Source organism: Nicotiana tomentosiformis, chromosome 6, assembly GCF_000390325.3.
Source record: "Nicotiana tomentosiformis chromosome 6, ASM39032v3, whole genome shotgun sequence".
In the NCBI taxonomy this organism is placed as follows: Eukaryota; Viridiplantae; Streptophyta; class Magnoliopsida; order Solanales; family Solanaceae; genus Nicotiana; species Nicotiana tomentosiformis.
Genome location: NC_090817.1, coordinates 127,909,984 through 127,982,072, shown reverse-complemented (window position 1 = coordinate 127,982,072; position 72,089 = coordinate 127,909,984). Strand labels below are relative to the sequence as shown.

General features: G+C 40.4%; 2 protein-coding genes across 2 annotated transcripts; both read left to right on the top strand.

Moving 5' to 3' along the window:
* The first annotated feature begins 14,532 nt into the window (after window positions 1–14,532).
* Window positions 14,533–15,646, top strand: LOC138894747 (uncharacterized). The gene is made up of 2 exons (XM_070179475.1): window positions 14,533–14,936; window positions 15,340–15,646. The coding sequence occupies exons 1-2, from the start codon at window positions 14,533–14,535 to the stop codon at window positions 15,644–15,646; spliced, it is 711 nt and encodes a 236-aa protein (XP_070035576.1).
* Window positions 15,647–43,769: 28,123 nt separating this feature from the next.
* LOC138894746 (uncharacterized) lies at window positions 43,770–53,852 on the top strand. The gene is made up of 4 exons (XM_070179474.1): window positions 43,770–44,147; window positions 51,493–51,554; window positions 51,718–52,026; window positions 53,735–53,852. Exons 1-4 carry the CDS (start codon window positions 43,770–43,772, stop codon window positions 53,850–53,852), a joined length of 867 nt encoding a protein of 288 aa, XP_070035575.1.
* Window positions 53,853–72,089: the final 18,237 nt, after the last annotated feature.

Here is a 72,089-nt window from a genome sequence, read left to right as displayed (position 1 = left end):
TTATTTGTGAAAAAAAAGGATGGAACAATGCGGATGTGTATTGATTATCGCCAATTGAACAAAGTCACTATTAAGAACAAGTACCCGTTGCCGCGTATTGATGACCTATTTGACCAGTTGCAGGGTGCTAGGGTGTTCTCTAAGATCGACTTGAGGTCGGGGTATCATCAGTTGAAGATTCGAGATTTGGATGTTCCGAAAACTACTTTCCGTACTGGATATGGTCATTATGAGTTTCTAGTAATGTCTTTCGGTTTAACTAATTCCCCGGTAGCGTTTATGGATCTGATGAACAGGGTATTCAGGCCATATATTGATTCGTTTGTCATTGTCTTCATTGATGACATTTTGATCTACTCGCGCAGCAAGGAGGAACATGATCAGCATATGAGAGTAGTGCTTTAGACATTGCGGGAATAAAAGCTATATGCTAAGTTCTCTAAATGTGAGTTTTGGCTAGAGTCTGTAGCATTTTTGGGACATATTGTATCGGGTGAAGGTATTAAAGTTGATCCCAAAAAGATTGAGGCAGTTCAGAATTGGCATCGTCCCACTTCGGCGACTGAGATCAGGAGTTTCCCGGGTTTAGCAGGTTATTATCGTTGGTTCGTGGAGGGCTTTTCATCTATTGCATCACCTTTGACCAAATTAACCCAGAAGGGTGCTCCGTTCTGATGGTCTAATGATTGTGAGGTGAGCTTTCAGAAGCTCAAGATAGAATTAACTACAACATCGGTGTTAGTGTTGCCTTTCGGTTCGGGGATGTATACAGTGTACTGTGACGCTTCACGCGTTGGTTTGGGTTATGTATTGATGCAGGAAGGGCGAGTTATTGCATATACTTCACGTCAGTTGAAGCCCCACGAAAAGAATTATCCGGTACATGATTTGGAGTTAGCTGCGATTGTTCACGCTCTTAAGATTTTGAGGCATTATCTTTATGGGGTATCCTGTGAAGTTTATACTGATCATCGCAGTTTGCAGCATTTGTTTAAGCAGAGGGACCTAAATTTGAGGCAGCGCAGATGGCTGGAATTACTAAAAGATTATGATATTACTATCCTGTATCATCCAGGTAAAGCAAATGTAGTTGCAGATGCCTTGAGTAGAAAGGCGGAGAGTATGGGTAGTTTGGCTTTCATTTCAGCAGAAGAAAGGCCATTAGCGTTGGATATCGAGTCCTTGGCCAACGGACTTGTGCGGTTAGATATTTCAGAGCCTAGCCGAGTTCTTGCATGTATCTAGCTCAGTCTTCACTATTTGAGCAGATCAAGGCTCGCAAGTATGATGACCCACACTTAATGGTTCTTCGAGAAACGGTACTACGAGGTGGTGCCAAGGAAGTTACTATTGGTGTGGATGGTGTTCTGCGACTCTAGATTCGTCTGTGTGTTCCTAATATGGATGAACTGAGGAAAAAGATCCTGGAAGAAGCACACAGTTCTCGGTATTCTATTCATCCAGATGCTACGAAGATGTATCGTGACTTGAGGCAGCATTATTGGTGGCGACGAATGAAAAAGGACATAGTTGAGTATGTAGCTAGGTGTCTAAATTGCCAGCAAGTTAAATATGAGCACCAGAGGCCAGGTGACCTACTTCAGCAGATGACTATACCAGAGTGGAAATGGGAACGAATTACCATGGACTTCTAGTTGGGTTGCCGCGGACCTTGAGGAAGTTTGATGCAGTTGGGGTGATTGTTGACAGGTTGACCAAGTCGGCACACTTTATTCCTGTTGTGACTACGTATACTTCAGAGAGGTTGGCCCAGATTTATATTCAGGAGATAGTTCGGTTGCACGGTGTGCCAATTTCCATCATATCAGATAGAGGCCCTCAGTTTACTTCACATTTCTGGAGAGCAGTGCAGAGTGAGTTGGGGACCCGTGTAGAGCTCAGCACAGCCTTTCATCCGCAGACCGACGGGCAGTCAGAGCGGACAGTTCAGATTTTGGAGGATATGCTCAGGGCATGTGTGATTGACTTTGGAGGTCAGTGGGATAGTTTCTTGCCTTTGGCCGAGTTTGCTTATAATAACAGTTACCAATCCAGCATCGAGATGGCTCTATTTGAGGCTTTATATGGTCGTCGATGCCGTTCACCTATTAGATGGTTTGAGCCAGGTGAGGCTAAGTTATATGTTACTGATTTGGTAAAGGATGCCTTGGAAAAGGTGAAGTTGATTCAGGAGCGACTTTGTATAGCACAGTCTAGACAAAAGAGTTACGCAGATCAGAAAGCACGTGATTTATCCTTTATGGTATATGAAAAAGTTCTCTTGAAGATTTCGCCGATGAAGTGGATTATGAGATTCGGGAATAAGGGCAAGTTGAGCCCAAGGTTTATAGGCCTATTTGAGGTGTTGAGACGAGTTGGGAAGTTGCTTATGAGCTTGCATTGCCTCCCAGTCTATCGGGAGTTCATCCGGTTTTCCATGTATCTATGCTCCGGAAGTATCATGCTGACCTATCACATGTGATGGACTTTAGCACAATTAAGCAAGATAAGAGTTTGGGTTATGAAGAAGAGCCATTTGCCATTGTTGATAAACAAGTTCGCCAGTTGAGGTCCAAGAAGATTTCTGCAGTAAAGGTCCAGTGGAGGGGCCAACCAGTCGTGGAAGTGACTTGGGAGGCCGAGGAGGACATGCGGAGCAAATATCCATACTTATTTAGCACTCCAGGTATTATTCTAAACCCATTCGAGGACGAACGTTTGTTTAAGAGGTGGAGAATGTAATGACCCAACCGGCCATTTTAACTTTTAGAACCTCGTTCCCTAAAATAAAACTCCCCGAACATGCTTTTATTAATTTATGACTTGCGGAGATTGTTGGTTCGGGATTTGGAAGCATTTGGATTGAAATCGGAACACTTGGTTCCTTAAGTTAGCTTTAAATAGACAAGTTTGACTTCGGTCAATATTTTGAGAAAACGACCCCGAAATCGGGATTTTACGGTTCCAATATGTTCTTATGATGATTTTGGACATGGGCGTATGTCCAAATCGGGTTTTGGATAACCCGGGAGCGTTTTGACGCTTAATAGTAAAAATCAACTATTTGAAGGTTTAAAGTTATTTAAATTTGGTTTGGAGTAGGTTTTTGAGAAATTGAAGTCCTTTGGAATTTCGAGTTTGGGAATAGTTCCGTATAGTGATTTAAGATTTGCACGCAAAATTTCGTGTCATTCCGGATAGTTTAAGTACGTTTCGGCGTATTGGAATTAAATTGAAGAACTTGAAGTTCTTAAGTTTGATTCAATTTGGTTTGGGGTATGATTCTTAGATTTGATGTTGTTTTACACGTTCCGTGAGTTCGAGCGAGTCCGTTTTATGATTTCAAGCCTGTTGGTATGTTCGGGCGGGGCTCCGGGGGTCTCGAGTGTTAATCGGACGAGGCTCAGATCAATTTTGGAATTTTGAAGAAGAGCTGAAGCTTCCAGCTTCTGGTATGATCGCACTTGTGCATGGTTAGCCGCAGGTGCGAGCTCGCAGGTGCGAGCCACCAGCCGCAGGTGCGAAGGGGAGGGTCTGCCCGACCATCGCAGATGCGAAGAATTGGGGGCAGAAGCGGACGTGCAGGTGCGGTCCTTTGGACGCAGGTGCGGAGCCAGTCCAAAAGGAAAAAAATCTCGCACCTGCGAGGCTTTTTCGCAGATGCGAAAGCCGCAGGTGCGAACACCTTCTGTAGGTGCGAAAAACCTGTCTGGGCAGAATGGTTAAAAAGTAGGGGCTCAGACATTTTGAGCCCATTTTTCCTACATTTCCGGGCGATTTCAGAACTTTTGAGAAGGGGGTTTCAACTAGCAATTGAAAGGTAAGTTAATTTCACACTCCTTGAGTTAAATACATAGATTATAAGTAGATTTTATTTGATTTGGTGTCCGATTCGTAGTTATAGGCGTTATTTTGGTATTTTGTTCGAGTGAGGGAGTTCGTATGAGGTTTTTGGACTTGTGTGCATAATTGGTTTGGAGCCCTGAGGGCTCAGACGAGTTTCGGATAGGCTACTAGTGTTTTGAAACTTAGAAATCTGATTTTTTTGTTCTTCAGTTGACATCTGGTGTGTTCTTCTTCGCGTTCACGAAGGATCTCTCGCGAACGCGAAGAGTAAATTGGGGCAGAATGATTTTCTTAATCGCGAACGCAAAGCAATGGGGGCCTTACCCTTTGCAAGAGCGCGAAGCTTTAGGGACTTGGGGGAGGGGTCAGTCATTCTTCTACGCGAACACAAGCATGGGATCGCGAACGCGAAGGCCGTTGGGGTGGGGGTGGGGGTGGGGGGGGGCAGCCTTCGTGAATGCGAAGGAGGACTCACGAACTCGAAAACCCCTCGGGCTACTGCTCATCGCGAACGCGAAGAAGGCCTGATGCCCAGACCTTAAAACATAACCAAAATGGGATTTTACACATTTTTCATAAACTCACCATTAGAGCTCAGCCTAGGTGTGATTTTGAAGAGAAAACTCAACATCAATTCATAGGTTTATACTCTTTAACTCATTTTCTTCCATTTCTAACATCACCCATTAAATTCCTAGCCCTAATCTTTGTTCTTTCATGGTAGAAAACTAGGGATTTAGGAAGAATTGGGTTTTGTTTTTGCAAATTGGGGATTTAAACCTCAATTTGGGGTTCCTAAACTAATTATATAATTGGGATCGGGGGTGAATGGGTAAATTAATTTTGCTCCGAACCTCGGGTTTTGACCAAGCGGGCCCGGGGTCAATTTTTGACTTTTTGGGGGAATGTTTGGGAAATCTAAATTTATGCAATGTAATTGATTTCTTTATCAATATTTGATATTATTGAGTCATTTGTGAATAGATACGAGTGGTTTGGAGGTGAATTCTAGAGAAAAAGCGGTAATCGAGCTTTGAGTGGCTTTTGGAGCGAGGTAAGTGTCGTGGTTAACCTTGACTTGAGGGAATAAGACTTGTTTGTCTATTTGCTACATGTTTAAATATTGGGGAGCAATGTATATGTGAGGTGCCGAGTACTTATGCGTTGTAGTCGGGTTAAAGCATGCGGGCGGGGGCTTGGTTTTCTTGCAATTATAGCTTCCTTTGTTCATGTTATCAATGTTTAGACTAGTATTGTTAAATTGATCGTTCTTATCATGTTTATGGATCTTCTGGTGATAATTGAGTATTGATTCCGAAGTTGAGGTTGATATTGTGTAACTAAATGTTGAAGTAAGGCTTGTACTTGTTATTCTATCTCCCTATTTTTATTTATTCATTACATTATGGTAAGGGAGAGCGTTAATGCACGAAGGGTAATGCCGTTCCATATTGTGAGTGTTAATGCACGAAGGGTGATGCCGTGCCATATTGTGAGTGTTAATGCACGAAGGGTTATGCCATGCCATATTGTTAGTGTTAATGCACGAAGGGTGATGCCGTACTATGTTATGAGAGTTAATGCACGAAGGGTGATGCCGTGTCGTTTCTATTGATTTTATGGTGAGGTTGAGAGTAAAAGCACGAAAGGCGACGCCATGCATTTTTCCTCTACTGTATTTACTTGTTCTTATTGGTTCATAGTATATTGGCTGTTCAAGTTACCATTCTGCTATAGTTCTCTATCTCGTATTCCCCTCAGCATGTTTCCCCTTCCCAATAGTACATGCTTAGCTGTTATTTGTATATATACTGTTAAATTGCACATGTTTGTTATGTAGGTGTCTTGTCATAGCCTCGTCACTACTTCGTCGAGGTTCGGCTCGACACTTATCAGTACATGGGGTCGGTTGTACTGATACTGCACTCTGTACTTCTTGTGTAGATTTTGGTGTTGGTCCCAGCTGATCGAGAGGCATAGTAGCTTGGACTGGTTCATCGGAGACTTAAAGGTAGATCTGTTGGGGTTCATAGACCTTGAAGTCCCCATCTATGTTTTCTGTTTTTTTTCTTTACTGTTTCTTTCGTTCAAACAGTTGTATTTCTTTCAGACTTTTACTTGTAGTAAATCTTAGAAGTTCGTGAATTGTGACTCCAGATCCAGGTGGTAGTAATTAATGAAGTTTTTATATTATTTCTCACTCGCTGTATTTCATTTTAGTTTATTTCCTGTTATTTACTTAATTGAATAGGGATTGGCTTAATAATTCTCTAACGTTGGCTTGCCTAGCAAGTGGAATGCTAGGCGCCATCACGGTCCCGGCGATGGAAATTCCGGGTCGTGACAAGTTGGTATCAGAGCATTAGGTTGCCTAGGTCTCACAATTCACGAGCAGGCTTAGTAGAGTATGGAGGATCGATACAGAGACGTCTGTACTTATCTCCCAGAGGCTATGAAGTTTAGGAACAAATTTCACTTATATTCATCTCTGTCGTGCGATTTTGTTCTCACAATGCTAATTGAACTCTTCTACTCTTATTCTCTCACAGATGGCAAGAACACGTACCACATCTTCAGTCGAGCAGCATCTAGAGCCTCCAGTGGCAGCCCCTACGAGGGGCAGAGGTCGAGGCCGAGGCCGTGCCAGAGGCCGAGGCAGGGGCAGGGCTCAGCCCAGAGCCCGAGCAGCATCACTATCAGTGGAGCCTCAGGTAGAGTTTGACGAAGAGGTTCCAGCCCAGACTGTTCCGGTCGGGCCAACTCAGGTTCCGGAGGGGATTATTGCCACCCTAGTACTTCAGGACGCTTTGGTCCGTTTGGTGGGCCTTATGGAGAGTGTGGCCCAGACTGGCGCATTCCCCATGGCACCAGCCGTCTCTCAGGCTGGAGGAGGAACACAAACTCCTACTACTCACACTTCGGAGCAGATGGCTCCCTAGTATCAGACTCCAGCAGCTCTTCCAGTCGGAGTAGTTCAGCCGGTTATTGCGGCACAGGCCGGCGATGGGTCAGCTATATCTTCTGAGGCTTTATGGAGATTGGACAGGTTTACCAAGCTCTTCCCAATTCACTTCAGTAGTGCTCCTTCAGAGGATCCCTAGGAGTATCTTGATAGCTGTCATGAGGTGCTACGGAACATGGGTATAGTGGAGACCAATGGGGTCGATTTTGCTGCATTTTAGATGACTAGTGTTGATACCCAATTTTGCCTTCATATTTTTCATAATACATATATACTTTCAAAATAGCATATTTTCATCAATATTTAGTTTACAAACCTATACATGCATTTTCTATAGTTTTCCATAGTTTTTAGAGCTTTAAATTAATTTTCTTGCATTTAAATTATATAAATATTTAGTAATTATCCCTTCAAATTATTTTGTGATGATTTAGTTGCCTAAAATTATTATTTTTGCACCTATAATATATGTTTCAAATATTTTATTTCATTTCATATAATTACATTAGCATTCTAAAGCTATTTATCTAATTTTGCAATAATGGCCTATATTAATACATAAAAGCTCTTCATTTTATATTATTTGTGTCAAAATAGCATTTTTTGTATTTTTATAATAAAAAGTTATTAGTTAAAGCATTTCAGTGTATAAATAATACTTTATTTTATTTAATAAGCATTTTTATAAATTAGTTTGATAAATTTTGGGGTCTTTAATTAATAGCCCAATTTTAACCTATTTTCGGACCAATTACCCCAAGCCCCAAACCAAACTACCCTTTAAAATTGACGCGGTCGGTACCCATTTCAATCGACCGACACTGTTCATTTTAAATCCCAGCCGTTGATCTTTCAAGATCAACGGTACTCGTTCGTCCCCCCACTTTTAATTACTTCCCCGCCTAAACCCTAGAGACCCATTTCCCCTTTGCTCTCCGTCTTCACACCCTCTCTCACCTCTCTTCTTCTCTGATTAAACCCTAGCCACCGTAACCCTTAATCCTCTCCGATTTCGACTCAAACATGGAATCAATCCATGATCTGCTTACCGATTTCGTGATACTCTATCATTATACGCGTGTTTATGGTGTTACTTAGTTCTTACCCTATTTTTGGCAAGAACTACTCCTCAAGAACGGATCGATTTACTTTGATTCTGTGAAGATCTGGACGATCTTTCGTCTATATACATGTTATATTGAACGATTCTTGCATTATTGGTTCGATTCAAGTTGTCAGTCCCAACTAGGGTTTGAGAATTTCCTTTTTTTTCCTTTACTGATTTTGGATTGATACTCTTCCCTTTCTCATGTTTGACCGATATTTTCCTTATTCTCTGTTCAATCTATTGTAGTCCCTTATTTTAAGTATCATTTGCATGTTATTTTTCCTTATTCTTCATTTAATTTACTGAACTTCCTATTCTATGTATTATTTTTCCTAAATCGACTCTAATTGATTCTGGCATGCCATATTTTCCTTATTCTGTGTTTAATTTACCGTGTTTCCCTATTTTATGTGTTGAATCTACTACTATATAAACCCCTCCCCTAAAACCCCTTGAACAGACTTTTTGGGAATCACCTAATCACTGTTATTATTCTCATTATTATCCTCTTTCACTTACCCATTCACTCTGTTACACTCGAATATTTTGTGAAACTGTTGAATTCTGGGCCGGTTGAAAGCCAAGGCCGTTAAACGACCTCCTCTGGTGCAAGCACTGCTTAGAGCCCTTCTCGAGGCTCTTGTGAACTCTGAAGCATCGGAGATCTGGGGTTCTTGCTATTAAGCTCTTTACTATTCTTTTGCTCGTATAATTTTGCTATTGTGTGCTTTTAACCCTTACAGTGTTAATTTTCTTTCTTTCCTTCTGCATACCTATATGTGTTTGAATCATATGAGTATGATTTAGTTGTGAATCCCAGAGTATCTACATGTGTTATTTGGTATTAGCTTGGTATCGTGTACTGCTCTGAATCTCTGCAATGTTTGTCCTGCATGTACAATATGTTTAAATTTGTATTAAGACCATTTTCTGTCGACTATGATCTTGTTTCTATGATAGAGTGTCTCACCAGTATGCCTTTGGTTTATTTGATTCCTTGTTCCTTCAATGATTACTTGACTTGTCACAGTGTGTGTTCCCCTACCATGTCTAAATGCTGTCTTGTTTCCTGATGAGAGTTAACATGTCTGTCTCATGACATTAGGATGTATACTTAGCATAATTTGGACATTTTAGGTCTCAACTGGTTTAGTATCATAATCTATGTACATCTTGCAAACGTGTTTCTTCCCCAATTTCTTTCAATATGAGTCTATCTATGTAGTGCTTTGCTATCTTACTAAACCTACTGGCCTGCTTGATTAGTTGCTTTGTATGCTCCACTTGGTGTAGTACTTAATTTCTGTCCCTCTATCACTATCCATTCTCCTTACTTGCTACTCATGCTATTCTGAATTCTCATTATTAGCCGGCTGAAAGCCAAGGCTATATAGATTCTATTGTTGGCCTCCCTAATGTGAGCACTGCTCGGGGTCCAATTGAGACCCTTGTGAACTCTGACACACCAGGGCTTGGTCCTTAGTCACTCCCTCAATCTCAAAATTGTTCCTATTCTCTCTATTTTCCCCTGTTATGTGTTGTGTATCTATATTGGTTGTTCCAAGTGGTGCAACACTTGGTGCCATGGTCGAGTAAACTAGTTCTGGACTCCTCTATGGATCCCAGAGTCGTGTATTGAATGTGGCTCTTTGTTGAAGGCCTGGTTATGCTGTGTAAGAGCTATTAAAGGCTCAGGAAATGCTGGGTATTTATGTGGGCTTGCTGTGGGCCTCTTATCACTGTTATGTAACATTTGTATTCTACTCGTTATTGGGCTTGTAATAACCTTTGTATAAAGAATTGAGGTGTTAGTAAAAAGGGAATGGGTATAATTCAATATCTACATGCAAAGTGGGTAGGCGACATGCCTATAGGACTTGATAATGTGTTTACTATATGTGTTGTTCAATTACATGAACACTGTAGAGATCATGACATTAGGAAAAGCGCGCACACACACACACACACACTACCTGTTTATCATTAAACAAGAGTTTTAAATGCTATGTCCACTGCTATGTATTTATAGACGACATGCCTATAGGAAGTAAGCACTCTTTCAATTTGCATGACTGCTTTCAACCGCATTAGAAACCTGCCTATAGGAACAAATGAAGTTTCCTTCAATTCACTTCAGTATATCCACTAGAGATCATGCCTATAGGATTTTAATCATCTCATTTGTTATTGTATAACACTGTTCACATAGAAAACATGCCTATAAGGTTAAAGTATAACAATAAAATCAGTTCCAAGTGCTAATCGTTAAAGATCCTGCCTATAGGATATCACAATTCTCCTTAATAACTGTTAATGATGCTCCTCTCAATATTGTTTATTGTTCACTTAGACCACTGTCAAAAGCATGAGTAATTATGGGTTTCCCCTGATAGATTCCATTGTCTTTACTACATAAATCACTTAGATGCAACATCTACAGGATTAATAACTGGAAATCTGCAATTTCAACAATCAATATGCGACAACTGTACAATCCTGTCTACGGGCAACGCTTGGTTTCTAAAATTGCTTGCATGCCTTAACGCCTTGTCACATAGAAATCATGTCTATTGTAGTCAGGAGGTATCTCCAAGAAGAAAGAAGTGGGCGCAGTAATGGTAGCCCAAGATCCAAAGTCTCCTCTTACATACCAAACGCCTCCACCCACATATCAGCCTTCACCTCTCAGATACCAACAACCTACCGCCACTTACCATACCTATAACACCTAACCAGCATACTACCACTCACCACCAGCCCGCCAAAACTACCAAAAACATAGACCAAATTTTGACCGCAGACCACCCAGACAATACACCCCAATTGCTGAACCCATAGACCAACTGTACGAGAGACTGAAGGCTGCCGATTATATCACTCTCATTCCCACTGTTGCTATGGAAAACTCTTCCCAGTGGATTAACCCAAATAAGACATGTGTCTATCACTCAGGCATGAAAGGTCATACTATTAATGAGTGTCGTACTTTGAAGGATAAGATTCAGACATTAATTGACATCAAAGTCATAGAGGCAAAGGAGGTTGCACCCAATGTCCGTAACATTCCTCTCCCAGATCACAGGGTTGGAGGGGTAAACGTGATAGAAACCGATGAAGAATGGGACCCAGAGGGGTCAATTGGACACATTTGAGAAGGGGATAATCCTGAAACATCTCCAGTCACTCTCACACCTATCATGGTACAAACTCAGGAACCAATTGAAGTTGAGGTAGCTGTACCAACTCCGTTTGAGGTTGAAGTAACAACGCCCTTTACCGTGATGGTAGCACCTACGCCGTCTTATAAGTTTAATACTATGTTGTGGAAGCAAGAAGGAAAGGAAAAGAAAAAATGGAAGAAATAGGTGTAGCGCAGGGCATGACCAGAATTGGTAGGGTCTATACACCCGAGCATTTGGGAGGAACGAGCAAAGAAGCTGCATCTAAATCGCCTGTCATTGAGACTGGCCCGGACGACCTTTGGAGAAAGGTGCAAGGAAGAGAATATTCTGTGGTTGATCATCTGAACAAAACCCCTGCTCAAATATCCATTTTATCACTGCTGCAAAACTCTGAGGCACATAGGAATGCCCTGATGAAGGTGTTGAATGAAGCCTATGTACCCAACAACATCATCAGTGGAGAAATGACCAACATGGTAGGGAAAGTGTTGGAAAGCCACAAGATCACTTTTCATGAAGACGATCTGCCACCAGAAGGACTAAGTCACAATAGGGCACTGAATATCACAGTGCAGTTTGAGGACAAATTCATTGCCAGGGTCCTGATAGATGGGGGTTCGAGTCTCAACATTTGTCCACTAACTACTTCGAAAAGGTTGGGTAAAGGTCTGCACGAGATATGAGCAGGGATTATGAATGTGAAAGCATTTGATGGGGGCCCCAACCTGGTTTGATGTTGAGTTTCAAGTGTTGGACATATCTGCTACCTACAACCTATTGTTGGGACGACCTTGGATACATGCCGCTGGGGCCGTAGCTTCTACTATACATCAGGTCGTGAAGTTTGAATGGAATCATTGGGAAGTGATCATCCATGGGGACAGAAGTAACCCCATCTACACCAATCAGACTGTTCCGGTCATCGAGAATAGAAGGAAGTTGGGTGGAGAAACATACTGTCGCATCAAGCACGCCAATGCAATTGAGAAAGATAAATGGTGGAGCAGTAAGATAGAAAGAATCTTGGCATGGACAGGGTATGAACCCGACAAAGGTCTCGGCAAAAATCTCCAAGGGATCACCAAACCGATACAGCTAAAGTGTCACAGCACAACTTTTGGGCTTGGGTATGAATACACCTGGCACGAGTATCAGAACTAGTCGCCACTATGGCGTGGTCCTTATTACCGTCTAGAGCAACCAGTACCACATTTGAGCCAGTTATTTCATCAAGCTTACATGATGTGGGGGTCCGAAGAAGATGAAGTTCTAGCTGGCATAAGGAATCTGTTTCTGGATGAGGAAGACATGGACTGCAGTGCGATAGTTTAGGAGGAGGAGGAGGAAGGCTTTATTATTCAGACAATGGAGAAGGGAGCTGTTCTCAAGAACTGGACTGCTACACCATCAAGGTCCCATCGAGTTCCTGGGTAGCCTGGCAATTAGCATCATTTATTTTAAAAGCATTTTTATGAGCATCTAAGATATTTTTAGTATTTTGTTTTAAGCATACTTTGTTTTGAAATAATTTCTCGAGTCATCGAGCCGTACTTGTTTGACGTTTTCAAGATTTATCTAATGCATTGTTATTTCTAGTATTCATTATTATTATTTACATTTTTCTCTACAACATTTTTATTACCTATCCCGATGAACCTATGACTGTGACATGTAATGAGACAACGCAACATAAGGATAGTGATTCAGAGGACCTGTAAAAGGATATAATACCTGAGGAAATTGTCAGAGAAGTGGGAAATTTTGAAACAAGCCTAAGTCCAATTTGGATGAGACTGAAACCGTTAATTTGGGAGACTCCGAAGCAGTCAAGGAAACTCGTGTAAGCATTCACCTATCGCCGTCAGAGAAGGAAGAATACATCCGGTTCTTGAAGGAGTATGAGGATATTTTTGCATGGTCCTATGATGATATGACCGATTTGAGCACGTCCATAGTGGCTCATAAACTACCTACCAACCCTATGCGTCCGCCTGTAAAGCAGAAGCTCAGAAAGTTCAAGCGAGATATGAGTCTGAAAATAAAGGAGGAAGTCACCAAGCAGATCAAAGCCAAGGTTCTCAAAGTGGTTGAATATCTGACCTGGTTGGCTAACATTATGCCAGTTCCAAAGAAAGATGGGAAAGTCAAAGTGTGTGTCGATTATAGGGACTTAAACAAAGCAAGTCCCAAAGATGATTTCTCGTTGCCCAATATACTCATACTTATCGACAACTGTGCCAAGCATGAACTCTAATCCTTTGTGGATTGCTTTGCGGGATATCATCAGATCTGGATGGATGAAGAGGATGTCGAAAAGACGGCCTTTATTACACCATGGGGAGTGTATTGCTACGAAATGATGCTGTTTGGCCTAAAGAATTCTGGAGCCACTTATATGAGGGCCATGGCAACCATTTTCCACGACATGATACAGAAGAAGATAGAGGTGTACGTGGATGATGTCATCATCAAATCTAAAAAAGGTACAAATCACATAGCAGATTTGAAGAAATATTTTGATTGACTTCGAAGGTACAATCTGAAACTGAATCCCGCAAAGTGTGCCTTCGGGGTCCCTGCTGGAAAGCTGCTAGGGTTCATCGTCAGCCATCGAGGAATTGAGCTAGACCCGTCAAAGGTTAAGGCTATCCAAGATTTTCCACCTCCGAAGAACAAGAAAGATATGATGAGTTTCTTAGGACGTCTCAATTACATCAACCGTTTCATAGCACAATCAACTGTGATATATGAACCAATTTTCAAAATGTTGAAGAAAGACTTTTCAACAAGTTGGACTGAAGAATGTCAGAAAGACTTTGACAGGATCAAGGAATATTTGTCCACACCACCGGTCCTGGTCCCATTGGAACCTGGGAGACCTCTGCTACTCTATTTATCTGTACTAGATAGGGCTTTTGGCTGTGTCTTGGGACAACACGACGAGACGGGAAGAAAGGAACATGCCATATACTATCTAAGTAAGAATTTCACACCCTACGAAGCACGGTATTCTTTGCTGGAGTGCACCTGCTGCGCTTTGACATGGATAGCTTAGAAGTTGAGGCACTACTTCTGCGCCTACACCACATATCTCATATCAAGGATGAATTCGCTAAAATACATCTTCCAGAAACCCATGCCTACGAGAAAGTTGGCAAAATGGCAGATACTACTGAGTGAGTTCGACATCATCTATGTAACTCAGAAGGCGGTATTTTCCTGTGGGTGGAGAATACAAACCACTAAAAATGTTTTTTCCCGATGAAGAGGTATCATTCGTAGGAGAAGATATCACCGAAACCTATGACGGTTGGAGAATGTTCTTCGATGGAGCTGGAAACTTCAAAGCAGTAGGTATTGGAGCAATTTTAGTGTCAGAAACAGGTCAACACTATCCAGTATCCGCAAAGCTCAAGTTTTAATATACCGACAATATGGCAGAATATGAGGCTTGCATCTTGGGACTCAAGTTGGCCATTGACACGAACGTTCAGGAATTGCTAGTATTTGGTTACTCAGACCTTTTGGTACATCAGGTTCTAGGAGAATGGGCTAGGAAGAATACCAAAATACTGTCGTATTTGTACTATGTACAAGAATTGATGGAGAGATTCACAAAGATAGAGTTCAAACATGTTCCGAGAATGCAGAACGAGTTTGCAGATGCATTGGCTACTTTATCTTCCATGATACAACACCCAGACAAGAATTTCATCGACCCTATCCCAGTAGGGATTCATAATCAACCAGCTTATTGTGCTCATGCTGAAGAAGAAGTTGATGGAAATCCATGGTTCCATGACATCAAAGAATATTTGGAAAAAGGAGAATACCCAGAGTACGCAAATCATACTCAAAAATGCACACTCGGAAGGTTATCTAACCACTTCTTCCAAAGTGGAGGGATTATGTACTGAAGGACTCCAGATCTGGGGTTATTACGGTGTGCCGACACCAAGGAAGCATCCAAATTGCTTGAAGAAATACATGCCGGAACTTGCGGACCACACATGAATGGCTTTATCTTAGCTAAGAAGATATTAAGAGCAGGGTATTTTTGGATGACTATGGAAACTTTACTGCATCAGGTATGTCCAAAAGTTTCATCAATGCCAAGTACATGCTGATATGATACGAGTGCCACCCAATGAACTCAATGCAACAAGTGCACCTTGGCCTTTCTCCTTCTGGGGTATGGATGTCATCGGTCCAATTGAACTCGTCGCTTTAAATGGGCACAGGTTCATTCTCGTGGCCATCGACTATTTCACAAAATGGGTTGAAGCCACATCTTACAAGGCTGTAACTAAGAAGGTCGTAGCAGATTTCGTTAGGGATCGTATTGTTTGTCGATTCGGGGTACCGGAATCAATCATCACCTACAATGCTGCCAACCTTAACAGTGATTTGATGAAATCCATGTGTGAAACATTCAAGACCAAGCATAAGTATTCCGTAGCATACATGCCGCAAATGAATAGAGCCGTGGAAGCCGCTAATAAGAACATCAAGAAGATATTAAGGAAGATGGTAGATAATCACAAATAATGGCACAAGAAGCTGTCATTTGCCCTATTTGGATATCGTATCACGGTCGCACATCAACTGGGGAAACTCCTTATTTGCTCGTCTATGGCACTGAAGCCGTCATTCCCGCCGAAGTAGAAATTCCTTCTTTGAGAATCATACAAGAGGCTGAACTCAGTGATGCAGAATGGATACGAAGTCGTTATGAACAACTGGCTCTCATTGTCAGAAAAAGAATGAACGCAGTATGTCACAGTCAACTTTACCAGAATAGAATGTCCAGATCTTTCAACAAAAGGGTCAGACCGAGACAATTCATGCCAGGGTAGTTGGTGCTAAAGCGAATCTTCCCGCATCAAGATGAAGCCAAAGGGAAATTTTCACCCAATTGTCAAGGGCCCTACATGGTTCACAGAGTGCTAACAGGAGGAGCGTTCATACTTGCAGAAATGGACGAAGAAATTTGGCCAAAACCTATCAACTCAGACGTAGTCAAAAGATACTATGTTTAGATTGTTTATATTTCTTCATCTGATGTAACTGAACTACGCTTGACCTGATTCCCGTTTAAGAGGGGATGCGTAGGCAGCCCTGTGGGTTCGGTCACATCTCAATAAAATCTTCATTTTGCCATGGTCTGAAACTGGGGCTGAATTTTGAGGAGGACCCTCAAAATTCTAAAGCAAGTCTAGCCAATTTCGTCATACATAGAACAGTCAAAGAATTGCTTTCAAACTGGGGCAGAATTTTGAGGAGGACCCTCAAAATTCTAAAGCAAGGAGGTCGCAATGTCTCTAAAATATGTCACGGTCATTGGTTCATCTAACTTAGTTGATATTGCATACTACTATATTTTAAATAACTACATTCATCGAATGCACGCATTTCTTTCGAAAAACTTTATTTCTATAAACAGTCAGATGTTGCCCAGGGTGACTTAAACACGATCTCAAGACAGGAGCACAGGAAAAGCAGAAGACAAAAGCATGAACCAACCTTACCCTGCAAAACTCACAATTTTTCTTTGGATGCAGGCATAGTAAGACAATAATATCTGCAGACACATCAGGTCACTACCTTCAAGATGGTAGATTATCTATCCCAAGCATCTCCAGCTAAGAAACACTCTACTAACACTCATCGTTTTCTTTGCATGAGGCTAAGCCATGCCTCCTAACTGCATAAGGCTAAGAACTTCCTTTCTTTGCATGAGACTAAGCATTGTCTCCTATTTGCACGAGACTAAGCATTGTCTCCTATTTGCATGAGGCTAAGCCCTTCCTCCTTAACTGCGTAAGGCTAAGCACTGCCTTCTCATCATTTGTGTGATGCTAAGCCCTGCCTTCTCAACTGCATAAGGCTAAGCATTGCCTTTCTTCGCATGAGGCTAAGCCCTGCCTCCCTAATTGCATAAGGCTAAGCACTGCCTTTCCTTGCATGAGACTAAGCATTGTCTCCTATTTGCATAAGACTAATCATTGTCTCCTATATTGCATAAGGCTAAGCCCTGCCTCCTCAACTGCATAAGGCTAAGCACTGCCTTTCTTCGCATGAGGCTAAGCCCTGCCTCCTTAACTGCACAAGGCTAAGCACTGCCTTTCCTTACATCGAGACTAAGTATTGTCTCCTATTTTGCATGAGCCTAAGCACTTCCTCCCTAATCGCATAAGGCTAAGCATTGCCTTTCCTTGCATATGACTAAGCATTTTCTTCTATTTGCATGAGACTAAGCATTGTATCCTATTTTTCATGAGGTTAAGCCCTGCCTCCCTAATTGCATAAGGCTATGCGCTGCCTTTCCTTGCATGAGTCTAAGCATTGTCTCCTTTCTTTGCATCGAGACTAAGAATTGTCTCCTATTTGCATGAGACTAAACATTGTCTCTTATTTGCATGAGGATAAGCATTGCCTTCTTTGCATGAGACTAATCATTGTCTCCTATTTTGCATGAGGCTAAGCCCTACCTCACCTTTTTGCATAAGGCTAAGCACTGCCTTTTCCTCAAGACTAAATGCTATCTTCATTACGCCATCTAAAACCTGGCATTATCCTCTACTCACCCAGGGCTAAGCACTACCCTCACCTTACCCAAGACTAAGCTTTGTCTTGTCGTATATTCGCATAGGACCAAACATCATGTCTTTGCATTTCATAGGCTGAAACATTGCCATTTTTTCCAAAGGCGTCATAGTCTGAAGGCATCATCCTTATAGCCGGAAGACACCATTCCATGGCCCGAGGATCTCTCAAAAGTGCACATCATTATTCAAAGGAGTCATGGTTCAGAGGCACCATTCTTATAGCCTGAGGACATTATTTCATGGCCTGCGAATTCCTTATCACATGATTCATGGCCCAGGACGCCATGGTCTAAGGACATCATCCTCACCGTCCAAAGACAACTTTCATGGTCCAAAGAGAATTTGTATCATGTTTAAATTGTCACAATAATCCATATATACTTGCATGCATCATGTTTTAAGTTTTGCAGGTAATCCAGGAAGTTATCGTTCTCATAACGGGAGCAATCTTCGCTCCGCTTTCCGTTCAATGTTCATATCCTGCAATTATTTCAAACGCAACCAACCACCTTTCAGTTACCCACTTTTACTGGATAAGCTCATATACTCGTTTTGAGATACATCCATAAAATTTCAGAGTCACACTCATGATTTCGCGCAAATTCATCTGATACTGTCCTACCCTAAAAGAACCCTTTTCCGAAGCATACGACCGTTCTTGTAACAACTCCCTCGGTTCAGTTCACCGTTGGATCCAGAACTACACACAACCTGATTCTCGTAACACCAGGGGTATGTAGGCAACTCAGGAACTAGGGTTCGACCTCCATTTTTTAGAAATCACTTCATTCGGTCAAAATCGATCATTATTGTCTTTACCCGATAACTCTTTAATTATTTCCGGGTAAAGAGGGGCAGCTGTTGATACCCAATTTTGCCCTCATTTTTTCCAAAATACATATATACTTTCATATACTTTCAAAATAGCATATTTACATCAATATTTAGTTTACAAACTATACAAGCATTTTCGATAGTTTTCCATAGTTTTTAGAGCTTTAAATTAATTTTCTTGCATTTAAATTATATAAATATTTAGTAATTATCCCTTCAAATTATTTTGTGATGATTTAGTTACTTAAAATTATTATTTTTGCACATATAATATATGTTTCAAATATTTTATTTCATTTCATATAATTACATTAGCATTTTAAGCTATTTATCTAATTTTGCAATAATGACCTATATTCATACATAAAGGCTCTTCATTTTATAATATTTGTGTCAAAATAACATTTTTTATATTTTTATAATACAAAGTTATTAGTTTAAGTATTTTAGTGTATAAATAATATTTTATTTTATTTATTAAGCATTTTTATAAATTATTTTGATAAATTTTAGGGTCTTTAATTAATAGCCCAATTTTAACCTATTTTGGGACCAATTACCCCAAGCCCAAAACCAAACTACCCTTTAAAATTGACCCGGTCGATACCCGTTTCAATCGACCCACCCCGTTCATTTTAAATCCCAGCAGTTGATCTTTCAAGATCAACGGTCCTCGTTCGTCCCCCCACTTTTAATTACTTCCCCACCTAAACCCTAAAGACCCATTTCCCTATTGCTCGCTGTCTTCACACCCCCTCTCACCTCTCTTCTTCTCTGATTAAACCCTAGCCGCTGTAACCCTTAATCCTCTCTGATTCCGACTCAAACATGGAATCAATCCATGATCTGCTTACCTATTTCGTGATACTCTATCATTATACGCGTGTTTATGGTGTTACTTAGTTCTTGCCCTATTTTTGGCAAGAACTACTCCTCAAGAACGGACCGATTTACTTTGATTCTTTGAATATCTGGACGATCTTTCGTCTATATACATGTTATATTGAACGATTCTTGCATTATCGGTTCGATTCAAGTCATCAGTCCCAACTAGGGTTTAAGACTTTCCTTTACTGATTTTCGATTGATACTCTTCCCTTTCTCGTGTTTGACCGACATTATCCTTATTCTCTGTTCAATCTATTGTATTCCTTTATTTTAAGTGTCATTTGCATGTTATTTTTTCTTATTCTCCGTTTAATTTACTGAACTTCCTATTCTATGTATTATTTTCCCTAAATTGACTCTAATTGATTCTGGCATGCCATATTTTCCTTATTCTGTATCTAATTTACCATGTTTCCCTATTTTATGTGTTGAATCTGCTACTATATAAACCCCTCTACTAAAACCCCTTGAACAGACTTTTTGGGAATCACCTAATCACTGCTATTATTCTCATTATTCTCCTCTTTCACTTACCCATTCACTTTGTTACACTCGAATATTTTGTGAAACTGTTGAATTCTGGGCCGGCTGAAAGCCAAGGCCGTTAAACGACCTCCTCCAGTGCAAGCACTGCTCGGAGCCCTTCTCGAGGCTCTTGTGAACTCTGAAGCATCGGAGATCTAGGGTTCTTGCTATTAAGCTCTTTACTATTCTTTTGCTCGTATAATTTTGCTAATGGTTAGTGCTTTTAACCCTTGCAGTGTTAATTTTCTTTCTTTCCTTCTGCATACCTATATGTGTTTGAATCATATGAGTATGATTTAGTTGTGAATCCCAGAATATCTACATGTGCTATTTGGTATAAGCTTGCTATCTTGTACTGCTCTGAATCTTTGCAATGTTTGTCCTGCATGTACAATATGTTTAAATTTGTATTAAGACCATTTTCTGTCGACTATGATCTTGTTTCTATGCTAGTGTGTCTCCCCAGTATGCCTTGGGTTCATTTGATTCCCTGTTCCTTCAATAATTACTTGACTTGTCACAATGTGTGTTCCCCTATCATGTCTAAATGCTGTCTTGTTTCCTGATGAGACTTAACATGTATGTCTTATGACATTAGGATGTATACTTAGCATCATTTGGACCTTTTAGGTCTCAACTGGTTTAGTATCATAATCTATGTACATCTTGCAAACCTGTTTCTTCCCCAATGTCTTTCAATATGAGGCTATCTATATAGTGCTTTGCTGTCTTGCCGAACCTACTGGTCTGCTTTATTAGTTGCTTTGTATGCTCCACTTGGTGTGGTACTTAATTTCTGTCCCTCTATCACTATCCATTCTCCTTACTTGCTACTCATGCTATTCTGAATTCTCGTTCTTAGCCGGCTGAAAGCCAAAGCTATCTAAGTTCTATTGTTGGCCTCCCTAATGTGAACACTGCTCGGGGTTCAATTGAGACCCTTGTAAATTCTGACACACTAGGGCTTGGTCCTTAGTCACTCCCTCAATCTCAAAATTGTTCCTATTCTGTCACGACCCAACTGGAGGGTCATGACTAGCACCCGGGCCATACTTGCCGAGCACCAACGTACATTTTATCTAACCTTCCTTATTATCTTTAAGGGCCGACAAGATCAATATAAATAGTAGACATGGATCATGAACATCCAACAATGAAAGATAATGTCATGAACATACATAACATGGGACGACAAGACTGTCAAGAAACTATATATAAGGTACGAGCTAACATGATGCCATGAAAGACTATACAACAAAAATCAGCCGACAAGGCATTCTAAACCATACATAAGTCGACACCTGTCTATGAGCCTCTAAAGGAACATAAGTGCTACAACATTGCCGGAACAGGGCCCCGACATACCCATAATGTCTATAACAAAAATGCATACCAAGACCACGGCAAGTCCGGAGAAGGGATCTCGCCAATAACCGCTGAACTGGACAGCCTACTGTGGTGGGGGAGCTACGTCTACCTGTCTATCAGGACCTGCAGCACGACATGCAGCGTCCACAAATAAAAAGGACGTCAGTACGAATAAAGTACTGAGTATGTGAGGCAAGAAAGCATAAGTAAGAACAGTAATGTAAACAGGGATAGAGAATATACAACCTGTGACATCTGGGTACCTCTGAGGGCTACTGACATGAAATACATGATACATACATATATATACATAAACTTTTAAAACATACGCCTTTGTGGGCATCACCATCATCATATCGTACCCGGCCATAATAGGCTCGGTAAAACGTACCCGGCCATCATAGGGCTCGGTAGAATCGTACCCGGCCACGTGGAGCTCGGTAAAACCCAACTGATCAGTGGTTGCACAATAGGTGCCATACCCGGCCGACTATAGCGCGGCTCGGTAGAGTAAAATAGATACATATATATGATGCATGCTGGACTCATTGGAATCACATTTTGAACCTTTCGGAGTGACGTAAGGTCGGTATCCTTCGTACATGTTATTAGGATTAACTCTTCATCAAGAATCTTATAAGAATAAGGAACTACCAACAACATTGATAATATAAGAATAAGAGAAGTAACATCAATATCAATCGTTTCATAAGAAGGGCAGCAATGTAAGTACTGCTAGCTTCTAAGAGTAGAGTATCTTTGGGAGCTCGTTCATTACATTATGTACAATCGGAGTCGTGCAAAAGAATGAAGGGGATAGCCTCACATACCTTGTATATACTGCCCAACCTCAAGCTATGCAAATGTCACGACTCCTTAGTCTACAATAAGACAAATGACACTATCATTATCGTTTAAGCGTCGTAACTATTATGTATCGACCACATTTGATTTGTGTTGTTTGCCCTTTGTTTGGGTCTTGGATCATGAGAGAACCTTGAGAGACTGTTTTTAGGGTTATAAGGTCTGAATATACTGAAAAATAATGACTTAAAACGGGGTTGAGGTATCTTATATATGTCCATATGTCTTAAACCGCCTTTGTGGGCCCCATAGAGAGCAGCTTGGCGCACTCTCGCGAAAACGCGAATATCTCTCTATTCCGAGATCGTATCGATGAACGGTTTAGTGCGTTGGAAACTAGACTTATAGATCTTCAATGTGATAGTAGATCACCCCATAATTCCAAGCACATTGGGAGAAAAATGTAGTAACATTTTACCTAAAGTTTAAGTAAAATTATAAACCTAAGTTGCGACAACTTTTATCGACTTTTGTTTCATAACTCGCTTGACTTCAAGACTTATGATACGGATATTATATGATTCAAATACATTAAAACAAGACCTCTTGGGACAGTTAATCACCTCTAGTGTTACCCGAAAATACGGGTTACAACATCCTTGATTCGTTTAACTTCTAATACTTGTTAACCACTCTTATACACCCTTGTATCGTTTAAGACCAATAGGATTAACTTCTTATCATCTCAAAGATAATCTCTTCTTGGATTTATGTCGACTAACGTACGGCATGATCTATGGTATGCAAATTTGGGTTGTAACACCCTCTCCCTCTTAGGAACATTCGTCCTCGAATGTAAGGGTTTATGGGGTGTCTAACTCATCGTGGATTCCAATGGAGATTTCCGACTGAGTTTCCCCCATAAAATGGACACTAGCCAAACTTGCAAGCAGTTAAACCCAACCTATGGCCTTACAAGACTATACAAAGCATTATGGATATGTACATTATCTGCATATCACCATTTGGTATTAAAAAAAAGTATTCACAAGCTATTGCTTACCTCATAGAGCCGTTCCACATTATAATGCGTCCTTCTTTCCCCCGGCATCCTCGTTATCTTCACTTTGGAATAGGTAAGGGTATTTAGACTTCATCTCCTCTTCTGCTTCCCATGTCATTTCTTCTATATTCTTGTTCCTCCATAATACTTTGACGGAAGCTACATCCTTTGTTCTCAGCTTGCGGACTTGTCGATCTAATATAGCCACTGGCACTTCATCATATGATAGATCCTCTGTAACTTGTACATCTTTGATAGGGACGACCCGAGAAGGGTCTCCAATACATTTCCTCAACATAGATACATGGAATACCGGGTGTACAAATTCCAATTCGGATGGCAATTCTAACTCATAAGCAACCTGTCCAATTCGTCGAAGAATTTTGTACGGCCCAATATACCGCGGACTCAACTTACCCTTCTTCCCAAAACGCATAACACCCTTCATCGGCGAGATCTTCAGGAAAACCCAATCACCAACCTCAAATTCCAGATCACGACGTCGGACATCGGAATAAGATTTTTGCCTGCTTTGTGCCGTCCTCAGTCGCTCTTGTATCACTTTCACCTTCTCAATGGCTTGGTGAATCAAATCTTGCCCATATAATTCTGTCTCACCGACTTCGAGCCATCCAACTGGTGATCTACATCTCCTCACATACAGTGCCTCATACAGGGCCATTTTAATACTGGAATGGTAGCTATTATTGTAGGCGAATTCTATAAGTGTCAGATGGTCATCCCAATTCCCCTTGAAATCTAGAACATATGCTCGTAGCATATCTTCAAGCGTCTGAATGGTACGTTCAGCCTGTTTATCAGTCTGCGGATGGAATGCAGTGCTGAGATTTACTTGTGTACCTAAACCCTTCTGAAAAGACCTCCAAAAGTTAGCCGTAAATTGAGATCCTCGGTCTGATATAATAGATACCGGCACATCATGAAGCCTAACAATCTCCTTGATATACAACTTCGCATAATCTTTAGCCGTATAAGTTGTCTTAACTGGCAGAAAATGGGCAGATTTTGTAAGTCGATGAACTATCACCCAGATGGAGTCAAACTTATGATAAGAGCGAGGTAATCCAATAATGAAGTCCATATTAATCACCTCCCATTTCCAGGTCAGAATCTCTATATTCTGAATCAATCCACTGGGTTTCTGATGCTCGATCTTTACTTGTTGACAATTAGGACACTGAGCTACAAATTCTGCAATAGACTCCTTCATGTTATCCCACAAATACTGCTCCTTAACGTCATGATACATCTTTGTCGAGCCGGGATGGATAGAATATCGGGACTGATGAATCTCAATCATAATCTTCTCTCACAACCCTGCCACACTAGGCACACATAATCGGCCCTGGTATCTCAGTGTCCCATCTCCTCCGATCTTGAAAGCTATAATCTTACACTGCTGAATTCCCTCTCTCAATCTTACTAAGGTAGGATCTTCATATTGCCGTGCTTTTACCTCGGCTACCAAAGATGATTCTGCTGTATTCTGTATAGTAACACCTCCGTCATCAGAGTCCAACAATCTGATTCTCATATTGGCTAGCTGGTGAAGCTCTTTGGTCAACCCTTGTCTACCTGCCTCAATATGTATTAAGCTTCCCATTGACTTACGGCTGAGAGCGTCTGCCGCAACATTGGCTTTACCGGGATGGTACAATATCTCGATGTCATAGTTTTTTAGTAATTCAAGCCACCTACGCTGCCTCAAATTCAACTCCTTCTACTTGAAGATGTATTGTAAACTCTTGTGATCTGTGTAGATGTCAACATGGACGCCGTGTAAGTAGTGTTGCCATATCTTCAAAGCATATATTACTGCAGCCAATTCCAAATCATGAGTCGGGTAATTCTTTTCATGCTTCTTTAATTGTCTTGATGCATAAGCAATCACCTTCCCACGTTGCATCAATACGCACCCCAAACCTATACCTGAGGCATCACAATATACCACATAACCTTCTGTTCCTTCTGGGAGAGTGAGCATTGGCGCGGATGTCAATCGATTCTTTAGCTCCTGAAAACTATGTTCACAAGCATCAGACCACTGGAACTTGGTAGTTTTCTATGTTAACTTAGTCAATGGTGGTGATATAGAGGAAAACCCTTCTACAAACCGCCTATAATATCCTGCTAGCCCCAGGAAGCTGCGGACTTCTGACGGTGTTGTAGGTCTCGGCCAATTCTTCACTGCATCGATCTTCTGAGTGTCGACACTAATACCCTCATCAAATATCACATGGCCAAGGAATGCTACTGAGTTCAGCAAGAATTCACATTTAGAGAGCTTAGCATATAACTTATGATCCTGAAGGGTCTGGGCATAAGCCTGAATACGGGAAATATCCATGCCCTCTACCAAGGAGGCTGTTGTGCACTCATTTATCAGATGTGGTCCCAACCCATCCACGAACAGGTGCACCCTATCACTCATCTCGGCCACAATATGGGGAGTATACCTTGCTAAAGAATCAAACTGTATACTATACTCTCATACACTCATATTACCCTGTCGAAGGTTCAAGAACTTATCAGCTCTAGCTCGTCGTATCTCAGCTGGCAAGTAGTGACGAAGAAAGGCCTCAGAAAATTCCTTCCACACGGCTGGAGGAGCATTCAGACCCCTAGATCTCTCCCAACTATCATACCATAAAATCGCTAAATCCCGTAACCGATAAGAAGCCAACTCTACTGCCTCCGTATCACTAGCATGCATAACCCGCAATGTACAATGAACCTGATCAATAAATGTTTGCGGGTCCTCCTTAGGGTCTGATCCGGTAAACACTGGAGGGTCTAGATTAATAAAATCACGAAATCTCGCACTAACCGGTTTATCAGTAGCACCGGTATTCTGCCTCTGAGCCTGAGCAGCTATCAAGCTAGTCAACAACTGCACCGCACTGCGCATATCATGGTCTGTAGTGCCAGACGGAGGAACTGGATGTACTGGGTGCCTCCTAATATCCTATGGAGGAGACAGAGAGGTATAAGATGGCATCTCACTCTGAGGCTCACTTTGGCCTGCTATGACTGGAGGCACCTGAATGTTACCCTTTCCCACAGCTGTATCAAGCCGTTTACTAATCGCTTGCTTCCTAGTCGAAGGCATCGCTAAAAGAAAACAAGGTGAATATTAGATATGAATACTTACGACTCAACTCTACGCACGATCTAGATTCAGGAAGAAGGTAACAACCCTAGATGTCACGTAGCCTCCTGATTATAAATGTGGCGCGCTACACATCCATAATCAAAACTCTACTAGACACGGCTCATAGACAACCCCTAGGATAGACTTGCTCTGATACCAAGTTTGTCACGACCCAACTGGAGGGTCATGACTAGCACCCGGGCCATACTTGCCGAGCACCAACGTACATTTTATCTAACCTTCCTTATTATCTTTAAGGGCCGACAAGATCAATATAAATAGTAGACATGGATCATGAACATCCAACAATGAAAGATAATGTCATGAACATACATAACATGGGACGACAAGACTGTCAAGAAACTATATATAAGGTACGAGCTAACATGATGCCATGAAAGACTATACAACAAAAATCAGCCGACAAGGCATTCTAAACCATACATAAGTCGACACCTGTCTATGAGCCTCTAAAGGAACATAAGTGCTACAACATTGCCGGAACAGGGCCCCGACATACCCATAATGTCTATAACAAAAATGCATACCAAGACCACGGCAAGTCCGGAGAAGGGATCTCGCCAATAACCGCTGAACTGGACAGCCTACTGTGGTGGGGGAGCTACGTCTACCTGTCTATCAGGACCTGCAGCACGACATGCAGCGTCCACAAATAAAAAGGACGTCAGTACGAATAAAGTACTGAGTATGTGAGGCAAGAAAGCATAAGTAAGAACAGTAATGTAAACAGGGATAGAGAATATACAACCTGTGACATCTGGGTACCTCTGAGGGCTACTGACATGAAATACATGATACATACATATATATACATAAACTTTTAAAACATACGCCTTTGTGGGCATCACCATCATCATATCGTACCCGGCCATAATAGGCTCGGTAAAACGTACCCGGCCATCATAGGGCTCGGTAGAATCGTACCCGGCCACGTGGAGCTCGGTAAAACCCAACTGATCAGTGGTTGCACAATAGGTGCCATACCCGGCCGACTATAGCGCGGCTCGGTAGAGTAAAATAGATACATATATATGATGCATGCTGGACTCATTGGAATCACATTTTGAACCTTTCGGAGTGACGTAAGGTCGGTATCCTTCGTACATGTTATTAGGATTAACTCTTCATCAAGAATCTTATAAGAATAAGGAACTACCAACAACATTGATAATATAAGAATAAGAGAAGTAACATCAATATCAATCATTTCATAAGAAGGGCAGCAATATAAGTACTGCTAGCTTCTAAGAGTAGAGTATCTTTGGGAGCTCGTGCATTACATTATGTACAATCGGAGTCGTGTAAAAGAATGAAGGGGATAGCCTCACATACCTTGTATATACTGCCCAACCTCAAGCTATGCAAATGTCACGACTCCTTAGTCTTTAAACAGAAAGAACAACTCCAATTTGACCTTAATTTTCTACGAAATATCCCTTCAATTTAGCGCCACGGGATTCCCGACATTTGATTTGTGTTGTTTGCCCTTTGTTTGGGTCTTGGATCATAAGAGAACCTTGAGAGACTGTTTTAAGGGTTATAAGGTCTGAATATACTGAAAAATAATGACTTAAAACGGGGTTGAGGTATCTTATATATGTCCATATGTCTTAAACCGCCTTTGTGGGCCCCATAGAGAGCAGCTTGGCGCACTCTTGCAAAAATGCGAATATCTCTCTATTCCGAGATCGTATCGACGAACGGTTTAGTGAGTTGGAAACTAGACTCATAGATCTTAAATTTGATAGGTAGATCACCCCATAATTCTAAGCACATTGGGAGAAAAATGCAGTAACATTTGACCTAAAGTTTAAGTAAAATTATAAACCTAAGTTGCGACAACTTTTATCGACTTTTGTTTCATAAATCGCTTGACTTCAAGACTTATGATGCGGATATTATATGATTCAAATACATTAAAACAAGACCTCTTGGGACAGTTAATCACCTCTAGTGTTACCCGAAAATACGGGTTACAACATCCTTGATTCGTTTAACTTCTAATACTTGTTAACCACTCTTATACACCCTTGTATCGTTTAAGACCAATAGGATTAACTTCTTATCATCTCAAAGATAATCTCTTCTTGGATTTACGTCGACTAACTTACGGCGTGATCTATGGTATGCGAATTTGGGTTGTAACACCCTCTCCCCCTTAGGAACATTCGTCCTCGAATGTAAGGGTTTATGGGGTGTCTAACTCATTGTGGATTCCGACGGAGATTTCCGGCTGAGTTTCCCCTATAAAATGGACACTAGCCAAACTTGCAAGCAGTTAAACCTAACCTATGGCCTTACAAGACTATACAAAGCATTATGGATATGTACATTATCTGCATATTACCATTTTGTATTAAAAAAAAGAGTATTCACAAGCTATTGCTTACCTCATAGAGCCGTTTCACCTTATAATGCGTCCTTCTTTCCCCCGGCATCCTCGTTATCTTCACTCTGGAATAGGTAAGGGTATTTAGACTTCATCTCCTCTTCTGCTTCCCATGTCATTTCTTCTATATTCTTGTTCCTCCATAATACTTTCACGGAAGCTACATCCTTTGTTCTCAGCTTGCGGACTTGTCGATCTAATATAGCCACTGGCACTTCATCATATGATAGATCCTTTGTAACTTGTACATCTTTGATAGGGATGACCCGAGAAGGGTCTCCAATACATTTCCTCAACATAGATACATGGAATACCGGGTGGACAAATTCCAATTCAGATGGCAATTCTAACTCGTAAGCAACCTGTCCAATTCGTCGAAGAATTTTGTACGGCCCAAGTGCTAATGATGCCCCTCTCAATATTGTTTATTGTTTACTTAGACCACTGTCAAAAGCGAGCATAATTCTGGGATTCTCCCGATAGATTCCATTATCTTTACTACATATATCACTTAGACGCAACATCTACAGGATTAATAACTGGAAATCTGCAATTTCAACAATCAATATACGACAATTGTACAATCCTATCTATGGGCAATGCTTGGTTTCTGAAACTGCTTGCATGCCTTAACGCCTTGTCACATAGAAATCATGTCTATAGGGATTTAAGTTCTTAATTCTGAACTTCTTAACATACAATTTGTCTTGCATGTATTTGTTGCTTAAGTGTGGAGGCAAATTTGAGCCTTGACCGCCTATATGTGAAGTCCAATGTGTTTTGTTTGTCGCCTAGATTTGACATTTCTGAGCAGCCTAAGTGAGGTCTAGAACCATCCAAAGTAAAGGTCTAATACCTCCTGGACCATAGATATGGGACGGGTAGTGCATGCATAGGGTACGACCTATAATTGAATTAGAACGCTTTTAGGTAACAACTTTAACATAGTAATCGGGTAGTAGAAGATGATAGTCTGTGCCCGCTAAATAATATGAGTAACACACCATCTTGAGGGAGTTACGAAGTATTATTTATGTTGCACGGGATGATCCTTTAGGCTAAAAAACTTAGGACCCCCTCCTCTTTATATGTTGTTATTAGATCTAAATAGTTGTATCCCTATATTCGCACTAATATCTGTATTAATCATGTCGTAATAAAGTTCTTTGACTTCTGAATTCCCTTTGTTTATTTGATCATCTAGCTTAATCGTAATCCACATAATCTTAAGTTCGGCCGGACCCACAGTGGTGGACCTCGAGGAGTGCCTAACACCTTCTCTTTGAGGTAACTTGAGCCCTTACCCGATCTTTGGTGACGTAGATTAATCAAACAGAGTTATTTGCAAATAGGTTCCCTAACGCCCCATAAAAATCGTTAGGTGACGACTCTTCTCTTTTAATACCTCCTTAAAAGAGTTGTCACATGTTGAAGCCCTTTTTCGCGAGAAAGACGGGGCATGACAACTGGTTCCGCCAAGAAATGGTGGAGAGATTATTTGTTGACCAGACTAGCTGGATCGCCTACTCTTACTTGGGACCAGTTCTCTCATCTCTTTCTAGAGAAGTTTCTCCATATCACACTGAGAGAGGAGCACCATCGTCAGTTCGAGCATCTCCAGCAGGTCAGTATGACTGTTACCCAGTATGAGACCCGTTTTGTGGATTTGGCCCGTCATGCTCTTCTTCTGCTTCCTACCGAGAGAGAGAGAGAGAGAGAGAGAGAGAGAGAGAGAGAGAGAGAGAGAGAGAGAGAGAGAGAGAGAGAGGGTGAGGAGGTTTATTGAGGGACTTGCTCAGCCTATCAGATTGCAGATGGCTAAGTAGACTGGGAGTGAGATTTCTTTTCAGGCGGCTGCCAATGTCGCTAGGCGAGTCGATATGGTTCTTTCTTAGGGAGGTCAGGGGTCTGACAAGAGACCATGTCATTCTGGGGGGTTCAGCGGTGCCTCATTTGGAGGCAGGGGTACTTTTGGTAGAGGCCATTCTCCCAGGCCGTTTCATTCCGCACTCCAGGAATCCCACAGTGCCTCAGGTGGTCGTGGCCTTCATATGCCTTATTCCAACCAGCTAGCCTACAGTACACCACCATCTACTATTAGTGCACCTCCACTCCAGAGTTTTTAGGGTAGTTACTCAGGTCGACAAGGTCAGTTTTAGGTCAGAAGTCACAGCACCCGAGGTCCTGTTATACTTGTGGTGATGTGAGGTACATTGCTAGATTTTGCCCTCGGGCATCGGGCAGCTCACAGCATCAAGGTTCTCGTGCTATGATTTTGGCACCAGTTGCTGCACCGCCTGCTCAGCCAGGCAGAGGCAGGGGTCATGCAGCCAGAGGTAGAGGCCAGACTGTTAGAGGTGGAGGTCAAGCCGTGAGAGGTAGAGGCCAGCCATCTAGGGCCTATCTTAGAGATGTAGTTCAGAGTGGTGGGGCTTAGCCCCGATGTTATGCTTTTCCAGCCAGGCCTGAGGCTGAGTTATCTGATGCTATTATCAGGTACTGTTTCAGTTTGCAGTAGAGATGCTTCAGTTCTATTGGATCCGGGTTCTACTTATTCCTACGTGTCATCCTATTTTGCTTCATATTTAGTTGTGCCTCGTGATTTTTTGAGTGCTCCTATGTATGTGTCCACACCTGTGGGGGATGCTATTATTGTAGATCATGTTTATCGTTCGTGTGTGGTCACCATTAGGGGTCTTGAGACTCGTGTAGATCTTCTACTTCTCGATATGGCCGATTTTGATGTCATTTTGGGTATGGATTGGCTGTCACCTTATCATGCTATATTGGATTGTCACGCTAAGACGGTGACCTTAGCCTTGCCAGGGTTGCCTCGATTAGAGTGGAGAGGGACTCCTGGCCATTCTACTAGTAGGGTTATTGTTATACCCTGTGTATCCCAAGGTGACGTAATGCATATAAAACTTGTTAATCATTATTTAAATTATTTTAAAGTCATAATATGGCTATATATGATGTTTGAATAGAAAATATAAAGTTTGAAAAAAATCGGATTAAAGTTGCGGAACAAAACCGACTAAGGATTTGCCTTGTAATAGAGCTTTTTGAGAAATACATTTCGTGTGATATATGAGGTCTTTTGGGACATATTATATACCAAATTGAAGGTCTTGTAATGTAGCTTCCAATGCTCTTAACCTTTTGTTCATACAACAACCGGATAAAAAGTTATAAGCGCTAGAAGAAGAACCAATGCGAGGGTGCCAAGTAGCAAATTTTCACTTTTCAAACAAAATGGGTATTTATATCCTTATCTCGTTTCGTTCTTCCATTTTCTAGAACACACAACCAAATAAGATCCCTAACTTTACTGTTAATCTCTCTGCAAGAGCTTCAAACAAGATTATCATCCCGGGCATGGAATCAAGAAGCGATAACATTAAAATGATCCCTACGACGTAAGTATCGCTATATCGCCTCTTTGTTTCCTTGTAGTTTGAGTTTTGGAAGGTACTTCATAGTTAAGAAAACATGTACTTTCTGTATTTAAGTGTTTAAATATCAATGAAGGTTGATAAATTTATTTCCTAATTGTTAGAACTCACGAGACGGTGACCGGAAGCCATACGTTCGAGTTATTCACTTGTAGTGGACTATTTTGTGGATTGTTTTGTGTTGCTGTTGGTCTGTGTGTTGTACTACTGTTTTGTGGACTTTTTTAGGAGTAAGGTTGTGGAGAAACACCACATAAATTTAGGGTGGTGGTCTGGTCGTTCGTCGTAACATGTTTGGGCCGTTTGACCCTACTACGGTGGTCGTTTTGTGTATGAAGAGATTGGGGTGTGTTGGGATGTTTTGCAGTATTTTGTGGTGTATATAAGGTTGGAAATTAATGTATACATGTTGATATTGTTGTGTTTGGTGTTATCTTGAATTTGAAGGAAGTTAGGATTATAGGGGAGATGCTGCCCGTTTTAATACAAAATAAGCTTGTTGTTCGTTGTGCGATAGTTGTACCTTTCGTAACTTAATGATATTATTATTATTGTTGTTTTAGATTAAGGTACGAAGAGGCGATTTCAACTTGGTGATTGGAAAGATTGTGATAAGGTATGTTAAGGCTATCTCTTCTTTCCTTTTTGGCATGATCCATATGATGCAGGAAATGAGCAAGTACGCAACTTTCACAAATAATTCTATTCCTAGAAGTACTAGTGTTGCCTATGTTCTTGATTCTCCATATGTCCTACTATCATATCGTCTATTCATGGGTCTTATGATATTCCGGGAGATATTATAGATTTACTTCCTTATGCATTGCATTCATTTATACATGTACATTGACCCATGACCAGATGGCGTTATATACGCATATATTATATGTATATGGAATATGGAAAAGGTTATGGCGTTATATACGCACCACCACCTGATCAGCTGGTATACATTGATGATTGCGCCCACAGTGGCTGAGATGATATGATGGGATGCCTTCAGAGGCTTGATGATGTTATGTACGCATATACTTATGCATGATATGACATTTATACGCACATGCATGACATTATAAATATTTTCATGATTCATAGAGCTATTCAGACTTACAGGTTGAGTTCATTACTCCATGTTTCTTTCATGCCTTACATACTCGGTACTTTATTTGTACTGATGTCCCTTTTTCCTGGGGATGCTGCGTTCCATGCCCGCAAGTCCCGATAGACAGGTTGAGAATTCTCCTTGTAGGCTATCAGCTCAGCAGGAGGTGTTTGTGCACTCCACTTGCTCCGAAATTTCCTATCTTGTCAGTATGATTTGAATATGTATTAATTGGTATGACGGGGCCCTGTCCTGACCTTTGTGACATTTATGTACTCTTAGAGGCTTGTAGACAAATTACATGCATATGGATACTTGTATGGCCTTATCGTCCTATGTCTTGAGTATACAAATGATTATGTCGGCCTTATAGGCTCGTATGTCACATGTATAAGTTTCTATATCTTGTTGGGTCATCCTATGACTAGTATTCTCTTATGTTTTATTCTAGTTATCTCATGACGACCTTTCCGGTTCATTTACCCATGATAGTATGATACGAATGATACGTTACGTTGGTACTCGGTTGAGTTAGGCATCAGGTGCCCATCGCAGCCCTACAGTTTGGGTCGTGACAAAAGTGGTATCAAAGCAGTTCTGTCCTAGGGAGTATACAAGCCATGTCTAGTAGAGTCTTGTTTATGGGTGTGTTGTGCACCACACTTATAAGCAGGAGGCTACAGGGCATTTAGGGCTGCCACTCTTTCTCCTTACTCTAGATCGCGTGGTAAAGCTCAGTTATAAGAAATTGAACTTCCTAAATTCTATTTTATTCGTTATACAACGACATCTAAATCTAGAAAGACAGTTTGTAAGAGATTGAATGTGGCAGTGGAAGAATTGAGTTCGAGGAACTCGATTTTGCGTCATGCTTATGATGAGTAAATGTAAGGCCTTCAATAAATATGTGTGTACTACGACGTGTGAACCTCCTGATAAGGAGACCTAAGGCATGAATATCTATCTACCTCTATGGTAAAAAGCAACGAGAGAATCATAATGTCGATACAAGTTTCAAAAAGTAAAAGAAGCTAGGTCAGGAAAGATACGAGGTACCCAGTTAGTGAAGATTATCTGTATTAACAATTCAGGCAGAGAAATATAAGCATGCTGAGTTACTTTCAACAATAACAAAGATATATTCACTTGACAACATCCATTTCAGTTATCCCCTGTGGGAGCTAACAAATATAATTTAAGAGAAGGATGTGATATCAACATCCAACTGGGGTTAGAGTAACCCAAAATTGTGGATGGATTGTTATCATTAGCTCACATTTCTGAGGGATATTGCAAACGTAGTAATGGTTCTCCTTGCAAGACACCCAGATGGTGCACTCTAGAATAGTACAATCAGACATGAATACTAGAATGTTCAGAAATTTCAGAAGATTGGCATTGGAATCCTAGAAGGGATAAATATTTACCTTTGTATGGATCTTGTCCCTAGTAAAGAGAGAGTGTTAGGCGACCCGAAGAACCAGTGAGTTGAATCAAGGGGGGCTAAAAGTGAAATAATATTTTGAAGAAGTTTTCATAATAAGGTGATATACAAAAATATTAGCAGGAGAATAAGAAGAAAGTAAATGAAGCATTATGAGTAAGATGTGATAAATAGATGATAACGGTAAATCAAAATATGACAGGACTACAGATTTTATAGTCAAGTGAAGGAAAAGACAAGAAGTTACATGCCTTGAGACAATAAAAGAGTATAAGCCATAAAGTCATGTCCCCATTTCGAGAAATGAATTGGTGACTCATACGTGATTACCAGAAGGAAAAGTTAAACCCCCCGGAGTAATAGAAATTAGTATGGACTAGTGAATAAAATAAACTGATCATGAATTTGGGACCGAAGGATTTGATAATAGTTGACATCATGAGAATTTCAGAGATCGCATTACGGGCGATAATTGAATGGACAACAGAAGATAACTTTTAATGGTCATTCAGGAAGAAGTTTCCCTAAAACAAGAGCTGTGAGCAGAGTTAAGCTTAAAGGACTAAGTGTGCCAGTTACACTAGGTGTCACCTATATGTGTAAGAAATTAATTTATCCCTAGTACAGAAGGCTTACCGCAAGGCAAGTAAGAGTCCGTGAAGATGTGAAAAGACGCCAAATATGAAAAGGTGAAACATTTATAGGTAAATCTTCATAGTAATAAATGTAAGTACTCCCCTAAAGAGGGGAAGATGGTGTGATATGGTATTAAGTCGGAGTTATGTGGTTAAGGTAACTATGGAATAGTAAAGGAAGAATGTGGTAGAAAGGCGAAAGGAATGAGATTGCATTTATTCAGATCCTATGGATATGATACAACTCTAGAACATTATGTAAGCATTACAACGGGGAGAGGCAGAAAGGGTTCCATCACTGGATACATAAGGAGCCAGTGTGCGGGGTAAGTTAAGATAAAGGATATAACCCACGAGAGATTACGCAGAAAATAGATATGATAATAAACTAACGTATAGTTAGTAGTTGATTCAGGAAGAGCTTAGCCATGGCTAAACAAGAGGGTACCGACAAATCAGCAGGTTGTGCAAGATAAACATAGTGAAACCCAACATAGGGAATTCAGTCTCACAAATATGATGACATCGTAATCCTAGAGAAATATTCAGATTGGAGTTGGGGTTGTTAAAGCTACCGTATAAGTGTTACGAAAATAAAAGATATCGGTGCCACTGAGAAGACAGTCAAAAATTTCAGTTTAGAATAAACCTTACGAGCACAAGGGCGCGTAGGTAAGTAATTAAGGATAATTATAAGCGAATAAGAACGTCAAAAATTCTTTCGTGTATACGATATAATAAACTTGCAACTTTACAGAAGTCAAAGGGTCTCTCTTAAGTACTACAAAGAAAGACTAGCTGAGGGAAAAAGGAAGAAGGCTTCAACTTAAGCATAGTGACATAAGGAAGAAATGGTCTTGTAACAACAGTCTCACAACAACATTGTATGCACTCCATAAGAAATTTGCACCTATCGTGGCTAATGAACGGGAAGAAAAAAATAAATCAAAAGATGATATTTGAGATCATATGAATTACATAAATTCTAGTATTTGTGGCAATGATATAAGCCATGTATTCATGCAACAAGTGGCAGAACGACCATGAAAAGTAATTGCTTATGTTTAAAGACAACTAAGAAAGCACGAGAAGAATTATTCGACCCACGATTTAGAGTTAGCCGCGGTGATTCATGCACTAAAGATGTGGAAGCACTATTAGTATGGCATTCATGTTATATATATATATATATATATATATATATATATATATATATGCACGGATCATAAGCGCCTTCAATATATCTTCAATCAAAAGGAATTGAATTTACGCCAAAGGAGATGGTTGGAGCTACTGAAAGACTATGACGTTAATATTTTATACAATCTGGGGAAGGCAAATGTAGTAGCCGATGCCCTCAGCCGTATTTCTATGGGTAGCCTATCATATTTATAGCCAGAGAAGTGTAGGATAGCCCATGTGATTTATCAGCTAGCTAGTCTTAGAGTTCGATTACTGGACTCAAGTGATACCGGAGTTACTATTCAGGACACGACAACATCCTCTTTAGTAACTGAAGTGAAGGAACACCAGTATGAGGATCTTGTGCTATCTCATTATAGAGATACATCCCCTCAAAAGGAAAATACACCATTTGAGATTATAGGAGATGGAGTCCTCAGATATCGAGGTCAATTATGTGTTCTAATATGGCAGGGTTGCGCTAGCAGGTTATGGGAGAAGCTCACTATTCTCGTTATTCTATTTATCCAGGAGCGACGAAGATGTATCATGATATCCTGGGAATATACTTGTGGGACAAAATAAAGAAGGATATAGTAGTGTTTGTTGCTCAGTGCCCAAATTGTCAGCAGGTTAAGATTGAGCATTAGAAACCCTGTGGAATATTACGGGCTATAGAGATTCTAACTTGGAAATGGGAAATAATTAATATGGATTTCATCATAGGCTTACCTCGTACCCAACGCAAGTTCGATGCTAAATGGGTTATTGTCGATAGACTTACAAAAGCAGCCTATTTGCTGTCTGTCAGGACTACTTACTCAGTAGAGGATTATGGAAGGCTTTACATTAGGGAGATAGTACGACTTCATGGTGTCCCTATATTTATTATCTCAGATAGAGGTGCTCAGATTATAGTTAATTTCTGGAGGTCCTTCCAAAAAGGATTGGGGACTCAGGTAAGTTTAGTACAATATTTCATCCCTAGACAGACGGTCAGGCTGAACGTACTATTCAGACACTAGAGGATATTCTACGGGCTTGTGTGATGGACTTCAGGGGTAGCTGGGATGATCATCTTCCACTTATTGAGTTTCATATAATAATAGTTATCATTCTATGATTCAGATGGCTCCATACGAAACTCTTTACAGACGGAAGTGTAGGTCACCTATCGAATGGTTCGAGGTTGGGAAACTTAGTTAGTAGGACCCGAGTTCCTTAGGTTTATTGGATATCCCTCTAAAGTCATTCCAATTGACGATGTTCAGGTTACAAAGCAACTATCATATGAGGAAGCTCCCATTGCTATACTAGATAAACAAGTTTAGAGATTAAGAACTAAGGATGTAGCTTCGGTTAAAGTACTTTGGATTAACAATAATGTGGAGAATATGACTTGGGAAGCTGGAGAAGAAATGAAGACTAGGTATCCTCACTTGTTTCCATTTTCAGAGGAGGATCATACTGAGACATCACAACCTTTAGGTACGTATATGGTACTTGATTCTTATGTTAGTTATTGTTATTAGTCGTGTGAGGCCATTGATGTTATTGATGATTGTGTCTCTGTGTGGCTTTGTATTGTTGGGTTTTCTGTGTGAAAAGTTGGTAGTATTACCATTACGTAGGAAACTCTGCCAAAATTTCTATAGATTTCTGGGAGTTTAACATTCGAGGACGAATGTTTCTAAGGGGGGAAGATCGTTACACCTTGTGCGTCCCAAGGTGACATAATGAATATGAGACTTGTTAATCATGATTTAAGTGATTTTAAAGTCATAATATGGCTATATATGAAGTTTGGATAGAAAATATAAAGTTTGGGAAAAATCGGATAAAAGTTGCGGAAAATACCGACTAAGGATTTGCCTTGTAATAGAGCTTTTTGAGAAATATATTTAGTGTGATATATGAGGTCCTTTTGGGACATATTATATACCAATTGAAGCTCTTGGAATATAGTTTCCAACACTCTTAACCTTTCATTCATACGACACATGGATAAAAAGTTATAAGCGTTGGAAGAAGGATCAATGCGAGGGTGCCAAGGCTCACCTTTTGACTTTTCAAACAAAATGGATATTTATATCCTTATCTCGTTTCTTTCTTCAATTTTCCAGAACACACAACCCAATAAGACCCCTAACTTTACTCTTAAACTCTCTGTAAGAGCTTCAAACAAGATTATCATCTCGGACATGGAATCAAGAAGCGATAACATTAAAACGATCCCTACGACATAAGTATCGCTATATCGCCTCTTTTGTTTCCTTGTAGTTTGAGCTTTGGAAGGTACTTCTAGTTAATAAAACGTTTACTTTCTGTATTTAAGTGTTTAAATATAAAGGAAGGTTGATAAATTCATTTCCTAATAGTTAGAACTCACGGGACGGTGATCGGAAGCCGTGAGTTCGAGTTATTCACTTATAGCGGACTGTTTTATGGATTATTTTGTGTTGATGTTGGGCTGTGTGTTTTAATACTGTTTTGTGGAGTTTTGGAGGAGTAATGTTGTGGAGAAACACCACATAAATACAGGGTGGTGGTCTGGTCGTTCGTATTTTCGGGCCGTTTGACCCTACTACGGTGGCCGTTTTGTGTATGAAGATATAAGGGTGTGTTGGGCTGTTTTGTAGTATTTTGTGGTGTATATAAGGTTGGAAAATAATGTATACATGTTGATATTGTTGTATTTGGTGTTATCTTCAATTTGAAAGAAGTAAGGATTATAGGGGAGATGCTGCTCGTTTTAATACAAAATAAGCGTGTTGTTCGTTGTGCGATAGTTGTACCTTTCGTAACTTAATGATAGTATTATTATTGTTGTTTTAGATTAAGGTATAAAGAGGCGATTTACACTTGGTGATCTGAAAGATTGTGATAAGGTATGTTAAGGCTATCCCTTCTTTTCTTTTTGGCACGATCCATATAATGCAAGAAATGAGCAAGTACGCAACTTTCACAAATAATTCTATTCCTAGAAGTACTAGGGTTGCCTATGTTCTTGATTCCCCATATGTCCTACTATCATATCGTCTGTTCATGGGTCTTATGATATTTCGGGAGATCTTATAGATTTACTTCCTTATGCATTGCATTCATTTATACATGTACATTGACGCATGACCAGATAACGTTATATACGCGTATATTATATGTCTATGGGATATGGAAAAGGTTATGGCATTATATACGCACCACCACCTAATCAGTTGGTATACGTTGATGATTTCGCCCACAGTGGCTGAGATGATATGATGGGATGACCTCAGTGGCTTGATGATGTTATGTACGGATATACTTATGCATGGTATGACATTTATACGCACATGCATGACATTATAAATATTTGCATGATTCACAGAGCTATTCAGACTTACAGGTTGAGTTCCTTACTCCATGTTTCTTTCATGCCTTACATACTCGGTACTTTATTTGTACTGACATCCCTTTTGCCTGGGGACGCTGCGTTCCATGCCCGCAGGTCCCGATAGACAGGTTGAGAGTTCTCCTAGTAGGCTATCAACTCAGTATAAGGTGTTTGTGCACTCCACTTGCTTTGGAGTTGCCTATTTGGTCAGTATGACTTGAATATGTATTGATTGGTATGACGGGGCCCTGTCCCAACCTTTATAACATTTATGTACTCTTAGAGAGTTGTAGACAGATGACATGTATATGGATACTTTTATGGCCTTATCGGCCTATGTCTTGAGTATACAAATGATTATGTCGACCTTATAGGCTCGTATGTCACATGTATAAGTTTCTATATCATGTTGGATCGTTCTATGTCTAGTATTCCCTTATGGTTTATTCTAGTTATCTCATGACGACCTTTCCGGTTCATTTACCCATGATAGTATGATAAGAATGATACGTTACGTTGGTACTCGGTTGAGTTAGGCATCGGGTGCCCGTCGCGGCCCTACGGTTTGAGTCGTGACAAAAGTGGTATCAGAGCAGTTCTATCCTAGGGAGTCTACAAGTTGTGTCTAGTAGAGTCTTGTTTATGGGAGTGTTGTGCACCACACTTATAATCAGGAGGCTACAAGGCATTTAGGGCTGTCACTCTTTCTTCTTACTCTAGATCGCGTGGTAGAGCTTAGTTGTAAGAAATTCAAATTCCTAAATTCTATTTTATTCGTTATACAACGACATCTACATTAAGAAAGACAGTTGGTAAGAGATTGAATGTGGATGTGGAAGAGTTGAGTCCGAGGTACTCAATTTTGCGTCATGCTTATGATGAGTAAATGTAAGGCCTTCAGTAGATATGTGTGTACTACGACGTGTGAACCTCTTGATAAGGAGACCTAAGGCATGAATATCTATCTACCCCTATGGTAAAAAGCAACATGAGAATCAAAAGGTAGATATAAGTTTTAACAAGTAAAAGAAGCTAGGTGAAGAAAGATACGAGGTACCCAGTTAGTGAAGATTATCTGTTTTTTTCAATTCTTGCAGAGAAATATTAGCATTCTGAGTTACTTTCAACAATAACAAAGATATATTCACTTGACAACACCCATTTCAGTTATTCCCTGTGGGAGCTAACAAATATAATTTAAGAGAAGGATGGGATATCAACATCCAACTGGGGTTAGAGTAACCCAAAATTGTGGATGGATTGTTATCATTAGCTCACATTTCTGAGGGATATTGCAAACGTAGTAATGGTTCTCCTTGCGAGACACCCAGATGGTGCACTCTAGAATAGTACAATAAGATATGAATACTAGAATGTTCAGAAATTTCAGAAGATTGGCATTGGAATCCTAGAAGGGATAAATATTTACCTTTGTATGGATCTCGTCCCTAGTAAAGAGAGAGTGTTAGGCGACCCGAAGAAGCAGTGAGTTGAATCAAGGGGGGCTAAAAGTGAAATAATGTTTTGAAGAAGTTTTCATAATAAGGTGATATACAAAAATATTAGCAGGAGAATAAGAATAAAGTAAATGAAGCATTATGAGAAAGATGTGATAAATAGATGATAACGGTAAATCAAAATATGACAGGACTATAGATTCTATAGTCAAATGAAGGAAAAGACAAGAAGTTAGTATAAGCCATAATGTCATGTCCCCATTTCGAGAAATGAGTTGGTGACTCAAACATGATTACTAAAAGGAGAAGTTAGACCCCCCAGAGTAATAGAAATTAGTATGGGCTAGTGAATCAGATAAACTGAACATGAATTCGGGACCGAAGGATTTGATAATAGTTGACATCGTGAGAATTTCAGAGATCGCGTTCCGGGCGATAATTGAATGGACAACAGAAGAATAACTTTTAAAGGTCATTCAGGAAGACGTTTCCCTAAAACAAGCGCTGTGAGCAGAGTTAAGCTTAAGGGACTTAGTGTGCCTGTTACACTAGGTGTCACCTTTGTGTGTAAGAAATTAAATTATCCCTCGTACAGAAGGGTTACCGCAAGGCAATTAAGAGTCCGTGAAGATGTGAAAAGATGCCAAATATGAAGAGGTGAAACATTTATAGGTAAATCTTCATAGCAATAAATATTAGTACTCCCCTAAAGGGGGGAAAATAGTGTGATATGGTATTAAGTCGGAGTTATGTGGTTAAGGTAACTATGGAATAGTAAAGGAATAATGTGGTAGAAAGGTGAAAGTATTGAGATTGCATTTATTCAGATCCTACGGATATGATACAACTCCAGAACATTATGTAAGCATGATAACGGGGAGAGGCAGAAAGGGTTCCATCACTAGATGTTATTGATATAAGTGCAAATAAACACTGGATACATAAGGAGCCGGTGTGCGGGGTAAGTTAAGACAAAGGGTATAACCTACGAGAGATTACACAAAATATAGATATGATAATGGACTAATGTATAGTTAGTAGTTGATTCAGGAAGAGCCTAGCCATGGCTAAATAAGAGGGTACCGACAAATCAGCAGGTTATGAAAGATAAACATAGTGAAATCCAACATAGGGAATTTAGTCTCTCAAATATGATGACATCGTAATCCTTGAGAAATGTTCAGATAGGAGTTGGGGTTGTTAAAGGTACCGTATAAATGTTACGAAAATAAAAAAAATAAACAGTCAAATATTTTAGTTCAGAATCAACCTTACGAGCACAAGGGCGTGGAGGTAAGTAATTAAGGATAATTATAGGCGAGTAAGAACGTCAAAAATTCTTTCGTCTATATGATGTAATAAACTCGCAGCTTTACAGAAGTCAAAGGGCCTCTCTTAAGTACTACAAAGAAAGACTAGCTGAGCGAATAAGGAAGAAGGCTTCAACTTAAGCATAGTGACATAAGGAAGAAATGGTCTTGTAACAACAGTCTCACAACAACATTGTATGCACTCCATAAGAAATTTGCACCTATCGTGGCTAATGAACGGGAAGAAAAAAATAAATCAAAAGATGATATTTGAGATCATATGAATTACATAAATTCTAGTATTTGTGGCAATGATATAAGCCATGTATTCATGCAACAAGTGGCAGAACGACCATGAAAAGTAATTGCTTATGTTTAAAGACAACTAAGAAAGCACGAGAAGAATTATTCGACCCACGATTTAGAGTTAGCCGCGGTGATTCATGAACTAAATATGTGGAGGCACTATTAGTATGGCATTCATGTTGATATATATACGAATCATAAGCGCCTTCAATATATCTTCAATAAAAAGGAATTGAATTTACGCCAAAGGAGATGGTTGGAGCTACTGAAAGACTATGACGTTAATATTTTATACCATCCGGGGAAGACGAATTTAGTAGTCGATGCCCTCAGCAATAGATCTATGGGTATACTGTCATATTTACAGCCATAGAACTGTGGGATAGCCCATGAGATTCATCATCTAGCTAGTCTTGGAGTTCGATTACTGGACTAAGGTGATTCCGGAGTTACTATTCAGGACACTACAACATCTTCTTTAGTAAATGAAGTGAAGGAACGCCAGTATGAGGATCCTGTGCTATCTCATTACATAGATACATCCACTCAAAAGGAGAATATACCATTTGAGATTACAGGAGATGGAGTCCTCAGATATCGAGGTCGATTATGTGTTCTAATGTGTCTGGGTTGGGCCACCAGTTTATGTGAGAAGCTCACTATTCTGATTATTCTATTTATCCAGGAGCGACGAAGATGTATCATGATATCAGGGGAATATACTGGTAGGACGAAATGAAGAAGGATATAGTAGAGTTTGTTGCTCAGTGCCCAAATTGTCAGCACGTTAAGATTAAGCATCAGAAACCCTGTGGATTATTACGGGTTATAGAGATTCTAACTTGGAAATGGGAAGTGATTAATATGGATTTCATCATAGGCTTACCTCGTACCCAACATAAGTTCGATGCTAAATGGGTTATTGTCGATAGACTTGCAAAAGCTTCCCATTTGCTGTCTATCAGGACTACTTACTCAGTAGAGGATTATGCAAGGATTTACATTAGGGATATAGTACAACTTCATGGTGTCCCTATATCTAATATCTCAGATAGAGGTGCTCAGTTTACAGTTAATTTCTGGAGGTCCTTCCAAAAACGATTGGGGACTCAGGTAAGTTTTAGTAGACAATATTTCATCCCCAGACAGACGGTCAGGCTGAATGTACTATTCAGACACTGGAGGATATTTTACGGGCTTGTGTGATGGATTTCAGGGGTAGCTGGGATGATCATCTTCCATTTATTAAGTTTCGTATAATAATAGTTATCATTCCAGGATTCAGATGGCTCCATACGAAGCTCTTTACAGACGGAAGTGTAGGTCACCTATCGAATAGTTCGAGGTTGGGGAAACTAAGTTAGTAGGACCAGAGTTCCTTCGGTGTATTGGAGATCCCTCTAAAGTCATCCAATTGACGATGTTTAGGTTACAGAGCAGCTATCATATAAGGAAGCTCCTATTGCTATACTAGATAGACAAGTTCAGAGATTAAGAACTAAGGATGTAGCTTCGGGTAAAGTACTTTGGATTAACAATAATGTGGAGGATATGACTTGGGAAGCTTGAGAAGAAATGAAGACTATGTATCCTCAATTGTTTCCATTTCCGGAGGAGGATCAGACTGAGATATCACAACCTTTAGGTACGTATATGGTACTTGATTCTTATTTAGGCGATCGAGGTTCGGGGGCCCGGACCCACTCGGAAGGCGTGGGCTATAGCACACGAAAATATGGCAATTGGGCGGAATTCTAGTTTTTAGGCCGTAAAACGCAAAACAACGAGGAACGGCCATGGCGGGGCGGTGACTATGGTTCCTTAGGTCGTATTTGATGGCCCCGAATAATTTTAGACGATCGGTAGGCATGGGCTATAGCTCACAAAAATATGGGAATCGGGCGAAATTCTAGTGTTTTGGCCATAAAATGCAAAACAACGAGGAACAGCCACGGCAGGACGGTGACTATGGTTCCTTAGGTCGTATTTGATTGCTCGGAAAAAGTTTAGGCGATCGGGGTACGGGGGCCCGGTCCCACTCGGAAGGCGTTGGCTATAGCACACGAATATATGCGAATCAGGCGGAATTCTAGTTTTTTGGCCGTAAAACTCAAAACAACAAGAAACGGCCATGGCGGGGTGGTTACTATGGTTCCTTAGGTCGTATTTGATGGCCTCGAATAATTTTAGGCAATCGGGGGCTAGGGGCCCGGACCCACTCAAAAGGCATGGGTTATAGCACACGAAAATAAGGGAATCGGGCAAAATTCTAGTTTTTTGGCTGTAAAATGCAAAACAACGAGGAACGGCCACGGCTGGATGGTGACTATGGTTCCTTAGGTCGTATTTGATGGCCCGGAATAATTTTAAGCGATCGTAGCCCGGGGGGCCCGGACTCACTCGGAAGGCGTGGGCTATGGCACACGAATATATGGGAATCGGGCAGAATTCTAGTTTTTTTGCTGTAACCGTGTGAGGCCATTGGTGTTTTTGATGATTGTGACTCTATGTGTCTTTGTATTGTTGGGTTTTATGTGTGAAAAGTTGGTAGTAGTACCATTACGTAGGAGACTCTGCCAAAATTTCTATAGATTTCTAGGAGTTTAACATTCGAGGACGAATGTTTCTAAGGAGGGAAGATCGTTACACCCTGTGCGTCCCAAGGTGACATAATGCATATAAGGCTTGTTAATCATGATTTAAATGATTTTAAAGTCATAATATGGCTATATATGAAGTTTTGATACAAAATATAAAGTTTGGGAAAAATCGGATTAAAGTTGCGGAAAATACCGACTAAGGATTTGCCTTGTAACAGAGCTTTTTGCAAAATACATTTAGTGTGATATATGAGGTCGTTGTGGGATATATTATATACCAAATTGAAGGTCTTGGAATGTAGTTTCCAACACTCTTAACCTTTCGTTCATACGACACCTAGATAAAATGTTATAAGTATTGGAAGAAGGACCACAATGCGAGGGTGCCAAGGCTCACCTTGACTTTTCAAACAAAATGGATATTTATATCCTTATCTTGTTTCTTTCTTCAATTTTCCATAACACACAACCCAATAAGACCCCTAAATTTACTCTTAAGCTCTTTGCAAGAGCTTCCAACAAGATTATCATCCCGGACATGGAATCAAGAAGCGATAATATTAAAACGATCCCTACGACATAAGTATCGCTATATCGCCTCTTTTGTTTCCGTGTAGTTTGAGGTTTGGAAGGTACTTCATAGTTAATAAAACGTGTAATTTCTGTATTTAAGTGTTTAAATATCAAGGAAGGTTAATAAATTCATTTCCTAATGGTTAGAACTCACGGGAAGGTGATCGGAAGCCGTGAGTTCGAGTTATTCACTTGTAGCAGACTGTTTTGTGGATTATTTTGTGTTGCTGTTGGGCTGTGTGTTTTACTACTGTTTTGTGGAGTTTTGGAGGAGTAATTTTGTGGATAAACACCACATAAATGCAGGGTGGTGGTCTGGTCGTTCGTATTTTCGGGCCGTTTGACCCTACTACGGTGGCCGTTTTGTATATGAAGATATAGGTGTGTGTTGGGCTGTTTTGTAGTATTTTGTGGTGTATATAAGGTTGGAAAATAATGTATACATGTTGATATTATTGTGTTTGGTGTTATCTTGACTTTGAAAGAAGTAAGGATTATAGGGGATATGCAGTCCGTTTTAATACAAAATAAGCTTGTCGTTCGTTGTGCGATAGTTGTACCTTTCGTAACTTATTGATAGTATTATTATTGTTGTTTTAGATTAAGGTACGAAGAGGCGATTTCAACTTGGTGATTGGATAGATTGTGATAAGATATGTTAAGGTTATCCCTTCTTTCCTTTTTGGCATGATCCATATGATGCAAGAAATGAGCAAGTACGCAACTTTCACAAATAATTCTATTCCTAGAAGTACTAGGGTTGCCTATGTTCTTGATTCCCCATATGTCCTACTATCATATCGTCTGTTCATGGGTATTATGATATTCCGAGAGATCTTATAGATTTACTTCCTTATGCATTGCATTCATTTATACATGTACATTGACCCATGACCAGATGACGTTATATACATGTATATTATGTGTATATGGGATATGGAAAAGGTTATGGCGTTATGTACGCACCACCACCTGATCGGCTAGTATACATTGATGATTTCGCCCACAGTGGCTGAGATGATATGATGGGATGCCCTCCGTGGCTTGATGATGTTATGTACGCATATACTTATGCATGGTATGACATTTATACGCACATGCATGGCATTATAAATATTTGCATGATTCATAGAGCTATTCAGACTTATAGGTTAAGTTCCTTACTCCATGTTTCTTTCATGCCTTACATACTCGGTACTTTATTTGTACTGACGTCCCTTTTGCCTGGGGATGCTGCGTTCCATGCCTGCAGGTCCCGATAGACAGGTTGAGAGTTCTCTTAGTAGGCTATCAGCTCAGCAGAAGGTGGTTGTGCACTCCACTTGCTCCGGAGTTGCCTATTTGGTCAGTATGATTTGAATATGTATTGATTGGTATGACGGGGCCCTGTCCCGACCATTATAACATTTATGTACTCTTAGAGGCTTGTAGATAGATGACATGTATATGGATACTTTTATGGCGTTATCGACCTATGTCTTGAGTATACAAATGATTATGTCGACCTTATAGGCTCGTATGTCACATGTATAAGTTTCTATATCATGTTGGGCCGTTCTATGTCTAGTATTTCCTTATGGTTTATTCTAGTTATCTCATGACGACCTTTCCGGTTCATTTACCCATGATAGTATGGTAAGAATGATACGTTACGTTGGTACTCGGTTGAGTTAGGCATTGGATGCCTGTCGCGGCTCTACGGTTTGGGTCGTGTCAAAAGTGGTATTAGAGCAATTCTGTCCTAGGAAATCTACAAGCCGTGTCTAGTAGAGTCTTGTTTATGAGTGTGTTGTGCACCACACTTATAAGCAGGAGGCTATAAGGCATTTAGGGCTGTCACTCTTTCTTCTTACTCTAGATCGCATGGTGGAGCTTAGTTGTAAGAAATTCAAATTCCTAAATTCTATTTTATTCGTTATACAACGACATCTACATCCAGAAAGACAGTTGGTAAGAGATTGAATGTGTCTGTGGAAGAGTTGAGTCCGAGGAACTCGATTTTGTGTCATGCTTATGATGAGTAAATGTAAGGCCTTTAGTAGATATGTGTGTACTACGACGTGTGAACCTCTTGATAAGGAAACCTAAGGCATGAATATCTATCTACCCCTATGGTAAAAAGCAACAAGAGAATCATAAGGTAGATATAAGTTTTAATAAGTAAAAGAAGCTAGGTGAAGAAAGATACGAGGTACCCAGTTAGTGAAGATTATCTGTTTTTTTTAATTCAGGCAGAGAAATATAAGCATTCTGAGTTAGTTTCAACAATAACAAGGATATATTCACTTGACAACACCCATTTCAGTTATTCCCTATGGGAGCTAACAGATATAATATAAGAGAAGGATGAGATATCAGCATCCAACTAGGGTTAGAGTAACCTAAAATTGTGGATGGATTGTTATCATTATCTCACATTTCTAAGGGATATTGCAAACGTGGTAATGGTTCTACTTGTGAGACACCCAGATGGTGCACTCTAGAATAGTACAATAAGATATGAATACTAGAATGTTCAGAAATTTCAGAAGATTGACATTGGAATCCTAGAAGGGATAAATATTTAACTTTGTATGGATCTCGTCCCTAGGAAAGAAAGAGTGTTAGGCGACCCGAAGAACCAGTGAATTGAATCAAGGGGGGCTAAAAGTGAAATAATGTTTTGAAGAAGTTTTCATAATAAGGTGATATACATAAATATTAGCAGGAGAATACGAAGAAAGTAAATGAAGCATTATGAGTAAGATGTGATAAATAAATGATAACGGTAAATCAAAATATGACAGGACTTCAGATTCTATAGTCAAGTGAAGGAAAAGACAAGAAGTTACATGCCTTGAGACAATAAAAGAGTATAAGCCATAATGTCATGTCCCCATTTCGAGAAATGAGTTGGTGACCCAAACGTGATTAAGAAGGAGAAGTTAGACCCCCAGAGTAATAGAAATTAGTATGGGCTAGTGAATAAGATAAACTGAACATGAATTAGGGACCGAAGGATTTGATAATAGTTGACATCGTGAGAATTTCAGATATAGCGTCCCGAGCGATAATTGAATGACAACAGAAGGATAACTTTTAAAGGTCATTCAGGAAAATGTTTCCCTAAAACAAGCGCTGTGAGCAGAGTTAAGCTTAAGGGACTAAGTGTGCCTGTTACACTAAGTGTCACCTTTATGTGTAAGAAATAAAATTATCCCTAGTACAGAAGGGTTACCGCAAGGCAATTAAGAGTCCGTGAAGATGTGAAAAGACGCCAAATATGAAGAGGTGAAACATTTATAGGTAAATCTTCATAGCAATAAATGTTAGTACTCCCCTAAAGGGGGGGAAAATGGTGTGATATGGTATTAAGTCGGAGTTATGTGGTTAAGGTAACTATGGAATAGTAAAGGAAGAATGTGGTAGAAAGGCTAATGGAATGAGATTGCATTTATTCAGATCCTACGGATATGATACAACTCCAGAACATTATGTAAGCATGATGACGGGGAGAGGCAGAAAGGGTTCCATCACTAGATGTTATATGAACACTGGATACATGAGGAGCCAGTGTGCGGGTTAAGTTAAGACAAAGGATATAACCCACGAGAGATTACACAGAATATAGATATGATAATGGACTAACGTATAGTTAGTAGTTGATTCAGGAAGAGCCTAGCCATGGCTAAACAAGAGGGTACTGACAAATCAGCAGGTTGTGCAAGATAAACATAGTGAAACCCAACATAGGGAATTCAGTCTCGCAAATATGATAACATCGTAATCCTTGAGAAATATTTAGATTGGAGTTGGGGTTTTTAAAGGTACCATATAAGTGTTACGAAAATAAAAAAAAATGGTGCCACTGAGAAGATAGTCCAAAATTTCAGTTCAGAATCAACCTTACGAGCACAAGGGCGCGGAGGTAAGTAATTAAGGATAGTTATAGGTAAGTAAGAACGTCAAAAATTCTTTCGTGTATACGGTGTAATAAACTCGCAGCTTTATAGAAGTCAAAGGGTCTCTCTTAAGTACTACAAAGAAAGACTAACTGAGCGAATAAGGAAGAAGGCTTCAACTTAAGCATAGTGACATAAGGAAGAAATGGTCTTGTAACAACAGTCTCACAACAACATTGTATGCACTCCATAAGAAAGTGGCATCTATCGTGGCTAATGAACGGGAAGATAAAAAAATCAAAAGATGATATTTGAGATCATATGAGTTACAGGAAATTCTAGTATTCGTGGGCAATGATATAAGCTATGTATTCATGCAACAAGTGGCAGAACGACCATGAAAAGTAATTGCTTATGTTTAAATACAACTAAGAAAGCACAAGAGGAATTATTCGACACACGATTTAGAGTTAGCCGCGGTGATTCATGCACTAAAGATGTGGAGGCACTATTAGTATGACATTCATGTTGATATATATATATACGGATCATAAGCGCCTTCAATATATCTTCAATCAAAAGGAATTGAATTTACGCCCAAGGAGATGGTTGGAGCTACTGAAAGACTATGACGTTGATATTTTATACCATCTGGGGAAGGCGAATGTAGTAGTCGACGCCCTCAGCCGTAGATCTATGGGTAGCCTGTCATATTTACAACCATAGAAGTGTGGGATAACCCATGAGTTTCATCAATTAGCTAGTCTTGGAGTTCGATTACTGGACTAAGGTGATACCGGAGTTACTATTTTGGACACAGCAACATCCTCTTTAGTAACTGAAGTGAAGGAACGCCAGTATGAGGATCCTGTGCTAGCTCATTACATAGATACATCCCCTCAAAATGATAATACACCATTTGAGATTACAGGAGATGGAGTCCTCAGATATCAAGGTCGATTATGTGTTCTAATGTGGCAGGGTTGGGCCAGCGGGTTATGGGAGAAGCTCACTATTCTCATTATTCTATTTATCCAGGAGCGACGAAGATGTATCATGATATCAGGGGAATATACTAGTAGGACAAATTGAAGAAGGATATATTAGAGTTTGTTGCTCAGTGCTCTAATTGTCAGCAGGTTAAGATTGAGCATCAGAAACCCTGTGGATTATTACAGGCTATAGAGATTCTAACTTGGAAATAGGAAGTGATTAATATGGATTTCATCATAGGCTTACCTCGTACCCAATGTAAGTTCGATGCTAAATGGGTTATTGTCGATAGACTTACAAAAGCAGCTCATTTGCTGTCTATCAGGACTACTTATTCAGTAGAGGATTATGCAAGGCTTTACATTAGGGAGATAGTACGACTTCATGGTGTACCTATATCTGTTATCTCAGATAGAGGTGCTTAGTTTACAGTTAATATCTGGAGGTCCTTCCAAAAAGGATTGGGGACTCAGGTAAGTTTTAGTACAATATTTCATCCCCAGACAGACGGTCAGGCTGAACGTACTATTCAAACACTAGAGGATATTCTACGAGCTTGTGTGATGGACTTCAGGGGTAGCTGGGATGATTATCTTCTACTTATTGAGTTTCATATAATAATAGTTATCATTCCAGGATTCAGATGGCTCCATACGAAGCTCTTTACATACAAAAGTGTAGGTCACCTATCGAATGGTTCAAGGTTGGGGAAACTAAGTTAGTAGGACCAGAGTTCCTTAGGTGTATTAGTGATCCCTATAAAGTCATTCCAGTTGACGATGTTCAGGTTACAGAGCAGCTATCATATGAGGAAGCTCCTATTGCTCTACTAGATAGACAAGTTCAGAGATTAAGAACTAAGGATGTAGCTTCAGTTAAAGTAATTTGGATTAACAATAATGTAAAGGATATGACTTGGGAAGCTGGAGAAGAAATGAAGACTAGGTATCCTCACTTGTTACCATTTCCGTAGGAGGATCAGACTGAGACATTACAACCTTTAGGTACGTATATGGTACTTGATTCTTATGTTAGTTATTGTTATTAGTCGTGTGAGGACATTGGTGTTATTGATGATTGTGGCTATGTGTGGCTTTGTATTGTTGGTTTTTCTGTGTGAAAAGTTTGTAGTATTACCGTTATGTAGGAGACTCTGCCAAAATATCTATAGATTTCTGGGAGTTTAACATTCGAGGACGAATGTTTCTAGGGGGGAAAATCGTTACACCCTGTGCGTCCCAAGGTGACGTAATGAATATGAGACTTGTTAATCATGATTTAAATGATTTTAAAGTCATTATATGTCTATATATGAAGTTTGGATAGAAAATATAAAGTTTGTGAAAAATCGGATTAAAGTTGCGGAAACAACCGACTAAGGATTTGCCTTGTAACAGAGCTTTTAGAGAAATACATTTCATGTGATATATGAGGCCTTTTGGGACATATTATATACCAAATTTAAGGTCTTGGAATATATTTTCCAACTCTCTTAACCATTTGTAAATACGACACCTGGATAAAAAGTTATAAGCGTTGGAAGAAGGACCAATGCAAGGGTACCAAGGCTCACCTTTTGACTTTTCAAACAAAATGGAAATTTATATCCTTATCTCGGTTCTTTCTTCAATTTTCCAGAACACACAACCAAATAAGACCCCTAAAGTTACTCTTAAGCTCTCTTCTAGAGCTTCAAAGAAGATTATCATCCCGGACATGGAATCAAGAAGCGATAACATTAAAACGATCCCTACGACATAAGTATCGCTATATCGCCTCTCTTTTTCCTTGTAGTTTGAGTTTTGGAAGGTACTTCATAGTTAGGAAAATGTTTACTTTCTGTTTTTAAGTGTTTAAATATTAAGGATGGTTGATAAATTCATTTCCTAATTATTAGAACTCACGGGACGGTGATCGGAAGCCGTGAGTTCGAGTTATTCACTTGTAGCTGACCGTTTATGGATTATTTTGTGTTGCTGCTGGGCTGTGTGTTTTACTACTATTTGCTGGAGTTTTGGAGGATTAATGTTGTGGAGAAACACCACATAAATGCAGGGTGGTGGTCTGGTCGTTCGTTGTAACATTTTCGGGCCGTTTGACCCTACTACGGTGGTCGTTTTGTGTATGAAGATATTGGGGTGTGTTGGGCTGTTTTGTAGTATTTTGTAGTATATATAAGGTTGGAAAATAATGTATACATGTTGATATTTTTGTGTTTGGTGTTATCTTGACTTTGAAAGAAGTAAGGATTATAGGGGAGATGTTGCCCGTTTTAATACAAAATAAGCTTGTCGTTCGTTGTGCGATAGTTGTACCTTTCGTAACTTAATGATATTATTATTAGTGTTATTTTAGATTAAGGTACGAAGAGGCGATTTAAATTTGGTGATTGGAAAGATTGTGATAAGGTATGTTAAGGCTATCCCTTCTTTCCTTTTTGGCATGATCCATATGATGCAAGAAATGAGCAAGTACGCAACTTTCACAAATAATTCTATTCCTAGAAGTACTAGGGTTGCCTATGTTCTTGATTCCCCATATGTCCTACTATCATATTGTCTGTTCATGGGTCTTATGATATTTTGAGGGATATTATATATTTACTTCCTTATGCATTGCATTTATTTATACATGTACATTGACCCATGAACAGATGGCGTTATATACGCGTAAATTATGTGTATATGGGAAATGGAAAAGGTTATGGAGTTATATATGCACCACCACCTAATCAGCTGATATACGTTGATGATTTCTCCCACAGTGGCTGAGATGATATGATGGGATGCCCTTAGAGGCTTGATGATGTTATGTACGCATATACTTATGCATGGTATGGCATTTATACGCACATGCATGACATTATATATATTTTCATCATTCACAGATCTATTCAGACTTACAGGTTGAGTTCTTTACTCCATATGTTTTTCATGCCTTACATACTCGGTACTTTATTGTACTGATGTCCCTTTTTCCTGGGGATGCTGCGTTCTATGCCCGCAGGTCCCGATAGACAGGTTGAGAGTTCTCCTAGTAGGCTATCAACTCAGCAGAATGTGTTTGTACACTCCAATTGCTCTGGAGTTGCCTATTTGGTAAGTATGATTTGAATATGTATTGATTGGTATGACGGGGCCTTGTCCCGACCTTTATGACATTTATGTACTTTTAGAGGCTTGTAGACAGATGACATGTATATGGATACTTGTATGGCCTTATCAGCCTATGTCTTGAGTATACAAATGATTATGTCGGCCTTATAGGCTCATATCTCACATGTATAAGTTTCTTTATCATGTTGGGTCGTCTTATGTCTAGTATTCCCTTATGTTTTATTCTAGTTATCTCATGACGACCTTTCCGGTTCATTTACCCATGATAGTATGATAAGAATGATACGTTACGTTAGTACTCAGTTGAGTTAGGCATCGGGTGCCCGTCGCGGCCCTACGGTTTGGGTCGTGACAAAAGTGGTATCAGAGCAGTTCTATCCTAGGGAGTCTACAAGCCATGTCTAGTAGAGTCTTGTTTATGTGTGTGTGTTGTGCACCACACTTATAAGTAGGAGGCTACAAGGCATTTAGGTCTGTCACTCTTTCTTCTTACTCTAGATCGCGTGGTAAAGCTCAGTTGTAAGAAATTCAAATTCCTAAATTCTATTTTATTCGTTATACAACGCCATCTACATCCAGAAAGACAGTTGGTAAGAGACAGAGGTGTTTCCTACAGACTTGCCGGGGATGCCACCCGATAGGGATATTGATTTCTGTATTGACTTGGCTCCGGGCACTCATCCCATTTCGATTCCGCCATACCGTATGGACCCGCCAGAGTTGAAAGAATAGAAGTAACAGTTGCAAGATTTGCTTGATAAGGGCTTTATTAGACCTAGTGTCTCGCCCTGGGGTGCGCCTGTGTTGTTCGTGAAGAAGAAGGATGGATCGATGAGGATGTGCATAGATTACCGGCAGTTGAACAAAGTCACCATCAAGAACAAGTATCCATTGTCGAGGATTGATGACTTATTTGATAAAATTTAGGGTGCCAAGGTGTTTTCGAAGATTGATTTGAGATCTGGCTACCATCAGTTGAGGATTAGGACATGCGATGTCCCTAAGACATCTTTTCAGACTCGTTACGGGCATTATGAGTTTCTAGTGATGTCCTTTGGGTTGACAAATGCCTCATCAACATTCATAGATTTGATGAACCGAGTGTTCAAGTCTTATTTGGACTCCTTTGTGATCATGTTTATTGATATTATCTTGATCTACTCCCACAATCGAGAGGAGCATGAGTAGCATCCCACGATTGCACTTCAGACTTTGAGAGCCATCCAGTTATATGCTAAATTTTCAAAGTGCGAGTTTTGGTTGGATTCAGTCGCTTTCTTCGGGCATGTTGTATCAGCAGAGGGCATTCGGGTAGATCCTAAGAAGATTGAGGAAGTTCAAAACTGACCTAGACCCACTTCAGTTACAGAGATCAGGAGTTTCTTGGGTTTGGCGGGCTATTACCATCGATTTGTGGAGGGGTTTTCATCTATAGCAGCCCCATTGACCAGGTTGACCCAGAATGGTGCCCCATTCAGATGGTCAAGCGAGTGTGAGGCCAGCTTTCAGAAGCTCAAGACTGCTTTGACTAAAGCGCCGGTGTTGGTGTTGCCCACAGGTTCAGGATCTTATACAGTATATTGTGATGCGTCCCATGTTGGGCTCAGTGCGGCATTGATGCAGGATGGTAGGGTGATTGCATATGTGTCGCGACAGTTGAAGGTTCATGAGAAGAATTACCCTGTCCATGACTTAGAGTTGGCAGCCATTGTTCATGTGCTGAAGATTTGGAGGCACTATCTTTACGGTGTGTCGTGTGAGGTTTTCACGGATCATCGGAGCCTTCAGTATTTGTTCAAGCAAAGGGATCTCAATTTGAGGTAGAGGAGGTGGTTGGAACTATTGAAAGACTATGATATCACTTTTTTGTACCACCCCGGGAAGGCCAATGTGGTGGCTAACGCCTTGAGTAGAAAGGCAACGAGTATGGGCAGCCTTGCATTCATTCCAGTCGTTGAGAGGCCGCTTGCATCAGATGTTCAGTCTTTAGCCAACCAGTTTGTGAGGTTGGATATTTTAGAGCCCAGCCGTGTTCTAGCTTGTACAGTCGCTCGATCTTCCTTGTTTGAGCGTATCAGAGATCGACAGTATGACAACCCTCATTTGTTAGTCCTTAGAGACACAGTGTGACATGATGGTGCCAAGAAGGTTACTGTCGGAGATGACGGAGTTTTGAGTATGCATGGTCGTCTTTGTGTGCCTAATGTGGATGGACTTTGTGATTTGATTCTCGAGGAGGCCCACAGTTCTCGGTATTCTATTCATCCGGCGCCACTAAGATGTATCAGGACCTGCAGTAGCATTATTGGTGGAGGAGGATGAAGAAGAATATAGTTGCTTATGTAGCTCGGTGTCTAAATTGTCAGCAAGTAAAGTACGAGCATCAGGTGGTGGTTTGCTTCGGAAGATAGTGATTCCTGAGTGGAAGTGGGAGCGTATCACTATGGATTTCGTTGTTGGACTCCCACAGACTCAGAGGAAGTTCGATGCAGTTTTTGTCATTGTGGACAGGCTGACTAAGTTAGCGCATTTCCTTCCTGTGGAAGTTACCTATTCTCCAGAGTAGTTGGCAGAGATTTACATCCACGAGATCGTCCGTCTTCACGGTGTGACCGTGTCTATCATTTCTCATCGAGGTACACAGTTCAAAGCACTTTTGGAGGGTAGTACAGCGTGAGTTGGGTACGCGGGTTGAGTTAAGAACAATGTTTTATCCTCAGACGGATGGACAGTCCGAGCGCACTATTTAGAAATTGGAGGATATGCTCCGCCCATGTGTTATAGACTTTGGAGGATCGTGGGATCAGTTCTTGCCCCTTGCAGAGTTCGCCTACAATAACAGCTACCAGGCGAGCATCCAGATGGCTCCCTATGAGGCATTATATGGTAGACGCTGTCGATCGCCGGTTGGGTAGTTCGAGCCGGGGGAGGCTCAATTGTTGGGTACAGATTTGGTACAGGATGCCTTGGATAAGGTCAAGATTATTCAGGATCGACTTCGCACAGCACAGTCCAGGCAGAAGAGTTATGCCGACCGTAGAGTTCATGATGTTGCATTCATGGTCGGAGAGAGAGTGTTGCTCCGGGTATCATCCATGAAGGGTGTGATGAGGTTCAGGAATAAGGGCAAATTGAGTCCTCGGTATATTGGACCTTTCGAGATTCTTGAGAGAGTGGGAGAGGTGGCTTACAGGCTTGCATTGCCACCGGGCTAATCAGCAGTTCATCCGGCGTTCTATGTGTCCATTGATTTTATGGTGAGGTTGAGAGTAAAAGCACGAAGGGTGATGCCTTGCATTTTACCTCTACTATATTTACTTGTTCTTATTGGTTCATAGTATATTGGTTATTCAAGTTACCATTCTGTTGTAGTTCTCTATCTCGTATTCCCCTCAACATGTTTCCCCCTCCCAATAGTACATGTTTAGCTGTTATTTGTATATATACTGTTAAATTGCACAAGTTTGTTTTGTAGGTGTCTTGTCATAGCCACGTCACTACTTCGTCGAGGTTACGCTCAACACTTACCAATACATGGGGTCGGTTGTACTGATACTGCACTCTGCATTTCCTGTGCAGATTTTGGTATTGGTCCCAGCTGATCGAGAGGCGTAGCAGCTTGTATTGGTTCATCTGAGACTCAAGGTAGATCTGTTGGCGTTCGCAGACCTTGAAGTCCTCGTCTATATTTTCTATTTTTTTTATTTACTGTTTCTTTCGTTCAAATAGTTGTATTTCTTTCAGACTTTTACTTGTAGTAAATCCTAGAAGTTCGTGAATTGTGACTCCAGATTCGGGTGGTAGTAATTAATGAAGTTTCTATATTATTCCGCACTCGCTGTATTTCATTTTAGTTTATTTGCTATTATTTACTGAATTGAATAAGGATCTGCTTAATAATTCTCTAACGCCTGCTTGCCTAGCAAGTGGAATGTTAGGCGCCATCACGGTCCCGACGGTGGAAATTCTGGGTCGTGACAAGTAGGGGTAGTAACAGGAGTATCAGATGGGCATCATTTGGATTAGCAGGGTTATCATTAGTTGGGTTAACATCAGGAGCAGGACTAGTGGGCGTATCATCATCCAATTGAGTTTCATAAAAATCTATTTCTTCATCATCATTTTCATCAATAGTTGGATTAGAATAAAGAGCATTCATTAATTCACGGTCTAATTATTCACCAGCTCTAATATTATGGCAAAATTGACACTCAGTAAATTGTAATAAACTATTATCGCTATCAAGAATAGCAGGTGTAGGACGAATATGGGGTTTGGTTCGGGGAGCCCGGGGCAGTGGAGGAGGAACAAATTGAGCACTAGATTCGCCACTCTTAAATTTTCCCTTATTTTTACCAAAATATTTTTTTTAAGGAAGTCATCTTAATTAATCAAGTAATAAAAAATAAATAAAACAAACAAAACTATAATATTAAAACTTAAGAGTTGGAATGAGTTTACCGAATTAACAAACAACTTGTTGAAAATTGATTATCATTGAAGACTTGAAGACTTCAATTCACCAACTTCACTATTTTTTCACAAATTGTAACAATAAAGTAAAAAATAGTAGCAATTATAGGAGAAAATTAGAGAGATTGTGATAGATTGATGATTTTGTAAGAAAAATAAAAGATTGATAGGGTATTTATAATTGAAAATAGGAAAAAAGTGTAATTATAAAATATTTGGGGTTAAAACAAAGTTGGGGGAGCTAAATGGCTATTTTGTAAATAGTCAACAACTATTTTGTGACAGCCCAAACGGCTAGATTTTAAATAAAAGATTTGTTTTTTGAAATTTGACCGTTGGGACAGTTTGGCCCGCCAGGGACCGGTCCGGTCCCGGGCCCATAACGGTCCAGGGCCCAGCGGTTCCAATTCTCGAATCGGCCTAGAAGCCCAGACCAGGCCCACGAATACCGGTCCTGGCCGGCCCGTTTGTGTCAGGACCCAAAATTCTAACCTGTAGTGATGGCGCCTATCTCGAAACTAGGCAAGCCGACAATCACAATTTCTTTTAAATACATAAAACATCATAATTCAAGCTTAAGTGAAAATCCCACAAATACTAGGTAAAACATACTCCCAAAACCAGGTGTCACTGAGTACATGAGCATCTAATTATGAATACAAGTCTGAGGCCAAATACAGTAAATAAGGAGATAGGGAAGGAGAGGCAAGGTCTGCGAAACACGACAGCTACCTCAGAATATCCGGAAGATCAGTGGTGCGAAAGAATCAACACCCTCTATGTCCGGGAACACCTAGATCTGCACACGAAGTGCAGGGTGTTGTATGAGTACAACCAACTCAGCAAGTAACAATAATAAATAAGGAACGGAAGATAGTGACGAGCTACACAGCTATAGTTTATTTTTAGTAATTCCAGCAGAGATTAGACATGCTTTCAAATCCAGCAGTTTAAGTCAAATCATTTTTATACAGTTCAAATTCATGTAATCAGGATATAAAATCTTTCAAAAAATTTCACAACAATGACAAATAGAAACTAAGTGCAACAACAAATGAAAAGCAAGTACACCCTCTCAGGGCAGCAGCCACTCAACTCGTCACAACAGTTCAACCACTCGGCTCCCAGCCCTCAGCACTCACACTCAATGGGTACCCGTGCTCACTGGGGTTGTACAGACTCTAGAGGGGCTCGTACAACCCAAGTGATATAATCTGCACGGATAACTCACATGCTGCACGGACAACTCACGTGCCATAGAATAAATATCACGTGCTGCACGGATAACTCACGTGCTATAGTATCATCATTTGGATCCGCACGGCCAACTCACGTGATGCACAGACAACTCACGTGCTATAGTATCAATATCTCACAATCAGGCCCTCGGCCTCACTTAGTATAAATCTCTCCAGTCTCTCGGGCTCTCAATAATCATGAAACCAGCCCAAACAATAATGATATTGTGTATCAATAATAATAATAGAGACTGAGATAAAATGTGCGAGTAAAAACTGAGACTGAGTACAGATAGCATTTAGCAGGCAATTCAACATGTAACGCGGCCTTTGTGGGGCCCAACAATACCAACACATATCCTAAACATGATTTCTAATATGATTTACAGTCAAATTTTTTCAACACATAGAGAGCATCTGGCTAACAACAAGTTATTCAACTTTACAGTTTCACGGGACGGACCAAGTCACAATCCCTTCGGTGCACACCCACATGCCTGTCACCTAGCATGTGCGTAACCTCCAAAACAATTACATGACACAAAAATCCGGGTTTCATACCCTGAGGACCAGATTTATAACTGTTACTTACCTCAAACCATGAAATTCTTAATTCTCTAAGCCTTTGCCGTGTGAATTGGCCTCCAAATGTCTCGAATCTAGCCACAAATAATTCGATTCAGTCATTAAACTTTATTGGAATTAATTTCATATGAAAATACAATTTTTCCATAAAAATCTGAAATTTAACTCAAAAATTGCCTGTGGGGCACACGTCTCGGAACACGACAAAAGTTAAATGTGGAAGCCCATTCAACCACGAGTCTAACCATACAAATTTTACCAAACTCTAACCTCAACTCGACCTCTAAATCTTCAAATCTTATTTTCAAAAACATGTAATGTAGTCGGATTATTCGTTGATAATTCAATATTATGGAGTAGAAATGATCACAAAGGACTTACCTCAAGATTTCCCGTGATTTCTCGCTCAAGAATCGCCCAACCAGAGCTTGAAATGCCCAAAAATGGCAAAAGCTCGGAACCCCTCTATTTTTGTAATGCCCAGGTGTTTTCGCACATGCAGCAACTTGGCCGCTTCTGTGCCAACCGCATGTACAGAAAATGCCCCCGCATGTGTAGAAAATGCCCCCGCATCTGCACTTTTGCCCGCATCTGCGCGCCTGTGTGCGCTTCTGCGCAAGCCGCTTCTGCGCGCATCCTTCCGTATCTGTGCTCACGCAGGTGCGATATTTCCCTCGCACCTGCAAACAATGCCTCACATCCATCTGCCTACATCTACGCTTGCCAGGCTCGTTTCTGCGAGCTCGCACCTGTGATGGAATTTCCGCAGGTGCGATTACATCAGATGGCAGAAACTTCAGCTTTTTCTTCTATGTCCGAATTTGATCTGTTAACCATCCGAAACTCATCCGAGGCCCCCGGGACCTCAACCAAATATACCAACAAGTCCTAAAACATCATACGAACTTAGTTGAACCTTCAAATCACCTCAAACAATGCTAAAACCATGAATCATATCCCAATTCATGCTTAATGAACTTTGAAATTTCAAGTTTCTACAAACGACACCGGAACCTATCAAATCACGTTCGATTGATCTCAAATTTTGTACACAAGTCATAAATGACATAACAGAGGTAATCAAATTTTCAGAATCGGATTTCGACCCCTATATCAAAAAGTCAATCCCCCGGTCAAACTTCCCAAAAATTTGACTTTCACCATTTTAAACCTAATTCCACAATCGACCTCCAAATAATTTTCCGGACACGCTCCTAAGTCCAAAAATCATCATATGGACCTATTGGAATTATCAGAATTTGAATCTGAGATCGTTTATACATAATTCCACATCCGGTCAACGTTTCTAACTTAAATTTTCAATTATGAGACTAAGTGTCTCGTTTTATTTTGAATTCCTTCCGGACCCGAACCAACTAACCCGGTAAGTCATAAAACAACTGTAATGAATAAATTGAGCATTAAATGGCGGAATGATGTTATAATACTCAAAACGACCGGCCGGGTTGTTACATTCTCTCTCTCTTAAACAAACGTTCATCATCGAACGGGTTTAGAATCATACATGGAGTCTCAAATAGGTGTGGATATTTGTTCAGCATCTCCTGCTCAATCTCCCAAGTAGCTTCTCCGACTGGCTGGCTTCTCCACTATACCTTTACTGATGTTATGTTCTTTGACCTCAGCTTTCGAACTTGCCGGTCAAACATAGCCACCGGCTCGACATTATAAGTCAGTTTACCGTCCTGCTGTATTGTACTGAAATTAAGAATATGAGACGGATCCCCGACATACTTTCGGAGCATGGATACATGGAACACTGGATGAACACCTGATAGACTAGGTGGAAAAGCAAGTTCACCAGCCACCTCTCGAATCTTCTTAAGTATATCAAAAGGCCCAATATACCGAGGGCTCAACTTGCCCTTCTTCCCTAATCTCGACACACCTTTCATGGGTGAAATCTTGAGCAACCTTCTCCCCAACCATGTAAACAACATCATGAACCTTCATGTCGGTATAACTCTTTTGTCTAGACTGTGCCATGCGTAGCCGTTCCTGAATCACTTTGACCTTCTCTAAAGCATCCTGAACCAAGTCAGTACCTAATAGCCTAGCCTCAACCGGCTCAAACCAAACCACCGGCACCGTCTCCCATACAAATCCTCATACAGATCAAACTGAATACTCGACCGGTAGCTGTTATTGTAAGCAAACTCCGCGAGTGGCAGAAATTGATCCCAAGAACCCCCAAAATCAATGACACAAGTGCGTAGCATATCTTCTAATATCTGAATAGTGCGCTCGGACTGTCCGTCCGTCTGAGGGTGAAATGTTGTACTCAACTGCACCTGCATGCCCACTTCTCGCTGCACTGCTCTCCAAAATTGTGATGTAAAATGCGTGCCTCGATCTGATATGATGGACACTGGTACACCGTGTAGGTGAACAATCTCGCGAATATAAATTCCAACCAACCTCTTCAAAGAATAATTAGTACCGAATGGAATAAAATGCGCAGATTTGGTCAACCGATCTACTATCACCCAAACAACATCAAACTTTCTCAAAGTCCGTGGGAGCCCAACTACGAAATCCATGGTAATACGCTCCCATTTCCACTCCAGAATTTCAACTCTCTGGAGCAATCCTCCCGGCCTCTAATGTTCATACTTTACCTATTGACAATTTAAACACCGAGCTACAAATCCAACTATATCTTTCTTCATTCACCTCCACCAAAAATGCTGCCTCAAATCCTGATACATCTTCGCAGCACCTAGATGAATAAAGTACCGCAAACTGTGAGCTTCCTGGAGAATGAGCTCATGCAAACCATCTACATTAGGCACACATAGCCTGCCCTGCATCCGTAATACACTGTCATCTCCAATGGTGACTTCCTTGGCATCACCGTGTTGAACCGTATCCTTAAGGACAAGTAGATGTAGATTATCATACTGGCGCTTTCTGATGTGATCATATAAAGAAGACTGAGAAACCACACATGCCAAAACTCCATTCGATTCGGAAACATCCAATCTAACAAACTGGTTGGCCAAGGCCTGAACATCCAAGGCTAACGGCCTCTCTACTACTGGTATGTATGCTAAGCTGCCCAAACTCTCTTCCTTATGACTCAAGGCATCGGCCACCACATTAGCCTTTCTGGGATGAAAGAGACTGGTAATGTCATAATCCTTAAGCAACTCCAATCACCTTCACTGCCGCAAATTAAGATCCTTCTATTTAAACAAATGTTGTAGACTCCGATGGTCGGTATATACCTCATACTGGACACCGTACAAGTAATGCCGCCAAATTTTCAAGGCATGAACAATAACTGCTAACTAAAGATCGTGGACTGGATAATTCTTCTCATGTACCTTTAACTGTCTGGACGCATAGGAAATCATCCTACCGTCTTGCATAAGCACTACGCCGATATAAATACACGACGCGTCAGAATACATAGTATAAGACTCTGAACCTGTAGGCAACACTAATACTGGAGTTGTAGTCAAAGCTGTCTTGAGCTTCTGAAACCTCTCTTCACACTCATCCGACCACCTAAACGGAGCACCTTTCTGGGTCAATTTAGTCATAGGCAATGCAATAGACGAGAATTCCTCCGCAAACCGACGATAATAACCGGCCAAGTCGAGAAAACTCTGAATCTCAGTAATTGAAGATGGTCTGGGCCAACTCTGAACTGCCTCTATTTTCTTCGAATCCACCTTAATTCCTTCATTGGAAACTATATCCCAAGAATGCCACTAAACTAAGCCAGAATTCACACTTTGAGAATTTGGCATAAAGTCTCTCATATCTCAGCCTCTGTAATACAATACCCAAGTGTTGTGCATGCTCTTCCTAGCTACGTGAGTACTCCGGGATATCATCAATAAATACTACGACAAATAAATTAAGATATGGCTGGAATACACTATTCATCAAATACATAAATGCTGCTGGGGCATTGGTTAGCCCAAAAGACATCACAAGAAATTCATAGTGGCCATAACGAGTTCTGAATGACGTCTTTTCAACTGGTGATACCCAGATCTCAAATCAATTTTGGAGAACACCCTCGCTCCCTGAAGCTGGTCAAATAAGTCATCAATACGCGGCAAAGGATATTTATTCTTGATTGTAACTTTTTTAACTTCCTGTAATGGATGCACATCCGCAATACCGTCTTTCTTTTCCACAAACAGAACCGGTGCACCCCAAGGTGACACACTAGGCCTAATAAACCCCTTTTTAAGGAGTTCCTGAAGTTGCTCTTTCAATTCTTTTAACTCAGACGGTGCTATATGATATGGAGGAATAGAAATGGACTAAGTGCCCTGCATCAAGTTAATACTGAAATCAATATCCCTGTCGGGTGGCATACCCAGCAGGTCAACAGGAAATACATCTGGAAAGTCTCGCACTACCAGTACTGAATCAATAGGAGGAGTACTTACATCAACATCTCTCACAAAAGCTAAATATGACAAACATCCCCTTCCAACCATACGTTGGGCCTTCAAATAAGAAATTACCCTGCTAGGAACATAATCTGGATAACCTCTCCATTCAACCTTTGGCAACCCCGGCATCGACAATATCACGATTTTGCGTGACAGTCCAGAATAGCATGACATGGAGACAACCAATCCATACCCAGGATTACATCGAAATCAATCATATCGAGTAATAAGTGATCAACTCTAGTCTCCAGTCCCGTAATAGTTACCCCATACGATGGATACACACGGTCCATAATAATAATATCGCCCACCGGTGTAGATACACAAATATGTAAAAATAAGTACTCACGGGGCATATCTAGATAATGAGCAAAATACGATGATACATATGAATAAGTGGAACCAGGGTCAAATAATATAGAAGTCTCCATGTGGCACACTGAAACAATACATGTGATCAATGCATTTGAATCAACAACATCTGGCCTGGCAGGAAAAGCATAGAATTGGGCCTGACCGCCACCTAATCGGCCTCCCCCTCTAGCGCGACCCCTGGCTACCTGACCCCCACACCGAGCTGGCTGGGCGGGTGGTGAAACTGCTGGTGCTGGTGCCGTCAGTCGAGGATTCTGTTGTGGAGCCCTACTCAACAGCCTAGGACACTCTCTCTTGAAATGACCAAATTCTCCACACTCGAAACAACCCCTCCTCTAACGGAACTGCTGCTCCTGATAACTTGAGGAATTACCTATAGAAGCCTGAGCGGACGAGGCATGGTGAGAACTCTGCGCTGGTAGTCCACAGAATGAAGACTGGCCTGAGTGAGCACTGTAAGAACTGTGGCTAGCTGACGCACCACGATTAGCTAGATGATCCGTCTGAGCATGTCTGTAAGAACGACCCCTACCGCGGTAAAACTGACCCCCTTAAGGAACACCGCTGAAATCACCTGAAACACGAGGCCTCTTAGCACCAGACACTCTATCTCTAGTCATGAGTAATCGTAGCTGAAAAGTGAGGCCATTAATGAACCTCCTAATCCTCTCCCTAACAGTGGGAACCAACCAGACTGCGTAACGAGCTAACTAAACAAATCTCATCTCGTATTGCGTCACAGACAGACCATCTTGATGTAACTGCTCAAACTGTTTGCACAGCTCCTCTCTGCGAGACTGCATCACAAACTTCTCCAGAAAGAGAATGAAGAACTCCTACCATGTAAGTGGTACTTCACCAATCGACATGCGCCTCTCATAAGCCTCCCACCATCTGAAGGCAGCCCCAGAAAACTGAAAAGTAATGAACGAGACCCCACTGGTCTCCAGAATACCTGCTGTCTGAAGCATCCATTGACACTTATCCAGAAAACTCTGAGCATCCTCTGATTCAGTACCGCTAAATGGTGGAGGTCGAAGCCTCTCAAATCTCTCAAGTCACCTCTGCTCATCATCTTCCATAACAGGAATTACCGGGGCCTGAGTAGCTGCAACCGGTTGGGCTAGTAGTGCCCCCGGTATCTGAAGTCCTTGTATTACCTAGTCTGGAGTACGGGAAATAGGGGTATGGGTACCTTCCCCGTCCTGAGAAGTGGCAGGTGCGGCCTGAGCCGAAACCACCCGAGCAAGACTAGTGCAAACTGTCAATATCTGGGCCAAAGTCTCCTGAAGGCCTGGAATCTCAATAGGCACAGCTAGTGCCTGAGCTGGTCCTGTCGTCTCAGCTATATCTGGAATGTGCTCTTGAGCTGGAGCAATTGGTGGTACTACAGGTACTAGTCCAATTGTAGTATGAGCTACACCTCGACCTCTACCTCGGCCCCGGCCTCTCGTAGCCCTAACTAGTGGCACTGGTGGCTGACCGTCTGATCCAGTAGTACGTGTCCTCACCATCTGTGAGAGAATAGAATAACTGAAATTTAGTTTCCGAAATCAACAAATTTGCACAAAAGAATACAAGAAAGTGAAATTTTCCTAAGGGTTCGACAGCCTATCGAAGATAAATACAGACGTCTCCGTAAAAATCCGCAAGACTCAACTAAACCTGCTCATGACTCGTGAGATCAATGTAACCTAGGCTCTGATACTAACTTGTCACGACCCAAAATTCTAACCTGTAGTGATGGCGCCTATCTCGAAACTAGGCAAGCCTACAATATCAATAAACCGCAATTTATATTAAATACGGAAAACATCATAATTCAAGATTAAGTGAAAATCCCACAAATACTAGGTAAAGCATACTCCCAAAACCCGGTGTCACTGAGTACATGAGCATCTAATTATGAATACAAGTATGAGATCAAATACAGTAAATAAGGAGATAGGGAAGGAGAGGCAAGGTCTGCGAAACACGACAGCTACCTCAGAATCTCCGGAAGATCAGCTGTGCGAAAGAATCAATACCCTCTATGTCCGGGAACACCTGGATCTGCACACGAAGTGCAGGGTGTAGTATGAGTACAATCAACTCAGCAAGTAACAATAATAAATAAGGAACTGAAGATAGTGACGAGCTACACAACTACAGTTCATTTTTAGTAATTCCAGTAGAGATTAGACATGCTTTCAAATCCAACAGTTTAAGTCAAATCATTTTATACATTTCAAGTTCATGTAATCAGGATATAAAATCTTTCAGAAAATTTCACAACAATGATCGATAGCAACTAAGTACAACAACAAATGAAAAGCAAGTACACCCTCTCAGGGCAACAATCACTCAACTCGTCACAATAGCTCAACCACTCGGCTCCCAGCCCTCAGCACTCACACTCAATGGGTACCCGCGCTCACTGGAGGAGTACAGACTCCAGAAAGGCTCCTACAGCCCAAGCGCTATAATCTGCACGAACAACACGTACCATAGTATAAATATCTTGATCCGTACGGACAACTCACGTGCTGCACGAATAACTCACGTGCTATAGTATCAATATCTAGATCTGCACGGCCAACTCACGTGCTGCATAGACAACTCACATGCTATAGTATCAATATCTCACAATCAGGCCCTCGAGCTCACTCAGTTATAAATCTCTCTAGTCTCTCGGGCTCTCAATAATCATGAAATCACCCCAAACAACAATGATATGATGTATCAATAATAATAACAGAGACTAAGATAAAATGTGCGAGTAAAAACTAAGACTGAGTACAGATAGCATTTAGCAGGCAATTCAACATGTAACGCGGCCTCTGTGGGGCCCAACAATACCAACACATAGCCTAAACATGGTTTCTAATATGATTTACAATCAAATTTCTTTAACACATAGAGAACATCTAGCTAACAACAAGTTATTCAACTTTAAAGTTTTACGGGACAGACCAAGTCACAATCCCCTCGGTGCATACCCACACGCCTGTCACCTAGCATGTGCGTCACCTCCAAAATAATCACATGACACAAAAATCCGGGTTTCATACCCTCAGAACCAGATTTATAACTGTTACTTACCTCAAACTGTGAAATTCTTATTCCTCTAAGCCTTTGCCTCGTGAATTGGCCTACAAACGCCTCGAATCTAGCCACAAATAATTTGATTCAGTCAATAAAATTTATTGGAATAAGTTCCATATGAAAATACAAATTTTCCATAAAAATCTGAAATTTAACTTAAAAATCGCACACGTCTCGGAACCCGACAAAAGTTACAAAATCCGGAAGCCCATTCAACCACGAGTCTAACCATACTAATTTTACCAAAATCCGACCTCAACTCGACCTCCAAATCTTCAAATCTTATTTTCAAATCCCTATGTTCAAATTCCCAATTTACACCTCAAAAACATGTAATCTAGTCGGATTATTTGATGATAATTCAATATTATGGAGTAGAAATGATCACAAGGGAATTACCTCAAGATTTCCCGTGATTTCTCGCTCAAGAATCGCCCAACTCGAGCTTGAAATGCCCAAAAATGGCAAAAGCTTGGAACCCCTCTGTTTTTGTACTGCCCAGGGGTTTTCGCACCTGCGGTAACATGGCCGCTTTTGTGCCAACTGCATGTGCGGAAAATGCCCCCGCATTTGCGCCTTTGCCCGCATCTGCGCGCCTGTGTGCGCTTCTGCGCAAGCCGCTTCTGCGCGCATCCTTCCGCATTTGCGCTCACGCAGGTGCGGAATTTCCCTCACACTTGTGACCAATGCCTCACATCCCTCTGCCCGCATATGCTCTTGCCAAGCTCGCTTCTGCGAGCTCGCACCTGTGATGGAATTTCTGCAGGTGTGATTGTATCAGACGGCAGAAACTTCAGCTTTTTCTTCTTAGTCCGAAGTTAATTCGTTAACCATCCAAAACTCATCTGAGGCCCCCGGGACCTCAACCAAATATACCAACAAGTCCTAAAACATCATACGAACTTAGTCGAATCTTCAAATCACCTCAAACAATGCTAAAACCATGAATCATACCCCAATTCAAGCCTAATGAACTTTGAAATTTTGAGAAAACAAACGACGCCGGAACCTATCAAATCGCGTCCAATTGACCTCAAATTTTGCACACAAGTCATAAATGACATAACAGAGGTATTCAAATTTTCAGAATCGAATTTCGACCCCGATATCAAAAAGACAATCCCCCGGTCAAACTTCCCAAATATTCGACTTTCGCCATTTTAAGACTAATTCCACTACGGACCTCCAAATAATTTTCCGGACACGCTCCTAAGTCCAAAATCACCATATAGAGCTATTGAAATTATCAGAATTCGAATCTGAGATCGTTTACACAGAAGTCCACATCCGGTCAACTTTTCTAATTTAAATTTTTAATTATGAGACTAAGTGTCTCGTTTTATTCTGAATTCCTTTCGGACCCGAACCAACTAATTCGGTAAGTCATAAAATAATTGTAAATCATAAATTGAGCAGTAAATGGAGGAACGGGTCCCGGGCCGGGTCGTTACATTATGGCCCGCGGTCCCAGATCGGTCCCGGACCGGCCCACTTGCCACCCTTACTGTAGATGCTTCATAAAATTATACATGTACGGACTGTTATGTCCTTGAAAAAAGAGCAACTTCTATTAATCCCGGAAGTGGGCCCTACATGCATTTTTCGTCCACACGTTCAATTTGCTCTCTTCTTGAAACATTATCACTTCTCTTAACATATGTGGTGCCTCCCCTATATTTTTACTTTGTTCCTACAACTACTTAAATGTGTTGCTAATAAATCAGTTAACATCCAAGTTCCAAACCTCTTTTATAATATATTAGTATTAGGGTACACATTTTGCGCGCGTACCTATATCATGAGTGTATAAATTTTTTAAAAATTATATCATTGCGATTGTACCTATATCATAAGTTATTGAACAAAAATTAACGAAAAAGATCTAAGCTCCTAAAAAATATAAATATTGATCCAATTTAGCTAGTTCAATAAATAACAAAATTATGTCTTACATATATGTTATTGTGATTTCTTAGGACATATGTGTATATCCTATGAGCATCATTGTTGTTTTTGTTACCTAATACGATAAACAAATAACAAGTTAAACTATAACATAATATTTTGCTCTATTTTTATTGTTTTAACCGTCAATGCTCTTCTCGTGAAAATAAATTTATGTACCTTAGGAGTTTTTTCAATTTAAAAAATAATTTTATTTATATGATGATTTTAAAAAAGAAATAAATTGATTACTTTGCTAATTACTCCCTCCAGTATGTGAATCTTTTCGCTTTTCAAGAGTTCATTTGACTAACTTTTAAAACTAAATTGAATTAGATTAATTCGATATTTTAAATTTAAACCTTAGATATTCAAAAACTATAGGAGAAATGCTATGAAGATGCAATCTTTTCATGTCAATATGTGATGGTAGGCTAGTAACTCACATTTTTTGCTATATTTTACACTTTAATTACTACACTTTGAGTGATTTGAGCCTAATTGTTAATACTTTGTACTTATTACGTGTGTTATGATGTGTAGGATGTGATTTAGAGTGGAGAAACAAGTTTGAAGCTAAAATAGATGATTTGGAGCTTTGAAGTCTGAGTAGAAGCCCAAAACCTTAAGCCAGGATCACGTTCGGGGGTCAAGAATCAAGTCTGGAAGTCAAAAAGTAAGAAAAAAAGATTACTCAGGAAAAATGCACTATCGCGTCGCGCCATGTGCTAGTGCAAAATTCCTACAGAGTGTAAAAATCAACTCTTTGAACTTATCCACAGGCGCACCATGTGGGGCGTCGCGCCATGCGCCGCGCATGTGTAAATTTTATACAGTATTTCTCCTACTTCGGCTTGTAAAGGATAGTTTCGTCCGGGCCCGTTCCTACATGATATAAATACACCAAAACACAATTTTTAGAGGACTTTTGACCTTGAAAGCTTTGGGAGAGTATTGGAGGCTACAAGACATAGGATTTCATCATCTTTCCATCAATTCAATATGGGAGTTTAGGTTGTTACGTTAGATTGATGCTTTCTCGCTCTTTAATTATATTTGTGATGACTTCCTCCATGATTATGGAGTAGTTTACCTTAGGATTTGACATAATTTGGTGACTTGGTAAGTTACACCCTATATTTTCGTACATAAATATGCGTCGTGAGCAAACTAATGTAGGACCAAAAATGAGATCATCTTTGAATATATAAAGTAAGTTAATCATTGTGATGACCCAAAATTTTATCTTTAAATTTAATAAGTAATTATGTATTTTAAGACCTCGAAAAGTACCATTTTATCATTCCTCGATTTACGTGCATAGTCCGTAAAATTTTTCGGAAAGTTTTCATGTGAACAATGGATTAAAATGTGAAATAAAGCTTTAAAACTCAACTGAGTTTACTTTTGTCAACATTTTAGGCAAACAGATCCGGATTAGTATTTTGACAATTTTGGTAGGTCCGTATCATGATTTGAGACTTGGGCGTATTCCCGGAATCGAATTCCGAGGTCCCTAGCCCGGGATATGAAATTTTGATGAAAAATTAAAAGCTTGAAAGTTTAATAATTTTTATAAATTACTGATGTTGGATTTATGGACCCCGAGTCCGTATTTTGATTTTGGAGCCCGGTATAGGTCCACTATAATATTTATGACTTGTCTGCCGAATTTGGTGAGAATCGGAGTTGATTTGACGTGATTCGGACGTCCGGTTGTAAAAATATAAGTTTTAAAATTTTCTTGAAAATTTCCT

Excerpts from the sequence above, each read along its gene's own strand:
- LOC138894746 (XM_070179474.1), top strand. The coding sequence starts at position 43,770 with ATGAAGAAGGATATAGTAGAGTTTGTTGCTCAGTGCCCAAATTGTCAG. Across the intron at positions 51,555-51,717 it reads AAAAAGGATTGGGGACTCAG|GATTCAGATGGCTCCATACG; the intron begins GTAAGTTTTAGT and ends TTATCATTCCAG. Across the intron at positions 52,027-53,734 it reads GGAGAAGAAATGAAGACTAG|ATGGCGTTATATACGCGTAA; the intron begins GTATCCTCACTT and ends ACCCATGAACAG.
- LOC138894747 (XM_070179475.1), top strand. The coding sequence starts at position 14,533 with ATGGCAGAATATGAGGCTTGCATCTTGGGACTCAAGTTGGCCATTGAC. Across the intron at positions 14,937-15,339 it reads GAAAAAGGAGAATACCCAGA|GTTCATTCTCGTGGCCATCG; the intron begins GTACGCAAATCA and ends AAATGGGCACAG.